The sequence below is a fragment of the Furipterus horrens genome, unplaced genomic scaffold (assembly GCF_987537825.1).
Source record: "Furipterus horrens unplaced genomic scaffold, mFurHor1.1.pri manual_scaffold_17, whole genome shotgun sequence".
In the NCBI taxonomy this organism is placed as follows: Eukaryota; Metazoa; Chordata; class Mammalia; order Chiroptera; family Furipteridae; genus Furipterus; species Furipterus horrens.
Window position 1 is genome coordinate 39,427,611 of NW_028327187.1, and position 72,089 is coordinate 39,499,699.

Genomic DNA, 72,089 nt, shown 5'->3' on the forward strand with positions numbered 1-72,089 from the left:
TTGAACCCTAATTAAGTGAAATGTTATCCCCCTCCATCAAAGAGTGCCATTCTGCTCATTAGTAGACCTGTATTACAAAAAATTATACTTGATGTTATATTTTGAATTTCACCAATAAAATATTTGTGGAAATTTGTTTTCTCTCGTTATACAAGTACCTACATAATGTTCTTGATTTTGCCGCTTGGCCCTCAAAGTCTAAGATATTTACTCTCTAGCCCTTTACAGGAAAAGTTTATCCACCTCTGCACTAGACTAAGCCACATGAAGGGGTGAGACTATTTATAATAGATGACTACAGTAGAAGATCAATAAATACTTTATTACATAGAATCATCGGGATGACATTGGACTAAGACCTGGGAGTAAACACTGATTATTTAAGACATGCATTGATATTTCTTTTATACTTTATTTAACTCGTGTTAATTTTAGGTCTAGCAGGTCACTTTAAATTCCCATCCATTTACATCTTGTGTATCTTGATCACTAAACTTCTTACAGCCAACCTGTTAATTTTCTAGTAATAAGCTCCTGCTATCTTCAATAAGTTCTCTTAAAAATCCACTATTTTGGTGTCATCACTTGGATTATTGAAGTTATTGTATGTAAACTGTCTCGATGTCCTTATTCTGGATGGCTCCAGGATTCTGTCCTCCACAAGAAGCATTCTGGGAGAGTTTCTGGGTTGGGGAAAGGAAGGGTGAAAGATGTTCCCTTATACCTATGGCAAACAGTATAATTAAGATGCCTCTATTTGCAAATCATTTATATGGCTAGGGTCTAGTATCTAGAATATATAACAACTTATGCAATGCAATTCAACTATAAAATGAGAAATAACCCAATTAAAATGGGCAAAGGATTTGAATAGACATTTCTTCAAAGAAGACATGTAAATGACAAAAGCACAATGAGATACCACTTCACACCCACCAGGATGGCCATGATCAAAAGGACAGACACAAACAATTACTAGTGAAGAATTGAAGAAATCAGACCCTCCGCCCCACATAGGTAGATTCCTGATAGGCATCGTAAAGCCACTTAGGAAAACACTCTTGGCAGTTCCTCAAAAGGTTAAACATCAAGTTACTATGTGACCCAGCAATTCCACTTCTAAGTACATAGCACAGGGAACTAAAAACATATGTCCTCACAAAAACTTGTATACCAATGTTCATAGCAGTATTAGTCATTATATCCAAAAAGTAGGAACAGCCCAAATGTCCATCATCTGATGAATGAATAAACAAAATGTGGTATATCCATACAACAAAATATTATTCAGCTATATAAGTCCCTTTTTACTGATGCATTACTACTTCTTTCTGAAAACATTGTGTTAAGTGAAAGAAGACAGACACCAACAGCCACATGTTGTATTATTTCATTCATATGAAATGTCCAGAAGAGGCAAACCCATAAAGACAGAAAGAAAATTAGGGGTTGCGAGGGTCTGGGAAAGAGGTGGGGAGTGACTGCTAATCATATGGGATTTCTTCTTGGGATGATGAAAATGTTCTGACATTAGATGGTGATGATGGTTGTACAACTCGTGAATATATTAAAAATAAAAAAAGAGATTGGACCGTACACTTTGTTTTATGTTTTGTGAATTATATCTCAGCTTTAAAAACGTCTCTACTTCATTAGGCATTCATCCTGAATGCAGCCATTAAAATCATAGAGGCACACCTAAAATTTATATTATGCATATTGTGTAAATATAGTTGTTTTATCTGGTTTTATATATGAATATATAGGCATATACATATGCATACACGTATAGAAACATAAGTAATTTAAATAATATTAAGGGTGTCTCAAGTAAAACAGTCCCAGTTAACAGCCAAGGCAAAGGAGGTTCTGGGAGCCTCCGGATGTCCCCCGAGCATCTTAGCCTAATGAGACAACCCGGAACTCCATATGACAACCACCGGCAGAGGCTTAGCCAGTACTGTAGGGGATAGGCTCGACGCGCGTCTCTGACGTCATTTCGGCGCGACCCTTATTTTTGGCGTTGCGTTCCTGAGTTTCGCCTAACTATGCCTAAAGTTGTGTCACGGTCAGTTGTCTGCTCCGACACCCGGGACCGGGAGGAGTATGACGACGGCGAGAAGCCCCTCCACGTCTACTACTGTTTGTGCGGCCAAATGGTTCTGGTGCTGGGTACGTAGTCGGGAACTGGCGGGCGGCGCGGGGCCGCTGCAGGAGCGAAACTTCCGGTTCTCGAGTGCAATTTTCCTCTGCCTGTGATCTGGGAGCCACGTCTCTTTGAAGATTGGTGGGCTTTCCCGCTGCATCAACATCCTCCCTACACATCCGTTAACCTTGTGACTCTGTATCCAGGCCCCCCTCAGAACTAATTCCTCTCTCAGAAAAAACACACTTTATCTTCTCCTCCTCTCTCCGTCTCTAGATGCAGTAATAGCTTTTATCTTAAATGAAAATAAAATCCTTCCTTGATCCTGAATTCTTCTCCAACGATAACCCCATTTCTTTGCTTTTTTAAAAACAGCAAACTTCTAAAAAGGATTACCTGTATTGGCTGTGTCTGCATCCTCACTTCCCACTTCACCTCACTTCAGGCAGGCTTTCCTTCCCACCTCACCATTTAACCCACCTTTGTCAAGGTTAATAACGGAACATATTACCAGATCCAATGGTCGGTCAGTGGTCATTTTAGTGCCCACCTCAGTGGCATTTGGCAGAGATAAGCACTCCATCCTTCTTGAAACACTGTCTTCATTTGCTTCCAAGACTCCACACACTCCTGATTTTTCCTCCTACCTCGATTTGGCTTTTCTCTGTGGTTCCTTTTTCTCAAACTTAGGCCTTGCAAGGCCAGGGCTCAGTCCTCTAATCTGTTTTCAATCTGTACTCGCTCTCTATGTGATTTCATTCATTCCCAAGCTTCAAATACTATCTACAGAGTATATTCTGATGACTCCTAAATGTTTGTCTTTAACTTGCACCTCTCCTCAAACTCCAGTGGCCTATTCGGTGTCTGCATTTGGATCTAATGGGCCTCTTGTCAAAGACATATTCAAATTGATTTCATGATCCCCTAACTCCAGGCATGTGCCCTGACCAGGAATCGAACCAGCAACCTTTAGGTTTGCAGGCCAGATCTGACTATTTCTTATCACCCCCATTTCTACCACTGAATTTCGAACCACCATCATCCCTCACCTGGATTGCTACAATGGTGTCTCCCTCTCTTTTTTTTTTTTTTTTGTATGTTTACTGGCCTTTTTAAAAAAGTATATTTTATTGATTATGTTGTTATAGTAGTTCCAATTTTTTCCCCTTCGCTCCTCTGTGTCCGGTACCCCCATTCCCTCCAGCAACCCACCCCCCTTAGTTCATGTCCATGGGTTGTGCATATAATTTCTTTGGCTTCACTCTTTCCTATATTATTCTTAATTTCCATTGTCTATTTTGTACCAGTAGATTATGCCTCTTAATCCCTGCACCATTTCACCATTTCTCTCCCTTCCCCCTCCCAGCTGATAACCTTCCAAATGATCCCCATACCTGTGATTCTGCTCCTATTCTGGTTTGCTTAGTTGGATTTTGTTTTTATTTTTTAGATTCAGCTGTTGATAGTTGTGTTTGTTGTCATTTTAGTGTTCATAGTTTTGATCTTTTTTTTTAAGTAAGTCCCTTTGACATTTCATATAATAATGGCTTGGTGATGATGAACTCCTTTAGCTTTACCTTGTCTGGGAAGCACTTCATCTGCCCTTCCATTCCAAATGATAGCCTTGCTGGATAGAGTAATCCTGGTTCCAGGTTTCTTTTCGTCACATTGAATACTGCTTGCCAGTCTCTTCCTGCCTGCGAAGTGTCCTCTGAGAAATCAGCTGATTGTCCTATAGGCACCCTCCTGTAGGCAACTCTCTGCCTCCCTCTTGCTGCCCCCAGGACTCTCTCTTTATCTTTCACCTTTGGCATCTCAATCATGATGCATCCTGGTGTGGTCCCCTCTGGGTCCAGCTTGCCTGGAACCCTCCGTGCTTCCCAGACCTGTATGTCCATCTCTTTCACAAAATTTGGGAAGTTTTCCTCATTCTTTTCAATTCTTGCTTCCTCATTCTGCACTGGTTGACTGTTTTTTTTCTTCCTTATGTTCCAAATCATTGATTTGAACCTGGCTTTTCTTCCCTTCACCATTGGTTTTGTGTGGATTTTCCTTTGTTTCACTTAGCATAGCCTTCACTTCCTGTCTTATGCGTTTGCCATACTCAAGCATAGCTGTCAAGCCTATGAGCATCTATCACCAGTGTTTTGAATTCTTCGTCTGTTAGATTATCTGTCTCCTCATCTGTTAAGTTGGCTATCTCCTCGTCCCTTAGTTTTCCCATTGGATCCTTGATCTGTTCCCCCTTTTGGGCCATAAGTCTGTCTCCTCATTCTGACAGGCTCCTGTGTTTGTTTGCCTCCGTGTCCCAGGTAGAGCTGTCGCTCCTATTACGTTGTAAGGGGTGGAGCCTTAGGGATTCGTCAGTAATGGGTGGCCTGTTTCACCACGTTGTGGCGCTGTATGTGGGGGAGGGGTCCGAGAGGGAACAATGCCGCCTGCCCAGCACTCGCCCCTTTTCCAGGCACCTCTCCCACTTCTGCACCGGACTGGCGCCCCTCTTGCTATTGCCCTGGCCGTCGTTCCCAGGGTGGGTGGGTCTGCAGACGTTCTAGGACCATGGGGCCCTTTAAACAAGTGGACACTGCCGAGAGACCTGCCGTTTCTGCCTCCACCCCAACCCCCACTGGTCTGCACAGTCAGAAGCAATGAGGCTTGATTTTCCCCGGTGCTGGGACCATGAGCTGCTAGGTCCGGTGAGGAGCTGGGAACACTCCCCAGGTGTCCCTCCTGACTTTAAAACATATGACTGCCCTTTCCACCGGCCTGCAGATGCAGCCACCACTGCTGCTGCCACTGCCACCACCACACCGTGTCCTCTCTGCCCCAACTCCACCCCTCCTACCTGTCTGGATGAGTTATTTCTTCTTTATATCTTCGTTTGCTGGACTTCCATGCAGCTCGACTTTCTGGAACTTCTGGTTCTCTCTAGTTTTGAGGTAGTTGTACTCCTTCTTAGTTGTGGAGAGAGACGCAGCGTGTCTGTCTACGCCGCCATCTTGGCCGGAAGTCAATAAATAAAACTTGCCACGATAGTCTCTTGCTCTCTACTCTACATCCCCAGTGGTCTATTTTCCACCCACCAGCCAGAGTCCTGTTTCAAACAGGTGTTTCCCTGTAATGCCAAGAATAAAACTAAAGTCCATACCAAGTTTGTGCATGGTCAGACCTCCAGCTACCTTTCAGACCTCATCTTATAACGCTCTTCCCCTTGTTGAATGCACTCCAGCCACAGTGGCTTTCTTGATCTCTCTCCATTGTGTTTAATTGTTCCTGCCCCAAGGCAGAGCCTTTGGGATTGGTATTTCATCTGCTTCCTCCACTGTTCCCTCGGTGCTTCCTTACTTCATTCAGGTCTCTGTTAAAATGTCACTTTCTTAGAAAACTTCCTGGCTACCTTATGTGAAGTAGCACCCCTGTCGTTCTTTGTCCTCTCACCCTGCCTGATTTTTCTTGGTGGCACTTATCGCTATCTGAGATCACTGTGTTCCTCCTCTTAGTATTCTGCCTAAATTTTTTATTGGCACTTATCATTTTCCAAGATCACATTATATAAGTATTTTTAAGTTTTCTTCCTCCTCCGCTAGACTGTAAACTTCATCAGGTCAGGTACTTTGTCTGCTTTGCTCTTTGCTGAATCCCCAGGACAATGTTGGAACTGGGCCTGGTACATAGAGGACCCTCACATATTTATTGTATAAATGAATTCTCTTTTGATCACCAAGAGTTGGGTCTGAATTCTTGTTTTGCATCTTATTAAACATGTAGCAGATCTCTTACCCTTTCTAAGCCTCAATTCCCTCATCTTTAAACTAGGAATACTAAATGTCTCCTCCAACAGGTTGATGTGAAGATCAATAAGCTATTGTGAAAACTGCCTGGTGATATCCACCTCCCCTCTCCAACTCATCTGTTAGTCTCAAAGCACTCTGGTCACTTGACTTCTCTGTGATCCTTTAGGTTCTTAATTGGCATTATGTCAATTTTCCATCTGCTTTGTGTTTGTACCTAATGTATTTCCTGTGAGTTTTCATATTAAAACTTTCAGTGTATATGTAGCATATCACCTATCCTCTCTCTCCTTTTCTAAGCACATCCACTTTTCCCAATGCCTTCCTCACAGGCATTGGAGTATGACTGATTCTCTCTTCTAATTCTAATGAATTTTTTTAAAGTATATTTTATTGATTATGTTGTTTTAGTAGTTCCAATTTTTTTCCCCTTTGCTCCGCTCTGCCCAGTACCCCCTTTTCCTCCAGCCATCCCACCCCCCTTAGTTAACGTCCATGGGTCGTGCATGTAAGTTCTTTGGCTTCACCCTTTCCTATATTATTCGTAACTTCCCCCTGTCTATTTTGTACCTACTGATTATGCTTCTTAATCCCTGCACCATTTCCCCATTTTGCCCCGTCCCCCTCCCAGCTGATAACCCTCCAAATGATCCGCATACCTATGATTCTGCTCCTATTCTGGTTTGCTTAGTTGGATTTTGTTTTTATTTTGTAGATTCAGTTGTGGATAGTTGTGAGTTTGTTGTCATTTTAGTGTTCATAGTTTTGATCTCTTTTTTTTAAGTAAGTCCCTTTGGCATTTCATATAATAATGGCTTGGTGATGATGAACTCCTTTAGCTTCACCTTGTCTTGGAAGCACTTCATCTGCCCTTGCATATCAAATTATAACTTCGGTGGATAGAGTAATCTTGGTTGTAGGTTGCTTTTCATCACATTGAATATTGCTTGCCAGTCCCTTCCAGCCTGCAAAGTGTCCTCTGAGAAATCAGCTGATAGTCCTATAGGCACCCCCTGTAGGCAACTCTCTGCCTCTCTCTTGCTGCCCCCAGGACTCTCTCATTATCTTTCACCTTTGGCATCTCAGTCATGTTGCATCCTGGCATCCAGGGGTAGTCCCCTCTGGGTCCAGCTCACCCAGGACCCTCAGTGCTTCCCAGACCTCATCTCCTTCACAAAATTTGGGAAGTTTTCCTCATTTTTTTCAATTCTTGCTTCCTCATTCTGCACTGGTTGACTGTTTTTTTCTTCCTTATGGTCCAAATCATTGATTTGAACCCCGGTTTCCTTCCCTTACCATTGGTTTTGTGTGGATTTTTCTTCGTTTCACTTAGCGTAGCCTTCACTTCTTCTCTTATGCGTTTGCCATACTTCAGCTTATCTGTCAAGCCTGTGAGCATCTTTATCACCAGTGTTTGGAAATCTGCATCTGTTAGGTTGTCTTATCTCCTCATTTGTTATGTTGTCTATCTCCTGGTCTCTTAGTTCTCCCACTGCAACCTTGATCCTTTCCCCCTTTTGGACCATACTTCTCTGTCTCCTCATTTGACAGGCTCCTGTGTTTGTTTGCCTCTATGTCTCAGGTAGAGCTGTTGCACCTGTTATGTTGTAAGGGGCGGAGCCTTAGGGATTCATCAGTACAGGGCGACCTGTTTCACCACGTTGTGGTGCTGAATGTGGGGGAGGGGACCAAGAGGGAACAATGCTGCTTGCCCAGCACTTGCCCCTTTTCCAGGCACTTCTCCCACTTCCGCACTGGACTGGCTCCCCTTTAGCTGCTGCCCTGGCTGTCGTTCCCAGGGTGGGTGGGCCTGCAGATGTTCTAGGACTGTGGGGGCCCTTAAACAATTGGACTGTGCTGAGACCCGTAGTTTCTGCCTCCACCGCAACCACCATTGGTCTGCACGTTCAGAAGCAATGAGGCTTGATTTTCCCCAGTGCTGGGACCATGAGCTGCGAGGTCTGGTGAGAAGCTTGGAATCCTCTCTAGGTGTCCCTCCTGACTTTCTCAAACATGTGACTGTGCTTTCTGCTGACCTGCCGCTGCTGCCGCCACTGCCACCACCACCACCAGCATACTGCATCCTCTCCTCCTTGGCTCCGCCCCTCCTACCTGTCTGGATGAGTATTTCTTCTTTATATCTTTGTTTGCTGGACTTTCACGCAGTTTGATTTTCTAGAACTTCTGGTTGTTTCTAGTTTTGAGGTAGTTGTATTCCTTTTTAGTTGTGGAGGGAGACGCAGCGTGTCTGTCTATGTCTCCATCTTGGCCGGAATTCCCCTAATGCATTTTCTTAATAACACAAACCAAGCATACTATGACACTTGAATCACAGAAGTACTCAGAAAACTTAAATTACAGTGCTGGAAAGGACTTTTGAGATAATATGCTCTGTCCTTCAAATGAAGTAAAAGAACCCCAAAAGAGGAACTGATTTGCCAAAGATCACCAGGGAAGTAAACAGAACTGGGACTAAAATCCAGGTCTCCTGACACCAAGTCACTTTTAGTTGCAGAATTCAATAATAGGCTTCAATAAGCATAGTTATTATAGTAAAATTTACAGTGCTAGGGGCCCCACTGAAAACTTCTGATTACCTCAGGGTATTTTTCAGTGACTCTAGTGACCAGATCTTTCTCCATTATTTCAGACTGCCAGTTAGAGAAATTGCCTATGAGGCCCCGGGATCGGTCCCGGGTGATTGATGCTGCCAAACACGCCCACAAGTTTTGTAATACAGAAGATGAGGAGACTGTGTATCTTCGCAGGTAAGAGGCCGATATTCTCTGTATAAGATTTCCTTATTGTGTTTGGGCCCAATACATTGATGTTTGTGGTAGATCTGTAACTTCTGTTAATGCAGCAATGTCTTTATTGTGCTTTGTTGAAACGGTGCTGAGATGTGATTCCATTGCCATTTGAGAGCTGTAATTTGTTTTTTGCAAGTAGAAAGGGTTGATTTAACCTGTAATGTCTTGGAGCATACTATGTGCAGGCATGGATCTCGGACTGCATCTGTGAAAATGAATAAAGTACCATCCTTACCATTGAAGAGCTCACGGCTCAGTGAGGGAACAGGCTACCTATTGTGATATGATAAAATACTGGTGTGGTGAACAGAAGGCTATGGGAAAACAGAGAGGAGTGACTCATCCGCCTGAATGGTGGTGGCTTTGTGCTTGGCCTTGAACTAGGATTTTACAAAGTAAATGAGAGAAATGAGGAACATTCCAGATGGAGGGAATGTGGAAGCACTAAAAGCTTGAAAGATGTTTGCTTTGGAAATCTGAGTCGTTCTTTGTGGCTAGAGGCCAGGTCACACCACCAGAAGGGGTTCATGGCTCCTGGGGTGAGGACAAGGAAATGCTGAAGTGGACAGATTTGGGCCTTCTCTGTAGGCAATAACCATCTCCTTTTAATTTATTTTGATTTTTATTTATTTTTATTTTTTAAAGATTTTATTTATTTATTTTTAGAGAGCGGGGAAGGGACAGAGAGAGGGAGAGAGAAACATCTATCTCACATGCCCCCAACTGGGGACCCAGCCCACTACCCAGGCATGTGCCCTGGCAGGCAGTCAAACCAGTGGCCCCTTGGTTCACAGGTTGGTGCTCAGTCTGCAGAGCCACACCTGCCAGAGCCCATCTCCTTTTTTAAAGCAGAGGAGTGACATGGTTAGATCTCTTTTAGATTTGGGAGTCATTGGTGTATATGGGGAATTAAAACCTCGGAAGGGATAAAATTACATAGAAATATTGTGGAGGAAGAAGAAGAAAGGACTGAAGATGCAATCCTGGGAAGCACTGACATTTAAAAAGCAGACAAAATAATTGGAACATGTGGAAAACAGGAGAGCACAGAGTTTCAAGAAGTGTGTGTGTAGGGGGGAGGGTAGCGGTGATCATCAACAGGTGCCAGATGCCACAGAGATGTCAATTCTAGGGAATTAAAAAGTCTGTCCATCTGTCCATCTATTCCTTCATCAAATATTTCATTTCTTGATCTCCTACCACATTCCAGGTACTGTCCTAGAAACTTGGGATATCCTAGTATGCTAGTTTGCTAAACTGGGCGGCTTAAAACAACAGAAAATAATCGTCTGACAGTTCTGGAGGCTGGAAGTCTAACAGTAAGGTGTCAGCAGGGCCATGCTCCCTCTCTGAAGGTTCTAGGCAGTGGGGAATCCTTCCTTGCCCCTTCCTAGCTTCTGGTGTTTGCTAGCCATCCTTGGCATTTCTTTGCCTGGAGATATGTCAGTGTCATCTCTTCCTGCATCATCATATGGACTTCTCTCTGTGTCTCTGTTCCTGTGTTTCTTCTCCTCTTCTTGTAAGAATACCAGTCACATTGGACTAGGGTACATTCTACTCATCTTAAGTAATTATATATGCAACAACCTTCTTTTCAAAATAAGGCCACATTCTGAGGTTCCTGGAAGGACATTGCTTTTTAAGGGGCACTATCTAACCCAGTAAAACCAGTGAACAGGCAAAGAACCCTGCCCTTTTGGAGATTATATTCTAGTGTTGAACTAGAAAAAACTACAGACTGATTGTAAGAATATAATCAATAAAACATACTGAAAAAAAAAAACAAAAAACATAGAGGCCCAGAGGCACAAATCCATAGAGAGAGGGGATTGCCATGTGTAGACAGATGCAGAGACTGGCATGATACTGCTACAAGTCAAGGGGCATAGAAGCCACCAGAAACTGAGAGAAACAAGGAAGAATTCTCCACTAGAACCTATGAAAGGACAGTGGTCCTGCCAATACCTTTATTTTAGACTTCTGATTTCTGGAACTATGAAATAAAATTTCTCTTGTTTTAAGTAAAAAAAAGCAAACAAATTAAAAAAAAAACAACTATAGACTGACATCTATCTATGTTTATTTAAGAAACCAAACTGATATCAGCCCACACTAATGAAAAAAGTAATAAACCACTACTAGGTGACATTCAGTAGCAAATAAAGCATCATGCACCATTGTGACAACTGGGCTTCCAGAATTGTGCAGTTGAGAAGAATTTTGGTTATATACAAGCTACACACAGGGATACAAATTATAATAAAATATTATATTCAGAAACGAAGACCCTCCAGGAAATATCAGAGAAACACTTCATTATGATGCATTGAAAGGTTTTATTTAAAAAATGCCCTATCTGCCCTCGCTGGTATGGCTCAGTGGATTGAGTGCCAGTCTGCAAACCAAAGGGTCGCTGGTTTGATTCCCAGTCAGGGCACATTCTGGGTTGCAGGCCAGGTCCTCATTTGGAGACTCAACAACACATTGATATTTCTCTCCCTCTCCTTCTCCTCCCTTCCCCTCTCTCTATAAATAAATAAATAAAGTCTTTTTAAGAAATGCCCTATCTAAAGCTAATTCCTTCTCTTGTGCTTTTTCTTGCTCTGTTAATCTTTATTTAGGTTTCTGGTTTTGAAAATTATTAACTGACTCTCTTTAGGATCAGTAAATTATTAGTTACATATTTATATAACATATTACATATATCATATATTATGTAATATATAGTAGTTTATATGATATATATTAAAATAATATATATTGTTTAGTTAATACAGAAGGTAACCTATAACACAACTAGGCCACAGACTCCAATGACACTATAAAGCAGGTGGCCTCAGTTCTAGGCCAGAAAATTGTGTGGCCCTAGGCTGAAGTAGAAACCCTGGAATCTGATCAGCTTGATCCTGGAAGTTAGCCAGCTTCAGGCCCAGCTTTAGTGTTGGGTACTTCCCAGCCGTGAGGATTCTGGCCAAGTGACTCTGTTGGGCCATAGAGTTCTTAGTTTACCAACAATGCATGGTAAATTTACCCCTTGGTTGACATAGTTCCTGCTCTAATCATGACCAGTCTAGTGTGCTCCCCAACTGGCCAGGGTGGAATTTCAGTCTGATTTTTACCCTTCCTCTTCTGTAGCCAGCTGAGTGTGGGAGCACCAGTCACTGAAAATATAGCAGTCTGCCCAACACAGGCCCTGGAACCCATCACTGTCTACCTCCAAGTCTCTCCATTCCAAAGTACTTCATCTTTGCCTTGGCCAGTGTGGCTCAGTTGGTTGGGCATCATTCTGGAAAGTGAAAGATCGCTGGTTTGATTCCTGGTCAACATACATGTCTGGGTTGCGGGTTGGGTCCCTGGTCAGGGTGCATGCAAGAGGCAGCCAGTCAATGTTTCTATCTCACATTGATGTTTCTCTTTCTCTCCCTTTCTTCCTCCCTTTCCTTCTCTCAAAAATACAGAAATATTTTTAAGTGCCTCTTCTTTGACGCTGTTGTTCCCTGTTCTCTCTTTTCCTCATCTACCACTCCCCCAGTTGCAAATCATGGGTGAGTTTCTGTCTGTATCTTTGTTGCCTATACCCCTCCCTTGATGCTTTCTCTTTCCTTTATTTCTGTTGAGTTGCCCTTGTGATTCTCCTTATACTTCTTTGGCTTTCTCAGTCTTTTGGATTCTTCTGCCTGACTGTTAAATGTTGGTCTTTCCAGGGCTCTGACCTTGATTTTCCTTTTTATAAAAATATTTTTTATTTATTTATTTTTAGAGAGAGTGGGAGGGAGTAACAGAGGGAGCGACATCGATGTGCAAGAGATACATCAGTTGGTTGCCGCTCGTGCACCCCTCAACTGGGGACCTGGCCTACAACCCAGGCATGTGCCCTGACTGGGAATCGAACCAGCAACCTTTCTGTTCACAGACCAGCACTGAATCCAATGAGCCACACCAACCAGGACTAACCTTGATTTTCTACTCTGTCTTTACACTGTCTTTGGACATTCTCACGATCTTCCATGGTATTAGTTCCACTTATATGCTAATGACTCACAAAATCTAGATCTGCCTGTGTTTTTCTCCTGTGTGCAAAACTATATAACTGCCTACTCTACTTCCTCACCTGGTGTTCTACCTCAGAGCCACTGTGACTAAGGCCAAACTCAGCATTTCTCTAACGTAGAAAATATTGCAGGTTGGTTCATTCAGTTCCACTCCAAATCTTCTCTTATATGCCCCTATATACTAGTGTCTATAAAGTTAGGATACATATCCCAGCCCCTCCCCCCAAAAAAAACCCTCAAAGATTCTCACTGTGACTTAGCTTTTGCCAAGTAAAAGGAATGGAAGTAGAAGTTGTTGGATGGGGCTTCCAAGAAAAACCTTTTTTACCCTTCTTATGTCTTCCTGCTTTTTGGAAAACAGGCTTGATAATGGGAGCACCAGCAGCCATTCTAAGATGGGAAGGAAAAGCCTTTGAGGGTTGCTTGAGTATCCTCATGACACAGCAGCTGGCTTCCCATGGTGTGAGTAATCTCAGCGAGAGCAAGGCAGAAACTGCAATGTCTTATGTCCAGGACTCAGGAGTCAGAACTCAGACACTATTATTTCTGCAGTGTTCTATTGGTGTCACAGATCAGCCTTATTCACTGTGGGAAGAGACTATTAAGGGTGGCAATACCAGGGTGCAAGAATCATTGGGGGCTATTCTAGAGGCTGTACCACAACCAGGAAGAATGTGTTGTTTTTTTCAAGATTCTGTTCATTTATTTTTAGAGAGAGGGGAAGGAAGGGAGAAAGAGAGGGAGAGAAGCATCAATGTGTGGTTGCCTCTCACACACCCCCAACTGGGGACTTGGCCCACAACCCAGGCATGTGCCCTGACTGGGAATGAAATCTGCAACCCTTTGGTTTGCAGGCCAGCACTCATCTCAATCCAGTGAGCCACACCAGCCAGGGAAGAATGTTTTGTTTTGGTTTTGGCCTTCCCTGTCACATATATTCCTAGAGATTAAGGGTAGGAAAGACAACCAAGGTCAACTCATTTGAATACTTGGCTCATATTAATTACTTTTTAATAATCATATCACTTAAAAGCCTTGCTTCATTTACATTAGAATATATATGTGTGTGTGTGTGTGTGTGTGTGTGTGTGTGAAAAAGATGATTTTTTTTGAGAGCAAGAACCCTGCCTTATACCTGATTAATTTTTACGAATTTGACAAAATCCCATTTGTTGTAGGTATTTGAAGGTTAACTCATTGGGAAATATATAGCCTCCTTTGATATTCCTGTGCTTTGAAAGCTCCAGCTTATAAGATTGGCTGACTTTAGGATTCTAGAAATCAGTTGCATGGTGAATCTTTCCCTTCAGACTGATGTTGAATTTAGAATCCCAGTAGGAACCAGTCAGGGTACATAAAAGAAAAAATATCACCTGGCTGCTGCAGCTTAGTGGATTGAGTTCGATTCCCAGTCAGGGCACATGACTAGGTTGCACGCCAGGTCCCCAGTTTGGGGCGCGTGAGAGGCAACTGCACAGTGATGTTTCTCTCCCTCTCTCTCTCAAAACAGATAAATAAAATAAAAGATATTCAGACGACATATTAAAAAAAATATTGCTGGTGCCCTAGTCCAGTGATGTTTGCAAATGGGAGCACCTTTGACATAAGTAATACTTGTAAGCAGAGAGGCAGAGTGTTAAAGGTGGTGGGGATCACAGACTGTGGAGTTACACCCCAAGCAGTACCACTGTGTCTTTTCTCATTTCGTGGGTTGCCTTTTCACTTTCTTGATGGTATTCCTGGAAATATAAAAGCTTTTAATTTTAATTAAGTACCATTTACCTATTCTACAATAGCTTGCAGTTTTTTTTTGTTGTTGTTGTTTTTAGATTTTCTATTTCTTTTTCTGTGAGTTTTGGTAGCTTGTGTCATTATTTGTTCTAGGATTTGTCCATTTCATGTAGGTTATTTAATTTGTTGGTGTACAATTGTTCACACTGTAATCTTAAAAATCTTTTTGTCTGTAAGGTATGTGGTACTCCTTTGATTTCTTTAAAGGGCTAATAACAGACTGTAATTCTATGAATATGTTGTGCTGTTTTGCCTTTGCACAAAGTATTCACTCTGCCTAAAATACCATTTGCTATCAGGGCTGTCAGCTTGAACATCACCGCTTCGTGAAGCCTTCCATGCTTGCCTCAGACTGATTGGCAGCACCGACCTCTGTGTTCCTATCACATTGAATACATTCCTTTATTTAAGAACTTTCATGATTATAATTTTCCTCACTAAACTGAATTCTTAAAATAATTATTCAGTGAATATTTACTGCATGTCTGTTTTGTTTCCAGTACTTTGTTCAGCTCTGAGGACAAAGTGATGAGACAGACAGGCGTGGTCTCCACTGATTTCTTTATGTCATGGACCTTGCAATCTAGTGGGATGACAGAAAAAGAAAGTAATTATGGCTGTGGAAGATCACATGAATGAAACAAAGGGCTCATTCCAAGAGTCACTTGAGAACCCCTTAGAAAAAGTGGTCAGGGAAGGCCTCTATGACTAGGTGATATTTGAACTGAGACCAAAAGGGACAAAAATGTGACAGCTGGGGCAAAGTGGTAAGAAGAGCACTACAGGCAGAGAGAAAGCCATGTGTGAAAGGTCAGAGGTGGGAAAGTACTTGTTGGGTCAAAGAACAGAAGGAAGGCTTGTGTGGCTAGTGCAATAGTGAGAGAGGAAGGGAATGTATGAGATGAGGCAGGGGCCCAATTGTGGGCTCAGTTCCTGCCTAACGAGCCATGGTAAGGATTTTGGATTTTATACTGGGTGTCTTGGGAAGCTACTCTTTAATTTTTTTAATCTTCACCAGGGATATGTTTCTTGATTTTAGAAAAAAGGGGAGGGAGGGAGAGACAGACAGAGAGAAATATTGATCAGTTGCGTCCCACATGTGCCCTGACTGGAATCAAACCTGTGACTTTCTGGTGAATGGGACGATGCTCCACCCAACTGAGCCACCTAGCTAGGGCAGGGAATCCACTCTTGACTCTTATTTAGAGAATGATTTGGAGTGAGACACTACTGGAAGCAGACTCTAGAATAAGCAGTCAGAATTTTTATTTTAGATATGAATTTAGAGTGGGGAATACCTATCTCTCTGTCTCTCTGTCTCTCTCTCTCTCTCTCTCTCTCTCTCTCTCTCACACACACACACACACACACACACACACACTATTTATTTGATCACACAAAAACTTGAAATTTCATGTGGGGGGAAAAAGTCAGACAAATATCAAACTGGGAAAGAAATATTTGCAAGGCCCCTTAACATTTACAAGTCTCCTTGATATGCAGTGAAAAGACAACTCAGTAGACAAACGGTAGGAACTGACAGTTTACCCCCCCCCCAAAAGAAAATACAAATGCCTATTAAATATATGAAAAGATGCCTAGCTCCATTTTTTAGAAACAAAGAATTACAAATTATGAGATCACATTTTTCACATGTGAGATTGGCAGTGGTGTACTTTTAATAACATACTGTGTTGGTGAGACTGTGGGGAAACAGGAGCTCTCACATTGTTGATGGGAATATGAATTGGTTCAACTTTTAGAGAGTTGTTTGGCAGTGTCTATCAGAATTTAAAGTGCATACACTTCTAGGAATTTATCCAACAAGTAAAACACATTTGGTTCATCCATACAAAGGCATATAGTGCAGGTCTTGTAAAGAATGAAGCAGTTATCATTGATGCATATTTTTTTTTAACCAAGATACATTTTTAAGTGAACGAAGAGGTAGAGGATAGTATAAGGTATGCTACACTTGTCTAAAAAGGAAAAGAAAAAATACTTTCTTTCTCTATCAATGAGGATTCTTTGTATCATCCACTATCTCTGGGAGGAACAGAAGAAACCAGAAACAGTATTTGCTTCTGGGGAAGAAAGCTGGGTGGGTGGAGGATGGGTGGGGAGGATATTTACTTCTCATTTTATACTCTGTGTAGACCGTGTGCACTTATTGCCTTTTAAACAAGTTAAACAAACATGGGGAGGGCAAGTGATGAGACCAGTCAAAAAGCTGTGACCATAGTTCAGGGAAGAGATACTGATGGCCTGGACTGCAGTGGTGGCAGGAAGGTGGAGGACTTGTTGGTCCAAGATTATTTGTGTGTTTCTTAACGTGGAGATAAAATCCACAGGATTTGCTGATACAGAGGTGTGGGAGACAAGGGAAAGTGAAGAATCAAGGATGAGCCCGAGGTTTCCTTTAAGTAGCTGGGTGGGTGGAAGAGCTGGTTGTCTGAGGCAGTGTCCTGTGAGCGCTTGAGCCTGACAGTCTGGGCTTCAATTCAGCCCATTCTGCTTCCTAACTCTGTGACCTTGGGGGAATCATGTAATTGCTTGGTGCTTAGGAGCCCTCATCTGTAAAATGGAAGTGATGATATGACCTACATCACAGGGTTGTTGTAGATTAATGAGTTAATATATGTGCACTTTAGAACAGCTTCTGTCACACCGTAAAAGCTATATAAGCAGTTACCTCTTTTGTTGTCATTATTGTAATTACTGCAACTGAGATGGCTGCTAGGACTATAACTCCTGCTGCTCCTCCTCTTCCTCTGTCAGGGAGATGCCCGGCCCTTATTAGGGCTCAGTGAATGTTTGTGGGAGGAAGGAATGCTTTAAAATTAATACATGTTTAATAACCAGTTGATCTGTGAGATGACAGATTTTGAAAGGCCCTTTTAGCATTTGAAGAAATGGGGTAGTGATGTTAGTAGGTTATGAGATTTGTTCATATCTTTTTTCTTTAACTTCCATTTTCTTGTGCAGACCTGAAGGCATTGAACGGCAGTACAGGAAAAAGTGTGCAAAGTAAGTATTAATAGTGTGGATTTCTCTGAGCATAAGCAAGTAGAGGCAGCAGTGTGCTAGGAACAGAATTATTTGGATACAAGTCTCTGTTGTATCATTTTTTAAAAGATTTTATTTATTTATTTTTAGGGGCGGGGGACAAAGAGAGGGAGAGAAACATCAATGTGAGAGAGAAACATCCATCAGTTGTCTCTAGCCCACCCCCAACCAGGGACCTGGCCTGCAATCTAGGCATGTGCCCTGACCAGGAACTGAACCAGTGACCTTTTGCTTCACCATCTGGTGCTCAGTCCACTGACCCTTACCAGCCAGAGCCTCTGTTGTAGCTTTATCCTTATAATCTCTACACAAATACAAGTATGCTTCTGGAAGAGACAAGTCAAATTTACATCTCTCACCAGCTGGCCACAAAAATAGGTTTTTAAACATAGTATAATTTTTTAAAGTTGAGGTGTAATTTATATGTGATAAAATTTGCCCTTCTTTAGTACCATTTGGTGGGTTTTGACAAAAGCATGTAGTCATGTAATAGCGCCACTATCATGATACAGAACATTCCCAGGACCCCATGTGCCCTTTGCAGTTAGTTCCCTTCCTCATCTTCTCCCCTGGCAATCACCGATCTGCCTTCTGTTACTGTGGTTTTTCCTTTTCTAAAATTTTATGTAAATTCTACAATATGTATTTTATTAAATATTGTACAAGCTGTATCTGTTATATCTGGTTTCTTTCACTTAGCATAATGCTTTTGGGATTCATCCAAGTTGTTATGTATATCAGTAATTTCTTCCTCTTTATTGCTGAATAGTATTCCGTTGCACCAGTTTGTTTCACCATTCACTCATTGAAGGGCATTTGAGTTGTTGATGGTTTTGGCTATTACAAATAGAGCTGCTGTGAACATTCTAGTATAAATCTTTGTGGGAACATGTGTTTTTCTCTTGGAGTGGGATTGCTGGGTCATATGGTAAATGTAACAGTGTAATTTAATCCAGGCCCATTTATAAAGCCTGGAAGTTTATTAATTTATATATATATATATATATATATATATATATATATATATATATGTATATGTGTGTGTGTGTGTGTGTGTATATATATATATATATATATATATATATATATATAAATTTCCAGATTTAGATTAATAGAATATCCAACAATAGTAAGTTTAATCTTCTTTCAATAAATAACAGTTACATCTTGGCTGTCAGAAGATTCAGACAAGGAGAGTTAAAGCAGGGGAGGGCCAAGAAGGTATTTTTAGTTCACAGCCACACTGGATTCATTCAATTGGTTTTATCAGATTATATGGGTCTCCTTCATTTAGCTGAAAAAATATATAATAAAAATGACCAGCCAAAGAAAGTAAGATGATTGCTGCAGGAATTTGTGTGCCAATCACTGCAGTGGAGCCTTTACATGCCCTCTTAATACTTCAAAAACAAAACAAAACTAGACAAAACCCCCAATCTAGTTACCCAGACACCTGGGAAGAATGGCAGTGGTTTTGACCAGAAAGCGATCAGTAGCAGGAGCCAGCGTTCACCAAGTTTGTCTTATAAGAATCACTTGGGATGCTGATAAAAATGACAGATTCCAAGGCGACCCCCACCTCCCACCCCAGATTTGCTGAATCAGGATCTTCTGGGGGCGGAGCATATGCATCTGATCAGTAGTTTTAATAGGCACCCTCAGTGATTCTTATTGAGTAGTGTGGGGAAACCCTGAAAAGAGCTTATCATTAGTTTATGCCACAAACAAAAATACTCCTGGAATATGAGCATACTTTGCAAATCACTGTTTAGGGGATCTGAATTATGAGACCTCCCAGGGACTCACTTAGCTATTTTCCAGGTGTGGACTGCCCCTCTTCTACCAGTCACAGCCAAAGAATGCTCCCGTGACCTTCATTGTGGATGGAGCAGTAGTGAAGTTTGGCCAAGGTTTTGGGAAAACGAATATATATACTCAGAAGCAAGAGCCTCCTAAGAAGGTAATTGTCATTGAAGGAGACAGACTGGTTGATATAGCTACAGATTTAGCCCTAAACTTTTATTTTTATTTTTTTAAATATTCTATTTATTTTTAGTGAGAGGGGAAGAGAGGGAGAAAGAGGGAGAGAAACATCAATGTGCAAGAGAAATATCGATCGATTGCCTCTCACGGGCACCCAACTGGGGACCTGGCCCGCAACCCAGGCATGTGTCCTGACTGGGAATTGAACTGGTGACTTTTCAGTTCACAGGTCAATACTCAATCTACTGAGCCACACCAGCCAGGACAATTTAGCCCTAAATTTTTAAATAAGATAGTGCACAAGAAACTGTTCTTTATGAATGAATACATTCTTTATTAAGAGAATGTCATTTTTATGTATAATGTGTTTTTTCCTTTCCTACAGCTGCCCTATGGATAGTGAAAAACTTGTTTTTTGTCACATTTATTTCCCTCCAGATTTCTTCTTTTTCCAATGTAAATAATTAAAAATGGAATGAATAAGCCTAATTTTTAGATATATGTTAAAAACCTTAATGTAAAATGTTAGAACAATATAAAGCAAATTAAAATATTGGCACTTTGAGATAGTCCAGCCTGTCTCAAAGAAGTGAGTGTCCACCCCCAATGGCTACTTTTCCCAGCACCCAGGCATGTGTGCACCTGCACACATGCACGCATGGCTCCCAGAGTCTCTTGCTGTATCTGTATTGATTCCTTTTTGTGACTCCAGGTGATGATGACCAAACGTACTAAAGACATGGGCAAGTTCAGCTCTGTCACCGTGTCCACTATTGATGAAGAGGAAGAGGAGATTGAGGCCGTAAGTGCTTCTGCTATCAAGGGAATTCAACTAGGTGGTATGTGAAAGGAACAAGGTTCTAGAACCAGAGCATTCCAGTAGCAGAATAATTAGGGACTGCTTGTAGACCTTGCTCTGACAGTAAGAAACTGAGATACTGGCGAGTACCTGTGTCCCTAAATCCCAGGACCATCTGTAAAATGAGAACCAGGGAGTTGGACTAGATTGGTATTTTTTCATACTGTGTTTTTGAGATGCCTTAGGGAGCAAATCCCTCATACCTCTTCAGTTGAAATACTGTTGAGCTCGAGAACAGTCCAGACTTCTGGCCAAGATGAAGGCATAGGAAGACATGCTTCGCCTCCTTCTACAACCATAAAAAGGATTACATCTACCTCAAAACAAAAAACAACCAGAACTACGAGAAAAGCAAACTGCATCGAAATCCAATAAGCAAAGATATAAAGAAGTAATACTCATCCAGACAGCTAGCAGAGGCAGAGCCAGGGCAGAGAGGAAGCGGTGTGGCGGTGGCAGCAAGGCCAGCAGAAAGAGCAGTCACACTTTATAAAAGCCAGGAGGGACACCTGAGGAGTGATCCCAGCCCTAGTCCAGACAACACAGCTCACAGTTCCAGTGCCTGGAAAATAAAGCCTCATTGCTTCTGGCTGTGAAAACCAGAGGAGGTTGGGGCAGTGGAATAAACTTCCCACCTCTCAGGAGAGTCTGTTTAAAGGGACCCCACTGTCCTAGAATGTGCGCAAACCCACCCACCATGGGAATCATCACTAGGACAACAGCTAGAGAGGCACCAGTCACATACAGGAAGAGGGTGAAGTGACTGTAAAAGAGGTGAGTGCTGAGCAAGTGGCATTGTTCCCTCTCAGACCCCTCCCCCACATAAAGCACCCCAATGTGGTGAAATGGGTTGCCCCATACTGACGATAGCCAAGGCTCCACCCCTTCCAATGCAACAGGTGCAACAACTCTACCTTATATGCAAAGGCAAGCACAGGAGCCTAGGAGCCTGTCAAGTTGAGAAGATAGAGAACTATGGCCCTAAAGAGGGAGCAGATCAAGGCTCCAGAGGGAGTACTAAGCAGTGAGGAGATAACATGCAGAGTTCAAAACACTGATAATGAATATGCTCACAGAAATGATTATGACAAATGCATAGGGCAGAAGTGAAGGCTACACTAAGTGAAATGAGAAAATATCCACATGAAACCAGTGGTAAAGGGAAGGAAGCCAGGGTTCAAATCACTGATTTGGAACATGAGGAAGAAATAAATAGTCAACCAGTCGTCGGCAGCCGTCCGTCTCGAGAGACAATGGTGTAGCTTCTTAAGAGTCTATCTGCACCGCCGAGAATGGCTGCGCAGTCCAACTCGGGAGTGACACAGTATCTGTCTCCTCCCGTGTTGAATCGACATCTTGCGATGACGCTGGAGTGTCCTCTCCAGTGAAGCTGAAGCTACAGAGCCTGGGCGGGGTGATATGGAGGGTCTGCTGTTGCCCATGCAGCAGACCCCCCCTCTCTTCGCAGCTGAAGGGTCCAAGGGAAAGACGGAGTCAATACAGCTTGGCTTCAGGTGCGCCACAGGAGTTGCCGGTGATGACTACAACGTCAAACCGCCTTAGGGACTCCGGCTCCGGATTTTCTGTCGGGGTTTACTCCCCTAGCCTTTCCCCTGAAGAGGTATGCCGCAAGGCAGCGGAGGTTTTTTGGAGTCAGAGTTTTCCTTCTCTGATGTGCCCTGACTGGAAGATCGAACCAGCGACACTTAGCTCGCAGGCCGACGCTCAATCCACTGAGCCAAACCAGCCAGGGGGAGTCAACCAGTACAGAATGAAGAAATAAGAATTGAAAAAAGCGGAGAGGCTTAGAAACCTGGAACAACTTTATTTTTTAATTTTTTAAGTATATTTTATTGATTATGTTCTTACAGTAGTCCCAATTTTTTTCCCTTTGCTCCCCTCTGCCCAGTACCCCACTTCCCTCCAGAAATCCCATCCCCCTTATAAAATGTTAAAGGAACTTATTTAAGAAAAAGAAGATGACCAAAACTATGAATAGTAAAATGACAACTCACAACTATCAACAACTGAATCTAAAAAAATAAAAACAAACTAAGCAAACAGCTAGAACAGGAACCAAACCCTAGTTTGGGAGATCATATGGAGGGTTATCAGTGGGAAGGGGGAAAATAGGGGAAAAGGTGCAGGGTTCAAGAAGCATAACTGGTAGATACAAAATAGACAGGGGGATGTTAAGAATGGTAAAGTAAATGGAGAAGCCAAAGAACCTATATGTACAACCCAGTGAACATGAACTAAGGGATGGGGCATTACTGGAGGGAAGGGGGACAAAGGAGAAAAATTTGGGACAACTGTAATAGCATATTCAATAAAGTGTACTTAAAAAATAAGTAATATTTGGCTCAACAATTTCAGGTCTCTTCCAGTCCAGCTCTGATGGTTTATGAATCTGCCCTTAGCAGTAGCAGCAATTACCGTTATGGTACTTCAGTATAATCATGTTTACAGAGAGAGTTGTTATCTGTTATTTTTAAAATGATTTCGATTGAAACCTGACCTCTCCTGGATTACTGAAAAGCTGAAGAGTTGAAAGGGAACAGTCCTGCCATTTCAGTAATAATTTCATAACTTGACTGAGATAAATTGTTTACTGCTTAAGGTCTCTGTTGTTACTCATTGGTATGACTGCTGGTTTAAGGACAATTCTTTTTTCCCCTCAGAGGGAAGTTGCTGACTCGTATGCACAGAATGCCAAAGTGATTGAAAAACAGTTGGAGCGCAAAGGCATGAGCAAAAGGCGGCTGCAAGAGCTGGTGAGTGGCTTGTAGTGGCAAGGTGCTGGGCTGGACTGTTTGCATTTCTTGGTCTGAAAGCTCTTCTGGCAGTCAGAGACATCTCTTAGGACATCTGTCAGGGGTTACTTGTGCAGTCGCCTGCCAGGTGTCTAACCCTGGGCTGTGACTGTCGGTATACCCTGCTCTGGAGTATTTACCACAGGATCCAGGCCCTAAATGATAGTACTTGTTAGCTAGCCCCAACTAGAATGATATTTTAATCTGCTCCTTGTGGTCCATGGTCAGGAGTTAAAGATCAAGGTTCGTAGATGCTCTCCCATGCTGTGATGGCACACAATAGTGCTCCATTGACAGGACCAGCACTGGGGCTGGTCACTGCTTCTGGAAACCCTGATACCACTGCCAGTTTCTGCATTATCCATGGGCTCATCATAGAGCATGCACACCTATAGATTATGGTGTCGACATTGTTGTTTTTTTTATAATAATTATGATATTTCTTTAAAAGCAGATAGCACTTCATTGGTGCCTTATTAAAAGGTATGCCAGTCTATCCCAATGACTGTAGAGGATATTTTGGTGACAGAGGTGGTAGGTCTTAGGAGCCGCTTCACCTTGCCATGGTGGTTTAGAGCAGTGTTTATCAAAGTTTCTGACGTGAAGGCCAGTGGTTTATTATATTTTTAAATTTCCAATTCACAAAAACAGATTTATAATCTATAAAATGCAATAAAATGAATTTGCCTCAGTTCTTATTAAATAATTTTATATTATTACTCTTTGAAATGATTATAAAAGTTTCTAAATGTTTACTGTCAATTATTTTACATGTCTTGTATGTACCAATAACAAACAGGTCATGGGCCACACAACTTTAAGTAGCACTGTGTAGAACAGTGTTTTTCTTCCAGTTGTGCCAAGAATAAGATACTGGTGCACCGTGATATTGATTGATTCCCTCAGCCCTTTGGGAGTTGTAGGGCTGGGGGATTCCTGCACTAACCACCTTTGACTGCAGCCTTGTGTATTATCATTTTCTGTGTGTGCCATAGCAGCAGAAAGGTCAGAAAGCAGTTGCTAGAGATTCATAAGGATTTTAGAACCACTATTCTAGTTTGTACACTAAATGAGCTTGGAGAGATAGTGTTTGGGCCATTAGTGATAGAATAAAGAAGGAAAATAAGAATTTCATATCATGTATCACAACATATACCTTTTCTTCCTCTCCAGGCTGAACTAGAAGCCAAGAAAGCAAAAATGAAAGGGACTTTGATTGACAACCAGTTCAAATGATCAGGACCTTTCTCTGAACCGAGACTAGAGGCAAGCATTTAGACCAGAAGGCAAAAGAAGTTGTTCTTGACTGCATCAACCAGTTCCTACCTTTATGCCCCAGCAGAAGACTTTATGTTACTTCCTATATTCAGTGAGGTCTTTGAGTTCATCTGACCTGCTTTCTAGAGATGGGATTTTTACATCTTTCTATATAAGGGTCTTCTGTACTATTTTTTTCATCCATTTGATATAAATTTTTTTAGCTGTGTAGAAACTATGAATAGATCAGTGCTTAAGTGTCGCTAGTTTTTAAAGTAGCTGGTCTTTAATAAAATGTTCACAGGTTTTTGAAAAAATATTAGGGTGTATCATAGAAAAAAGTGGCATAAATTAGATTTAAAGTTACAGCAAGTCATATCCTTTGAGGTTACTGTGTCTTCTTAGATTGGCAGGTATCAGTTATGGTTTGAATCTCTTCTGTCATAGAAAATCCATAAAAACCAACAATCAGCATAAAGCTTCTTTTACTTCAAATATAAAAGCTATAAATGAGCCCCTTATCAGATTTTGTACTTAAAGAAGCAAAAGCCAGATTGGAGTGAGGGGTTAGGATAGCTGAGATCTGAATGAAAATGGAATCTCAGTAAGCAGCCCAAGGGAGCTACCATCCTGCTCAGAGTATTGCTTCTATGTGTGGGTACGTGGGAGGGAGATATTATAGAGTAAGAAATGATATCGAGGTGGTATTTTATTTCACATCTGCTATTTGTGGGGGAGTCTTATATGTATAAGTATTTCATGTTACACTGCTTCATTGATATCAATCCGTAGTGTTTGTATCCATATTTTAATCTCTTCACCTGTGTCATAAGGTATCGCCGGGCTCTAGTCAGGTCTCTGCAACTAAGTTGTCCTCTCCACCTCGTTTCCTGTCCTCAGGCTGAGACATAATTAGGCATCATGTGAATAACCAACTGTAACCTCTGCACAATTCGATGACCTCAACTCCAAACAATGATTTTTACCTTTACACCACTTTAGCCACAAAGTGACATGATTACAGCCTGGATGGCATCTCTACCACCTTGAAATCCAATATTCTATTCTTTCCCCACAACCTCTTATCATTGCTACTCTGGTCCTCGCACTTCTGCTAAAACTGTTTTGTTTTGTTTTTAGATTTGAATGGTAATTATCTTGATTATTTTATTAGTTGTAATCATGAAAAATAGTAATAATTATAATAATACTAGCTACTTTTTATTGAGTACTTACTGTGTATCAAGTGCCATGAAAAGCACTTCATAGGTATTAACTTAATTTAAATATGAAGATAATGTCATGAGAGATTTAACTACAGTAGCCATCCCCCTGATCTGTGGGGGCACATTCCAAGACCCCCAGTGTATGTCTGAAGTTTATATATACTATGTTTTTCCCATGCATACATACACTTTACAGCTTCTCTTGGCATATCTAAATTGCCAGTATCACTACTCCTGTGTTTTGGGACCATTAATAAATAAGTAAGATAAGGGTTACTTGAACATAAGCATTGTGATACCTTGACAGTCCATACGATAACTGAGACAGCTACTAGGAGACTGATGGGTGAGGAGTATTTACAGTGTGGATAAGATTGTAGGGCACTACTCAGCACAGCATCAATTTAAAACTTATAAATTGTTTATTTCTGGAATTTTCCATTTAATATTTTCAGACCATGGTTGACCATGAGTAACTGAAGCCACAGAAAGCAAAACCACAGATAAAGGACTGGGGGGTGGAGGGGGGAGCTACTGTACTGTCTATTGTTATAATGTTACAAATGTGTACTCTGAGGCTCTAACAGTTTGAGTTTCCCAAGTTCCCATAGCCAGTGAAGGATGAAGCCAGAAATCTGACTATGCAATTATGCTGAACTACTTCTCATGTGAGATTTAAAATGTAAAGATGTTATTGGGAACAAATTGCATTTTCATTTTGAGAAATCAAGTAAAGTGCACTGTAAAGAAAATTGCAAACAAGCATGTGCTCTTCATCATGTTTTCTTCTTTAATATTTAAATAATTATTAAAATAATGACATAATTTCTCTGTTGTCTTTATTTGTATTTTAGCAGCAACTACAGTGCTTAATGTTAGTATAAAGAGTTGTATTGAAATTTCAATCTTGTTCTATTTTTTTGTTTTTAAATGATCAACTGTGACAAAATAGTACAATGTTATAAAATGTTTCCACTGACATTTGGAAATGTAATTTTATTGTTTAAGAGAAATTGAGATGCTTTGAAAAAACTAGCTGGTGTCGACCACTAGTTGTGGACCACCTCCCTTTCTCAAGGAAAAGTCTTCCCTTTTTTTACTTCTCTGACATTTTATTCTGCTTCTTCACCAAACTACTCTTCTTTACTCAATTTTAATGAAGCACACTCCACTGCACTTGAGCTTTTAATATTCTGTATTCTTCAAGGGAAATAAAAAATATCACTGATTGTGGACTACACCTGTTTTTATTTAGTTTTTAAAGAATTTATTTATTTATTTTTAGAGAGAGAGAGGAAGGAAGGGAGAAAGAGAGGGAGAGAAACGCCCATGGGTTGCCTCTGCATGGCTCCAACTGAGCACCCGGCCCGCAACCCAGGCATGTGCCCTGGCAGGGAACCAAAGAGCAACCTGTAGGTTCACAGGTGGATGCTCAGTCCACTGAGCCACACCAACCAGGGCTTAAAGCTGTTTTTAAACTTCATATAATCTTGATCCTCCTGTTTTTCCCAGTATTGCAATTATATCACCATCTCTCTTCCTTTTAACCCAGCCTTAACCAGTGATTATCTGAATTATCCTCACCAGCACCTTTAACTCTTCTTACCTTTATTTTTTTTCACTTAAAAAAAATCTTTGAATAATTTTAGATTTATAGAAATCTCCAAAGATAGTACAGCGAGTTCCTGTATACTCTTCACTCCAGTTCCCCTAATATTAACATCTTATATAATGCTGCTGCCCCTGGCTGGTTTGGCTCAGTGGATTGAGCGTCGGCCTGCGAGCTAAGTGTCGCTGGTTCGATCTTTCAGTCAGGGCACATCAGAGAAGGAAAACTCTGACCCCAAAAAACCTCCGCTGCCTTGCGGCATACCTCTTCAGGGGAAAGACTAAGGGAGTAAACCCCGACAGAAAATCCGGAGCCGGAGTCCCTAAGGCGGTTTGACGTTGTAGTCAACACCGGCAACTCCTGCGGCGCACCTGAAGCCAAGCTGTATTGACTCCGTCTTTCCCTTGGACCCTTCAGCTGCGAAGAGAGGGGGGGTCTGCTGCATGGGCAACAGCAGACCCTCCATATCACCCTGCCCAGGCTCTGTAGCTTCAGCTTCACTGGAGAGGACACTCCAGCGTCATCACAAGATGTCGATACAACACGGGAGGAGACAGATACCGTGTCACTCCCGAGTTGGACTGCACAGCCATTCTTGGCGGTGCAGATAGACTCTTAAGAAGCTACACCATCGTCTCTCGAGACGGACGGCTGCCGATATGCGATACGATATAATGCTGCGGGCTGAATTGTACCCTCCCTTCATAATTCATATGTTAGAGCCCTAACCCCCACTGTAATAGTATTTGGAGATGGGTCTTTGGGAGGTTATTACGTTTAGATGTGGTAACGAGGATGGGACCTGCATGACGGGAATAGTGCCTTCAGAAGAGGGCACTGTCTTTGTGTCTCACTCTTGTCTTTCGCTGTCTCTTTGTCTCTCTCTGTATCTCTCTCTCTGTTCCTGTCTCTTCCTGCCTCTCTCAGTCTCTCTCTTAGAAGAGAGCTGTCACTGAATCAGCCAGCACCCTAATCTTGGACTTCCCAGTATCCAGAACTGTGAGAAATAAGTGTCTATAGTTTGAGCTACCCAGTCTTTGGTACTTCGTTATAGCAGTCCTAGCAGACTAATATATACATGGTGGGGCAAAACTAGGTTTACAGTTCTATGGAAAATAATACAATAATTAATAAATAATAATGCAAGAATAAACTGTGTTTTGTGTACTCACAGTTGTAAACCTACCTTTGCCTCACCCTGTAAAAAGCCATATTACACTGGTCAAAACTAGGAAATTAATATTGGTACAATAACATTAAACTACAGACTTCATTTGGATTTCATAAGGTTATCTGCTATGTCATCCTGTTCCAGGATCTCACATTGCCTTTAGCTCTCATGTCTCTTTAGTATCCTCTGATATATGACAGTTTCCTAGTAGGTATGAGGTGATATTTTATGGTTTTGATTCACATTTCTCTAACAATTAGTGACATTGAACAACTTTTTTTATACTTGTTGGCCATTTGTATATTTTCTTTGGAGTAATGTCTGTTCAAATTCTTTATCCATTTTTAACTGGGTTATTTGATTTTTTTGTGAACATTTTTATTTGCTAATTTTTGTATAACTTTTATTTATTTATTTTTATTTTAAGTATATTTTATTAATTATGTTGTCACAGTTGTCCCAATTTCTTTTCCCTTTGCTCCCCTCTGCCCGGTATGCCCCTTCCCTCCAGCAATCCCACCCCCCTTAGTTCATGTCCATGGGTCGTACATAGAAGTTCTTTGGCTTCACCCTTTCTTATATTATTCTTAACTTCCCCAAGTCTATTTTGTACCAAACAATTATGCTTCTTAACTGCTGCACCATTTCCCCATTTCTCCCCTTCCCTCCCAGCTGATAACCCTGCAAATGATCCCCATACCTATAATTCTGTTTCTCTTCTGATTGTTTGCTTAGTTTGTTTTGTTTTTATTTTTTAGATTAAGTTGTTGATAGTTGTGTTTGTTGTTATTTTAATGTTCATAGTTTTGATCTTCTTTTTATTAAATAAGTCCCTTTAACATTTTATATAATAAGGGCTTGGTGATGATGAACTCCTTTAGCCTTACCTTGTCTGGGAAGCACTTTATCTGCCCTTCCATTCTAAATGATAACTGCTGGATAGAGTAACCTTGGTTGTAGGTCCTTGTTTTTTATCACTTTGAATACTTCTTGGCAGTCCTTTCTTGCCTGCAAAGTTTCTTTTGAGGAATCAGCTGATAGTCTTATAGGCACCCCTTTGTAGATAACTGCTTTTCTCTTGCTGCTTTTAAGATTCTCTATCTTTCACCTTTGGCACTTTAATTATGATGTGTCTTAGTGTAGTCCTTTTTGGGTCTAGCTTGTTTGGGACTCTGTGCTTCCTGAACTTGTATGTCTGTTTCCTTCACCAAATTTGGGAAGTTTTTTCCTTAATTATTTTTTCACATGAGCTTTCAATATCTTGCTCTTCCTCTTCTCCTTCTGCTACCCCTATGATTCGCATGTTGGCACATTTGAAGTTGTCCCAGAGGTTCCTAAGACTCTCCTCATTTTTAAAATTCTTGTTTCCTCATTCTGTATTGGTTGACTGTTTTTTTCTTCCTTATGTTCCAAATCATTGATTTGAACCCCAGATTCCATTTCTTTACTATTGATTTTGTGTGGATTTTCCTTCATTTCATTTAGCATAGCCTTCACTTCTTCCTTTCTGCGTTTGCTGTACTTAAGCATATCTGTCAAGTCTGTGAGCATCTTTATCACTAGTGTTTTGAACTCCACATCTGTTAGGTTGGCTATCTCCTCGTCACTTATTTCTTTCACTGGAACCTTGATTCATTCTCTCTTTTGGGCCATACTTCTCTGTCTCCTCATCTTAAGAGGCTCCTGTGTTTGTTTGCCTCCGTGTCTCAGGTAGAGCTGTTGCACCTGTTATGTTTAAGGGGCGGAGGCTTAGGTGTTCGTCAGTAGAGGGCGACCTGTTTCACCACATTGTGGCACTGTATGTGGGGGAGGGGTCTGAGAGAGAACAATGCCACTGCTCAGCGCTCACCCCTTTTCCAGGCACCTCTCCCACTTCCACACCGAACTGGCTCCCCTCTAGCTGCTGCTCTGGCCGTCGTTCCCAGAGTGGGTGGGTCTGCAGACATTCTAGGACCATGAGGATCCTTTAAATAAGTGGACTCTGCTGAGAGACCGGCAGTTTCTTCCTCCACCCCAACCCCACACTGGTTTTCACCATCTGAAGCAACGAGGCTTTATTTTCCCTGGCGCTGGGACCGTGAGCTGTGCGGTCTAGTCTAGTGCTGGGAGCGCTCCCCAGGTGTCCCTACTGACTTTTTTAAATGTGTGATGCACTTTCTGCTGGCCTGCCGCTGCTGCTGCCACCATGCCGCGTCCTCTTCCCCCTGGTTCCACCCCTCCTACCTGTCTGGATGAGTATTTCTTTTTTATATCTTTGTTTGTTGGATTTCTTTGCAGCTTGATTTTCTGGAACTTCTGGTTGTCTCTAGTTTTGAGGTAGTTGTATTCCTTCTTAGTTGTGTGGGAGACACAGCGTGTCTGTCTAGGCCTCCATCTTGGCTGGAAGTCATGTATAACTTTTTTGTGAAGAGTTCGTTCAGATCTTTCGCTCGTTTTTAAACTTTTCTTGTTGAGTTTTAAGAGCTCTTTAGTCTGGATATGTCTTTTCTCAGCTATGTGATTTGCAACATCTCCCAGTCTGTGAGTTGTCTTTTTATTCTCTTAATAGTGTGCCTTTTACGATGCCAGATTATGCAGATTTTCTCCTAAAAGCTGTGTAATTTATATTTAGGTCTGTTATTCATTTTGAATTAATTTTTGCATAAGGCGTGAGGCATGTGTAAAGGTTCTTGTAAATGTCCAGTTTTCCAGCACTATTTGTTAAAGAGACTTTCTTTTCTCCATTCAATTGCCTTTGTACCTTTGTCAAAAATCAGTTGACTGTATTTTGGGGCTTTTTCTTCTGTACATTGTCTATCTCTGCACCAATACCACAGTATCTTGATTTAATTATTATAACTTTATAGTAAGTCTTTTTTTAAAGATTTTATTTATTTTTAGAGAATGGAAAGGAGGGAGAAAAAAAGGTAAAGAAACATTCATCAGTTACCTCTTACATGCCCCCAACCAGGGACCTGGCCCCACAACCCAGGCATGTGCCCCAACTGGGAATCAAACCAATGACCTCTGAGGTTTGATGGATGACACCCAACCCACTGAACCATACCAGTGAAGGCTATAGTAAGTCTTAAAATCAGATACTATGAGTCTTTTCACTTTGTTCCTTTTAAGAATTATTTTGCTTATTCTAGTTCCTTTTACTTTCCACATAAATTTTAGATTCAGCTTGTTGATATCTCCAAAATTCTTGCTGGAATTGGTTGGAATTGTGTAAAATCTAAAGACCAAGTTGTAGAGAACTAACCTATTAACAAAATTTTATCTTCTAACCCATGAACACAGCATAGCTCCATTTATTTAGCTCTTCGATTTCTTCCATCAGTGTCTTATTGTTTTTCATGTACAGATCCTGCGAATATTTTGTTTAAATATATGCCTAAGTACTTTTTTTTTTTTTCTGATGCTATTGTAAACCTTACCTTACCTCTTTTTAAACAAGGAAATAAACTCAGGGTATATCTGCAAACTCACTAGGCCTATTCGGATGTGAACTCAGGCTGAAGTTCTGTTTATCTCCTGACCTCATGCCCTAAGCCCCTAGTCTGACTTGTCTCACAGCGGCACTTTGACTCTCCAGAGCCATTGTGTGAGTATTGCCCTTCTCTGGTTGACAGTAACTGGAAAATAGCTTCAGGACCTTAGGGGGAATGTCATAAAGAAATTTTATGTTACATACTTGTGGCAATGACAAGGGGTGCATTATTTCTTGGTTCAAAGGTCTCTAGGTAAACCAGTTTGGAATTGCAACAGGCCTGGGAAGTGGGTGAGAGGCAGCAATGCTGCATTGCAGTGACAGCGATTAGAGCTAGTTATACACAGGCCAGACCTGTAGTTCTTTTTTTAAAAAGTTTTACACAAATATGTAGGGTAATAATCTCCTGCCGAAATATTTTAAGCCACTGGCAGTGATTCCTAATTTTTAAACATTTTGATTGACGCTTGACTTGTTTTCTATTATAGCAGCCATCTTTCATTGAAAAAATAAAGCTCCCAGTTTAGAATTAGTCCTACAATCTGCTTTCTCTAATCTTTTACCCAATTAGATCAGTGTCCATTTATTGCAAATAAATGGAGTTAAACATTGTGAATTTATGGTTCCAATAGCAGATGGGTTCTCACTACAGTTAGTCAACACTTCTACTGTGTGTTTTGGGTCAGCAAGTCACCTGTTACATTCAGGAACAATTTAGAGCCTTCACCCACCACTTTCTTCAAACCTTTTGGCCTGCATACTCTCTCAGCAGACAATTTTCCTCCCCAAAGCACCAAGAACATAGGGGCATGCTTATTTGTACCAGCTCACATCCTTTTCTCTTTCCAGTCTCAGAGTTAATCTCCTACCTTTTATTCAATCAACTGATACAGATTAAGTATCTATTATGTGCAAGATACAGCAGGTCCTTGAATAATGTTTCGTTCAACGTCATTTGGTTATCCTGCTAATGAGAAAAAAATAGATTCCCAGCCAGTGCCACTGTCTGTGTGGATTTTGCACATTTTCTCCATGGCGGTGTGGGTTTTCTGTGGGTACTCTAGTTTCCTCCCTCATCTCAAAGATGTGCATGTGAGGTAAACTGGTGTGTCTACATTGTTTTGATCTGAGAAAGAAGAACAAAGTTGGAGGTATCATGCTACCTGATATCAAACTACACTACAAGGCTATAGCAATCAAAACATCATGGTGCCCTGGCTAGTGTGGCTCAATTGGTTGGGTGTCGTCCTGCAAAATGAAAGGTTGTCAGTTTGATTCCTGGTCAGGACACATGCCTGGGTTGTGGGTTCAGTCCCTGGCTAGGGAACCGATCAATGTTTCTCACACTGATGTTTCTCTCCCTCTCTTTTTCCTACCCTTCCCCTCTCTCTAAATAAGTAAAATCTTTTTAAAAAGTTTAAAGATTTGGAAAAAAGAAATAACACTGTCGTTATTTGTAGAAAACAATTGTGTACATAGAATATCCGAAAGAATTGAAGGGTAACATTTGATAAGTAAATTTAGAAAGATTGCTGGGGGGAAAATGACTGTATTTCTGTATATAAGCAACAGATAATTGAAAACTTAAAAAATAAATATTAAGTCATTACAATAGCCTAAAAGTACCTAAGGATAAATATAGGAAAACATGTACAAGACCTTTACATAGACAACTATAAAACATTATTGAGAAAAATTAAAACCTAGATGGAGTAATATACTATGTTTATGGATTGGAAGACTTGATAGCTTTAAGGTATCAATTCTCCACAAACTGATTTATAGATTTAATGAGACCCCACTCAAAAATCTCAACAGTTGTATGTATGTGTATTGTGGGGAGATTTGATGAACTGAATTATATGGAAATGAATAAGTCCAAGAGTAGGTGAGGCACTCTTGAAGAACTAGGTGGGAAGACTTGTTTTATTAGAGATTGTCTTATTATATAGCAAAAGTAGTTAAAACAATGTGATATTGGCCCTGTGATAGACAAATAGACCAATGAAGCACAGTAGAGAGTCCAGAAACAGACCCACACAAATACAACAGATATACAGTAAAGTTGCCACTGCTCTTCAGTGTTGAAAGGAATTTTTTTCAATGAACTTTTCTACGACAACTGTCTATCCACATGGCAAAAAATAATCTTGACCACTACCTTATATCATCCAGAAAAATCAATTCCAGGTAAATCATAGATCTAAATGTGCAAGAAAATACAATAATACTTCTAGAAAATAAAATATAGCAAAATATTTTCACTGAAGACCTTTTAATCAAAACCAAAACATTAACATAAAAGATGGATACATTTGGCTACATTAAAATTAAGAACTTATGTTAATCAAAAGATGCCATTAAGAGTGAAAAAGCAAGCCACAGAGTGGGTAAAGATATTTGTTATACAGAAAAGTATAAAGCTCATATCCAATATCTAAATAACTACAAGTCAGCCTTCAGATAATAGACGGTTTGACTTTGGGCTCTTGGGAACAGTGCAAGCCATAACTCTCAGGCACAGGGATCCCAGAAGGTGGGGAGGGCCACTTTTTAAAAAATTTATATATTGTTTTTCTATTACAGTTGTCCCACTTTCTCCCCCATTGCTCCCCACCCACCCACCCCTTGTCCCACAGTCCATCCCTACCCCATTGTCCATGTTCATGGGTCATTTATACTAGTTCCTTGACTAGACCCTTCCCCCTTCTTTCCCCCCTTCTCCCCTCCCTGCTGGTCACTTTCAGTCTGCTCCTTGTTTACTTGCCTCTGGTTCTATTTTGCTCATTTGTTTGTGTTGTTCAATAGTTTCCTGTATTAAGTGGTATCATACAGTATTCATCTTTCGCTGCCTGGCTTATTTCACTAAGCATAATTCTCTAGTTCCATCATTCTGTCATGAAAGGTAGGAGTTCTTTCTGCTGCATAGTATTCCATTGTGTAAATGTACCGCAGTTTTTTGATCCACTCATCTACTGATGAGCACCTAGGCTGTTTTCAGCACTTAGCTATTGTAAACAGGGCTGCTATGAACATAGGGGTGCATAGGTTCTTTTGAATTGGTGTTTCAGGATTCTTTGGTTATAATCCTAAGAATGGAATTGCTGGATCAAAAGGCAGTTTCACTTTTAGTTTTTTGAGGTAATTCCATACTGTTTCCCACAGTGGCTGCACCAGTCTGCATTCCCACCAGCGGTGCATCAGGGTTCCTGTTACTCCGCATCCTCGCCAGCACTTGTTGTTTGTTGATTTGTTGATGATGTGGAGGGACACTTACTTATCTTTTTGCCCTTGAAGGTAGAGCCAGAGTGAGGGAGGCAGGTGGGAAAGTGGGACTTTGAAAGTGAACTTGCTGTCTAAAGACCTTAAGTGAAAGTTTTTTTCTCTCAGAAGGACTAGAGGAAGCAGGTGGCGACAAGCCCGTCATGCCCTCACTGTCTCAAAGGACAAATGAGTACAGCACTCTCTCAAAGTAGAAGGATGGACTGTAGATGCTAAAGGTCAATTCATAATCTCAGTTTGTTCCTGCAGGCTTAGCTCTAACCTCTGACTGAGGAGGAGGAGATTCAAGGAAGCCCTGCCCATACTCCCAGGTGGCTGAGGGCTGGGGGTGGAGTAGGGAGTCCAGTCATGAGAGTGCAGTCATGCCTTTGGAATGGAGCTGGAGAGAGTGAGTTATTAATAGGCATTCCTGTGGGGCCTCCCCTCTCCCTTGTGAGTCCGAGCAGGGTTGGGAGGGCTTCCCATTTTGGGACCAGCTTGGTTCCCCTGCTCCCAGGCAGCAGACACAATCTACTACTTGTACATTCATTCTGACCTCCACCCCTACTACAGTTGCCCTCAGCTCACTCCCCTCCAGTTCCTGTAGTCTCATCCCAGGCCCTCAAACATGCCAGGCACACTCCTCACACCGAGACCTTTGCATTTGCTGGTCCCTCTGCTGGGAACATTCTTCCCTCAGATATCTACATGGCCTGCTCCTTCACCTGCTTCAGGTCTTCACTTAAATGTCATTTCCTCAGAAAGTTCTTTGCTATTCATTCTATCTGAAATTTTATCACCTCCCCGTACTTCCTATCTTCCTTCCTTGTTTTCCCCCTAAAGCCCTATATATTTTTATTGTTGCTTTTATTGTCCGGCACTCCCTCTGTAATGTATATGATTGTCTAACCACTGTGCTATATGCCTGAAACTAATACAGAGTAATACTAAATGTAAACTGTAATTGAAAAAAAAGTTTAAGACCACCTGTACTTTGTGTGTGTGCATGTATATTCTAAGACTAGGGGGTAAGGAATGGGGAACAGTAATTGGAGTTCCTGGATATTGTGCCAACTGGTCAGGCAGGTAGGTGGAAATAGCTATAAGATGGTATTTGCTGGGAGTGATCCACCCTTGGAGCCTGTGGGGAGCCCCATCTCTCCTTTAAGGTAGAGCTAGAAGCAGGACTGATGCATCTTGTATCTGGAATAACTTAGGATGTATCAGTGATTTTTCCTAAATAGCAGCTCTATAGGTCTGCTTTTCTCTGTGTCCCAAAATTTCTACACTTAGAGTCATAGCTTAGGCAACAAAATATTTGTTAAAATGCATGCTCACTGGCAACTCTGTGCAGGGAAGTAGGGTGAGCCCCATTACAAATGTTGACTTTGTTCTTGAATTGGATATTTTATTTTTTTCCCGTAGGAACCACATTGCTACTGCCAATTATAAAAGTTGCTGCTGCCCTGGCCAGCTAGGTCAGTTGGTTAGAGTGTTGTCCTGATACACCAAGGTTGTGGGTTTGATTCCCAGTCAGGGCACATATAAGAATCAACCAATGAACTCATACATAAGTAGAAAAACAAATCTCCCCCCCCCCCCGCCTTCCTCTCTCTCTAAAATCAATACACATTTTTTAAAAAAGTTTGTGAATGGTAGAAAGGAACAGTATCTTAACATGTTCTTCTCTAAATAATATAAACGCCTCCTGATAGAAACTAACTAAAACCTTGAAATCTAAACACTATTTGGGCCTGCCAAAATAATTCATTCTCTAGTTTCAATTCAGACCCCAGCATCACTTGGCAATTCTATCATCTATTCCTGATCAGCTCTTCTTCAGTGTCCTGAAGCAGTCATTTCACTTTCCTCTAGCCCCCAACCCCGACCGGTCCCCCTTTTCAGCAGACTTGTTTCCATTTTCGAACAACAAAAATTCACGCCAACAGTAGGAAATCTGAACTCGTTCAGCGGCTTACTAACTCAGCCACGGAGTCAATTCAAATGCAATAGCGCCCCCTTCCTTTCTGTAGTAGGCACTGTTCGTGCTTCCCTGACCCCCTCAGGACTGACTCAATGCCTGCAGCAGACATCCCTCAGCTGTCAGACCCCTTTTGGGGTTTGCCTCAGCTGAAGAGAGCTGCTTTGCCCAAGGTCATGCCCCCTTCCCAGGGCAGCCTACATCCAGAGAATGACTGATGCTAGATATAAAGCCCTGGCCCCCTGAATTCCAGCTCCTAGCTTCTGAGCTTCCCAGGATGCTGGCTGAGGACTTTGTCAACCTACATTGCAACCCAACATCTTCCTCCTCCAGTTCCTTCTCTTCCATGGCTGGTGACCCCAAGAGCGGCCTCTAATAAACATCCTGCATGCCTTTCTCCATCTCAGAGTTGGCTTCTCAGCAAACCCAACCTGCAATGCCCTCTTCTATGCCCAAATCCCTCCTCCTACCCATGACTGAGACCCCACCCCCGTGTTCCCTTCACCTCCCTTTGTGCCTTTCCTAGGAACCATATTGCTTATTGTTCCATCACTTCTGCCCCCTCTCTTTCCTGTAGCTTCAACCTCTCCTTCTCTCTCCATCTCTTCTCCCGACATGAAAATTTGAACACGTACCTTTAATATACAGTATTCCCTCACTTATTGCAGGTATTACATTCTAGACACACCCCCCCCCCGCAAAGTAGGAACCTTACATTTATTCTACACTCTTAAACCTACGTAACTTTAACAACATATGTATACAGTACTGCAAAATTCCGCGATATAGCGAAAAATCCGCGATAAATAATTAAATATAATATTTTTTAAAATCCTGAGGCTGCAATAAGTGAACCATGATATAGAGAGGGACTACTGTAAACCTTCTTTGACACAGAGTCCCCTCCTAGCTTTTGTTGTTTCTTCCCCTTCACAAATCTGAACTTCTGGAACCAGCCCAGTACAGTCTGGCTTCTGCCTCTGCTGAAATATCTCTCCTCCTTGTTCAACCCTGTCTTATTTGACTTCGCTGGTGCACCTGGCTCTGATGGCCATTATCTCCTCCCTTCATTTCTAGGACAGTTGCCTCTCTCCCACTTTTTTTTTTTTTTACCTGAGTAATTGTCTGTACTCTCCCACTTTCTTTACATTCCTTAAACGCTTGTGAACTTCAGAGCTCCATTCTTGGCCCTCTTCTCTTCTTACGATTCATCTCATTCATAACCATGGCTTCAACTAGCCCCAGACCTGTGCTGCTGAGTGATAGCACCTTTATATACAAGCAGCTCTTAGACATCTGCACCTCCATGTCCCACAAGTTCCCCAGACCCAACAAATCCACAGCAGCCCTCATCTCCAAGCCCTGCCCCGGCCTGGGTCCTTCCTGTGTTCTGGAACTCAGTGAATGGCAGCACTATGTACCCAGTTACTCAAGCCAGAAAACTGGTACTTCCCTTAGCACAACTTCTTTCCATTATCACCCACTTCCAATCAATCACCACATTCTATTGATCCTGCTGATTTAAGGATTCTCAGGTCCCTCCTTCATGCTCTCCCTGACAATACAGTAGTCCCTCTCTATATCACGGCTTCACTGTATCGTGGGATTTTTAAAAATATTATAGTCAATTATTGCGGATTTTTCGCTATATAGCGGGAGTTTGCAGTACTGTATACGTATGTTGCTAAAGTTACATAGGTTTAAGAGTGTAGAATATGTTTAAGAACATAAGTAGTGTTTATAAAAGTGTGGAAAGGTTAATAAGGAAATGGGAAACATTACTAAGGGACTGGGAACGGTTTATAAGTGTGTGGGAAGGTTTTATAAAGCCTTAAAATATATATAAATACTAAAATAAATGTAAGGTTCCTACTTCGCGGATTTTCACCTATCACGGGAGGGGTCTAGAACGTAATACCCGCGATAAGTGAGGGAATACTGTATACTAATTTGGGCTTTGACCCTATATAACCCAAATGACTGCAACAGCCTCCTCACCAGTCTCCCTGCCTTGAAAACCTGCCTTTCTCTCTGCTGCCAGAGCAATGTTTCTTAAGAGTAATCTGGATATAGCCCTGGCTGGTGTGGCTTGGTGGGTTGAATGCTGGCCTGTGAACCAAAAGTTCACCAGTTCGATTCCCGGTCAGTGCACATGCCTGAGTTGTGGGGCCAGGTCCACAGGTGGCGGTGTGCAAGAGTCAATCAATTGATGTTTCTCTCCGTCCCTCCCCCTCTCTCTAAAAATAAGTAAATATATATTTTTTTAAAAAAGCAATTTGTATACGGTGATCACCTGTTAAAAATGCCTCAGTGGCCTCCTGTTGCCTTTAGAATAAAGCAAAAACCCCTCTAACTGGCACCTCTTGGATCTGGCTGCTGCCTGTCTGGCTGCATTACCCCCTGCCCCACCCCCATGTAGCACTTTATAATCTAGCACAACTGGATAACTTGAAGTGCTTTGAACGTGCTTCATTCTCCCACATCTCAATGCTTCCTTTGTGCGTATCCTCTCTGGACAGCCACCTTGTTATCCCCAGTTACTCCTCCCTCCCCCAGCCCCCATTTATTCTTCAATTGTCTTTGCAAACTTTCCTGATTCTGAAGCTGCCTTAGGCCTTCACGCTTACCCACCTCTTTACAGACATCACTGGGTTTATCACACACCTACCCAACTCCTCTCTTTTCATGTTCTTCTTTCTACCAGACTGCGTTCCTTGAAGCCAACAGTTTCACCCCATAATCCCAGTACCCGGCATGGAGTTTGGCAATTGGTCACCACTCTTTAAGGGCTTTTTGTTTTTTTTTCCTGATATGTACTCTTTATTAGTGAAGACTATCCTGGGGTAGCCTAAGTGTGTCATTTGAGCTCAGAATTTAGCTTGGAGTTAATGATGGAGTTAATGATGGCAAAAACTTCTCATGGCCCAGTTTCAAGTTAAACCATTTGCATGGATGTACTGAGAGCTTTCCATGAGCCCAGCACTTGCTTTAAGGCATGTAAGTAGCAACCAGATTAGTTGCCCAATTATGGCCAGTTGTAGCCCAAATACCAACAATGAAGGAGGAATCCAGAGCAGTTATTACCACAGCTAATAGTGACCGCAGTCCCCTGGAAGGTAGCTCTTTAACAGGTGTGCACCTCTGAGGCAGAGCCAGCACTGGGCACCTGAGCATAAGGGTAGCCTAGAGGTGACCTTATCCCCTCACTAGAGAAGCCATACACCAGGTCTGTGAGTCAGCAACTTAAAGAATAATAACTGAGGCTGATAGATCAAAATGCAAACATATTAAAAATAATCTGCAAACCTAAATTTTCATGATGCAGTCAGTTTTTGGTTTAGACAAGTGATTTACATGTTGTTGTGCACCAGAATCACTGGAAGGGCTTGTTAACACCCCAGACTGGGCCCCACCCCAGAGTTCCTGATTCATTGGGCTTGGAGAGAGGGCCTATAAATTTGTATTTCTAGAAAGTCCCACGTGAACCTGAGGCTGCTGGTCTGGGGACCACACATTGAAAACCACTATTTTTAATAATAACGGAGAAAAGATATATAGAAAGGAACTTAATTAGTTTACTAGCTCATTAGCTACCTCTAATTCCAATGTTATCTTACTGCCCTTAAGGTTCACACAGGCCTGCACTAAGTCTGAGCGGCCTTGAACCCCTCCTCCTTGGGCCTTCAGGCTTTCTCCTCCACTGACTCGCCCACCCCACCTCACCCAGAGTTGGGTGTCTGAAACAGACACCTTCTTACCTTGGAGCTCAATTTCCTGAGGTGCTTTTGTTCAGCCACCCGTAAAGGGTGCAGAAAGTTGGTTCCCAGGCATTCAGAACTTCCTGAATTTCTGTAGTCGTCATCGTCATCGTCGGCAGCCGTCAGTCTCGAGAGACGATGGTGTAGCTTCTTAAGAGTCTATCTGCACCGCCGAGAATGGTTGTGCAGTCCGACTCGGGAGTGACACGGTATCTGTCTCCTCCCGTGTTGAATCAACATCTTGCGATGACGCTGGAGTGTCCTCTCCAGTGAAGCTGAAGCTACAGAGCCTCGAGAGACGATGGTGTAGCTTCTTAAGAGTCTATCTGCACCGCCGAGAATGGTTGTGCAGTCCGACTCGGGAGTGACACGGTATCTGTCTCCTCCCGTGTTGAATCGACATCTTGCGATGACGCTGGAGTGTCCCCTCCAGTGAAGCTGAAGCTACAGAGCCTGGGCAGGGTGATATGGAGGGTCTGCTGTTGCCCATGCAGCAGACCCGCCCTCTCTTCGCAGCTGAAGGATCCAAGGGAAAGACGGAGTCAATACAGCTTGGCTTCAGGTGCGCCGCAGGAGTTGCCGGTGTTGACTACAACGTCAAACCGCCTTAGGGACTCCGGCTCCGGATTTTCTGTCGGGGTTTACTCCCTTAGCCTTTCCCCTGAAGAGGTATGCCACAAGGCAGCGGAGGTTTTTTGGAATCAGAGTTTTCCTTCTCTGATGTGCCCTGACTGGAAGATCGAACCAGCGACACTTAGCTCGCAGGCCGACGCTCAATCCACTGAGCCAAACCAGCCAGGGGGTTTAAGGGCTTTTTGAATGAATGCATCAATGAGGCGTGAGTGGGTAACTGGAAGAGAAAAGGGAAGAAGAGGCTTGAGAGGAGACAGAAGACTAATGTGCCTGTTTCACAGTTTTGTTCTGGATAGACACCCTGTCTTTGGTGTTTGACAGACCGAGACTGTCCTAGAACACAACCTGCTTTTGCCCAGAGGTCTGTGGGGGTGGCTGTGATGTCCTCACCTTTCTGCATTAGGCAAGAAGCACAAGTGAGTCAGAGCCTGCAGAGCCCTGCCATGAAGCCAGGGCAGGCATATAAGGCCCTGGCCCACTGCTCAGTGACCAGCCCCACCTTTGTCTATGGTCACTGAGGGTCTCTGAGAGGCAAGACCACCCACCTGAACCCTTTTCTGGCTGACTTATATGAAAGAGGGAAAAGAGAATCCTGACATGGTTGACCACTGCTTCTGTGACTACTTTGAAACAGTCCTTTTAAAGGATTCTAGGAAGGCTGAGATGTCATGCTCTCAACCTTTGGGGTAGTTGGGCCAAGTCTGGGACCGATCTGGTTAATTCTTTTTACCCCAATATGCTAGACAAATATTTTCTGTGTGTGCTGTGACATGAAAATGGTTAATTAGCATTGTTCATTTATATCCAATAATTCTGGTCAGGTATCAAGAATTTCGTGAGTGCCCCCTCTGGAGCCTTGGCCTCTGACTCTACTCACACATTTCCCCTCAGTTAAAGCTTTTTCTCAGGTTTTAGAATATGGAGGAGTTGTTCATCCCTGTTTTACAGATGAAGAAACGGAGGTGCAACAAGTTTGAGACCTACCCGCTACAGCAGCCAGAGACAAATCAAACCTGATATGGGTTAGCTGGCTTCCAAAGGACAGTGAAATGTGGGAGCACAGCTCTTAGCAGGACAACAGGCTGAGTGAGGGCCAAGCCCTCTAAGGCTGTCAGGCCTCAGTGCATTTACACTCTGCCCACAAGAGGTCAGTAGATTCCGTAGGAGCAGAATAAGGTACTTAGGAGCAGCCCGCACTACAGGGGGGTGGGGGTGGGGAAGGTGGATCTAAGGTGGATCAGCCCTGTCCTTGGTGATAGGAACTCTGGTTCCTGTCTGCACTGCAGCTCCCTAAGAGGAAATCCTCTACCACTAGAAGTTCTAGGAAGTGCCTCCTCCAGTGATGTACCAGGGATTGTGACCAGCCAAGGGTGTGCTCCTCCCGGGAAGGCTCTGAGCCATCTGAGGCAGGCAGTCCCTGTCGATGTGGAAGCTGGCATATGTACCCTCTGCCTGGACGGCTGAAGCCATAGCCACAGGAGCAAATGGAACCAAAAATATCGCAGGACTGTATCTGCTAGTCCAGAACCTTCCTGGGTGAGGGAGGTTGAGCGTGGGGGAGACTTGAAGAGCCATATACAATGTATACCTTCTCCAGGATTTAGAGTCTGACAGATCTGGGCTTGAACCCTGACTCTCTCTTATTAACCATGACCTTGGGCAAGTTACTTAACTTCCCTAAGCCTTAAATTGGTAGAATGGGGAATAATAATGCCTGCTTTTCAGGGTTGTTCTGAAAAGGGTTGTTATTCACTTATTCATTTTCCAAATAGCAGAGGGCCCATCCTAGACTTGCTACTAGGTACATTCAGGGATACAAGGCATGAAGTAAGTGCCAAATTAATGATAACTTCTGTTTGAAGATCAGGCTGTAAAGTTACATGCAACATAGCAGGTGGCTTGAGGCATTCTGAACAGAAGAGCAGGAGGAAAACACCATTAGGGAAGGCTCCACTCCTATCTGATGTGGTGTGGGGGCAGAATTGGAAATGCCAGGCTTATTGTTTCCACAGCAGTTTCTAAGTATCGGGAAATATGGCTAAAGCAAGAGGCCAAGGGCTAACACTGCTCAGAACTTCAGCCCACATTGTAGTTGGACACAGGATGCAGCAAGGGGAAGGAAAGATTGAGAAGAAGCTTCCTGTTCACTCCGTGGAAGCAGCCAGGCTTCATTTTGCAGATCACCTTGCCTGTCTTGGGGTAGAGGTTTCAGGATGTGGGAAGAAGATGTGGGCATGTATACGCAGCAGCAGCAGCAGCAGCAGCAAGGACTTGAGCCAGGGCATTTGAAGGACATGAGAACACAAGAGTATAAAAATGCCACATTGTGGGCGAGGCCTTGATTTCTCTGACTCAGGCAAGGGCATCATGGGATACGAACACCCAAATGTTGTCCTTGAGTCTAGTAAACTTTCAGCCGTAAATTGATCCAGGCCTTTTGGAAGCTGCAGGGTTTCTTTTCAGCCTGCCTCATCAGCTACAATGTTTTCCGCACACTTTTGCTTCTTTCTAAAGATAATTTTTTTAAAAAGCACACTTCTCCCAAGCTCCAAGTGCTGCCCTCCTTCTGGTATATCACACTTCCCTCCCCCTCCTCTACCTTGCAGGTGTGTGTGTCATCAGTGGCCCCCACACCCACAATACTGGTGAGGAAGATCTTCTAAAGGAGCACCTTTAGATCATTTTTTACAAAAGCACACTGAGGATCAGAGATGTGAAGTGACTTGTCGAAGATCTCACAGCTACTACCTCCTAGGTAGAACTGGGGAATCTCCATAGTTTTCTAGTGGGGAAACTGGTCTATGCTCCCCACCCTCTCCCCAAGCCAAACAGCTTCCCTTTTGGGTTATACTTTTCTTTTTTTATTTGTTATTTATTTTTTTATTGTATTTTTTCCATTACCATTTAATGCCCTTATATTCACACACACCCCACGCACACATGGATTATATTTTTCTGGACTTCTCTCATTGCCTCTGTTCTCCCTCTCCCACCCCCTTATTTATTTGTTTGTTTGTTTATAGAATGGAGCAATCCTTTAGTTTTAGACACTTTCCCAAAGAGGTTGTTGAGACATGATGATGGAAGGAGAAGATAGGGAGATAAAGAGAGATAGGGATAGGGAAGGAAAGATATGGGGAGAGAGGGAAGCGGGAAAGATTGGGAGACTTGAAGCTGCTATGCTTGTTGCTGGCTTTGAAGATGAAGGAAGGGGCTGTGAGCCAAAGAATGCGAGCGGCCTCCAGAAGCTGAAAAGTGCAAGGAAATGGACTCTTTTCTGGCCCACAGGGAATGCAGCCCTGCTGACACTGTGATTTTAGCCCAGTAAGAGTCATTTCAGACTCCTGACCTCCAGGACCTTAAGAGAATAAATTTTGGGTTTTTCTTTTTCTTTTTGAGAAAAACAAGAAGTTGTCAGTACATGAACTTTCCAGTAGAGAAAAATGAACATGAAAATCAGCCTCCAGCCATCAGCAGCTGCTCTATTCAAGGCCTAGGATCTTCCTTACCCAAGTGGTGGGGTGGAGGTGTGTACTTCCCCTCCTTTATTAGCTTATCTTGCTGTGTCATGATGGCAGTCAGATGTTTCATTGTTTTCTGCCAAAGCAGACATTCTACAAAGTCATAATATTCTACGTTGCACTCTTTCTCTGCATGGATACCACAGAGGCCATGTGCACATTGTATCCCTTCTTTTTCAAAAGCATGGAACCAAGATGGAATCTTGAGAGGTTGCTCAGCACTTTGGATTGCTATCCAGTGGTCTAAGTCAATGCTCAGTCTGTTCTGCATAGCAAAGAATGGCATGGCGTCCTGCTGCGGTGCTCTTGTCTCCTTGCTGACCACCAGTACTGAATGATCTCCCTAATTTCTTTTCATCCTGTACCATATAAGAACAGTTGGCAGCTAGACCAAAGTGGTTTGTTAGGTGTGGAGGCACCAGGCTAGTCCAGGCCAACTTCTGGAGATCCAGCACACAGGAAGTAAAGCAGTAAACTTCCTGTCAGGCACCAATGTGACATGCTGGACTGGGAGTCCTCTCAGAGCCAGACTGAGGGTGAAACAAGGAACCTATGGGAAGGGGAATTTCTAGGGTAAGGAGTACAGGCCTGGGTCTCCAGTTATGGTCATCTCTGGGCTGTATTATAAGAAGAAGCTAGGTCAGAGTTAGTTGACATAGATGAACCATTTATTTATTTTTTTAGAAGAATTGACTGGACACCTCCTATGTACCAGGCACTGGCTATGTGCCAAGGATCTCAGTATGGATTGAGAGAGGCAAAATCCCTACTTTCATGGAGTTAGTGAGATTTGTTTAAAGGTTTCTGTTTGTTTGTTTTTTTAAGACATAGCCCTGGCTGGGTGGCTCAGTTCATTGGAATGTCATCCCCTACACCAAAAGATTGCATGTCCAATTACTTATCAGAGCACATACCTAGGTTTTGGATTCAATCCCTGGTTGGGGTGCATAGGGGAGGCAACTGATTGATGTTTCCCTCCTCTCTCTCTCTCTCTCTCTCTCTCTCTCTCTCTCTCTCTCTCAAAGCAATAAACATATCTCCGAACAAGGATTTAAAAAAAAGAGACATAGATGTTTTCCAGTCGTGTGTCTGTCCTCTACCAGATTTTGTTCAGGGCTGACTACCTTTTGGACCTTTGAACCTTGTGTTTGTGGTGCCAAAGGAGTTCTGAACCTTGGGCTTAACCAGTGGTTTGAAGGTAAATGTTTAACAATTGATTGTCTGGGGGGAAGTGTATGAATGTATACATGTACAAAAGTTAATTATAAATTTTACTAATAAAGAGGATGTATACCACACAAATTAAACATAATAAAATAGACTATATTATTAAAAGCAGTATTTTAATACCATCATTAATATCAATAAATATCACAAATATTAATATTTATTACTCAGTAGCCAACTGATTCTCACAGAATGCTTTCATTGATTTTTGCCAGACTGTTGTATTTGTAGCCAACCTGTGGTTTGCAAATGACGAACAAATGCTCTAACATGAGTGCTGGTTGATATTTTAATTTATGTGTGAAACAACAGACACATGTCAGAACTTTCATTAACTTTTCACTAATGTGAGTGAGTACTGAATAGGATTGTGGTTTTCAAGCACTGGAATGTTATTTCCTCATTTTTTGGTATGATTCACAATATAACAGTTACATGGCACACAGTTGAGTTTAATCTTCATTATTAACATTTTCCCCATCACTTTTTAGGTCCAGGTAATCAACAAAGCAAATCAAGCCCTGATTTGCAGCATTTACTGATTTATGAGTTGTAAATACTCCCACGTGGCTGATTTCAAGCTGCCAATCTCAGGTACAATTGCAAACTATTATACGGTATGCCAACCATACAGATACCATAGATGGTAAACAATGTCAAGCACACAGACAATAAATAGAGTAAAAGTTTTGGGGTCTTTATTACCTTCGTTTTTAATAGAATTTATTTCATTGTAACTATAGTTTTAAACAAAAGCTGTGTTTAACAAAGCTCACAACATTTCTGAGCATGTGGCATATGGATCTCAGGTGCCAGAATTAGCCAGCTCCAGCACATCCGTGGGCCTGAGTCTATTTCTAGGTCTTAAAGGACCATCATCCCTCCTCCCACTCTCCTTTGTCAATTCAGGACCCTCCAGCCCACCGTCATCGATGGGAACTCTAGAACTAACTCTAGCTGCCACCTTGAATGTGGGCTCTGGGGAGAGGTTGACAATGCTTTTCCATGAGTTGGTGGCCTCTTTCTGCCAAAAATGAAAAGAAAAAAGCAGAAGTGGCAGAGAGCCAGGGATACTTGGAGCGACTCTGGAAGGCACGTTGGGCAAGCACTCAAGACTAAGGGGAAGGCGATGAACAAGTGAGGACAGGAGAGGTCTGGCTAGGCCCTCTGTCCACTTGGCCCTGCTCCTGGCTGGGCTGTCATTTATTGTCACCAGAAAGGCCGGTGACATTGGAGACCATAGGTTGGGGAGAGGGGCCAAACACTTGTCTCTTGCCTCTGGGATATTAGCCAGAGCCCTGGAAGCTACTTCTGAGGGTGGCCTAGTGCTCGCTCTTGGAGTCTGTATTTTGTGCCCTATTTCCTGTTCAGTGGGAGAGAGCGGCAGTAGGCCTTTGGGTGTGTGTTTGGCCCTCTTGCTGACTGGATCACTCTGCTTTGGAATATGCCCCATTCTGGTGGAAAGTCGGTGCACCATTCTGAGCCATCCTCTGTGTGCAGGCTTTGGATGAACCCGGTGTCCTTCCCAGCCACTTGCACTTGCCTCTACTCCCTGGGTCACCCCCGGGCAACTTATCAGGCACAACTGCTCTGATGGAGTTGAGGCCATGTTGGGATATACTGCTCTGATGTCACTGCACAAGTGAGCGTTCTGTGTTTGCACCTAGGCTGGCTGCGCTCCCAGGGCAGAGTCCTCAGCCCTGCCCCACCCGGCACTCAGTACACAGACCAGCCGTCAGTGACTGAATGAATCAATGAGTACAGGCCTGGATGACATTCAAGATCTCTTCCTGGTGAAAACAGAAGCCCAGTGTGGAGTCTGGCATGAGAGCTCTGCTCTAGTCATCCTGTAAAAGGAGTGTCCTTTGTTATTGATGACGCCTGGGGGAGGGGAACTCCCCAATCCCCACCCCATACACAGGCGGGTTTTTACTAGCCAGTTGTTCTGTAACTAGGAAGTTCAGCTGCTGCCACAGCCGCCAGCCACCTCGCACACTGCTCCACCCTGTACCTATGAGGCTGGCAGAAGTGCTGACTGGGACTGATTTGCTCCTGACATCAGCCTGAGGACATCCTGTGCAGCTGAGAGGGTGGTGCTGCCCTCCTGTTATGAGGGGGACTGACCAGGGTGAGGACACTGACACTAAGGGCTCAATATACTGTGAAAGGGGAAGGATCAAGCTCTACAGATTTACAAGTGATCCACTTCCTGCCAAGCGCCCCTCCCCACCACTCAACGTGCATGCCAGCATTCCCACACACCCTCTAGCAAATGCCTTCTGACAACACTATTCATACGGGTTTGGGAAAGAGGGGACACCTGGAGGCAGGACTCTGGAGGTTCACCAGTCAGCCATCTCCAGGCCCACTATGACTGTTGTCCTTAAAATTGTGCACAGTGACTGTTATGAAGGAATTGTAAAACCACTGTGCAGGAGCTCTGGACTCTCACCTCCAAGGACAACCACACCTTCCATCAACATGCCCTGAGCTGAATGACCATGTGAGGGAACCAACTTAGAAGTTTTGGTGTGTGTGTATGTGTGTGTGTGTGTGTGTGTGTGTGTGTGTGTGGTAAAATATTAAAACTTTCTGTTTCTAGGCCAGATTTTGCTCCTGTGCTCCAGACCTCCACCCACATTCACATGCCTCCCAGTCAGCCCCACTTGGATGTCCCACAGGCAACTCAAATGAATATACCCAACCACGTTTTTCATCCTTTGCTTCCTCCTCACACCCACAGTCTGTCCTGCTGGATGATCTCTTGCTCAATCAATGGTACTAACACTCACCTACTTAGCCAAGCAGGAAAACTAGGCAGTCCCTTATCCCACATCTCCATATGATCGTTCACCCATTCAGACCTGTTCTAGTCTGCCCATTTTCACTTCATCACCCTGGCCCTGAATACCCTGTCAAGATTTTAGGTCAAGCTGCTGTCTTCTTGAAGGACAGCAACTACCTCTTGATGAGCTTCCTTGCCTCTAGGTCTCCCATCATCCCTACCCCAGACCTATTCCCTTCTCCACCCTGTCCATAAACCAGTCCCAAATTATGTGCCAAGGCAGCTGATAGAAGGCCCGCCTGACCAAACATGTCTTACCCCCCAATTTGTAGGTGCCTGAAGTTCCCCTTATTTTGGTCAATTCTGGGGAAGTGTATATTAGTTAGTGTACCTTTAAGTAGAACCTAGCCTATCTGATTAATCCTACTGGCATCCAATTTTCAGTGGCAGAAAAGAAGGAATGTAAAGTGAAAAGGAAGTTTTGACACCAGTGAGGAAGTCAGGGGAAGGCGCAGAGTAGGGTAATGCTCATGTCCACAGGGCCAGAGGGGATTACCAGGAATTGGGGGAAGTGGCTTCCCAAAAAGGAGTGGGCTGGGTCCTGAAGGGATCTCCAAGAAGAAAGACTACCCTGAGGAAGGCAGAGCTCTGAGAAAGGGAGAGGAGGTCTCAGCCAGCTAGCTTACATGATGAGCAGGTGACTGCACTTCTCCCAATGAAGTCTTCCCACAGGGATAGTACTAAGATCTCCCAAAATGTGGTCTGAGCTTCCTTCCAAAAGGGAGGGAGAAACTGGGGAGCCAACCCCTATCCTTCCCCCCTGAGACATCTGACCTGAAGAGGTGACAGAACCACACATGTCTGCTCTGGGTGGGTGGGTAAGTCCTGATTCTCCTCAGAGACTGAAGGAGCATTTTCCCCTTATGTAATCATTCTTTACAAAACACAAGTCTCTCTTCCTTAACCCCATCCTCTAGTCCAGCTGAAAGAGAGTCCCCTATAGTTATAGTCCTGCCAGCGACAGCTCCACAGTTTCACAAGGTGGAAGCCCAAACCCTCATGGCTGTCCTTGATGAATCCCAGACACTACCCCATGAGTCCCCCAGGACAGTGATGCCACCAGATTTCTTGGGAATAGACTGCTTTTCTCATTCATCTTTGTATCTTTAGTGTGAAGTGCCCGCCAAGTTTAACAGGCCTCTCTGTGCTCAGTCTGCAAATGACCATCTTTTCTTTGTCTTTGGCTGTGTCCTTTTGCTGGCCCCCAGCCAGCTATGTAATACACTATATGTGGTGATGGTCTCAAATGTGTAAACTATCAGAAGGTACAAATTAGGAAACAAAACATGAGTCAACGTTGTGGTGCATTGTCTTTTTTTTTTTCCTAAGTATTTCTGTTGCATATCTCTCATTGTCCTCAGGATAAAGTTCAGATTCCAACCATCATATACAAGTCTCTTCAAGATCTGGCTGCTGCTAAATGAGGATGTGTTGGTCAAAGGGTACAAACTTCCAATTATAAGATGAGTAGTTCTGGGGAATCTAATGTACAGACTGGTGATTACAGTTAATAATACTGTATTATATACTTGAAAGTTGCTAAGAGTGCATCTTAAATGTTCTTATAACAAAAGAGAAATAATTATGTGATGTGATGGAGGTGTTAGCTAACACACAGTGGTAATCATTTTGTAATATATTTTTTAAGATTTTATTTATTTATTTTTAGAAAGAGGGGAAGGGAGAGAGAAAGAGAGGCAGAGAAACATTAATGTGTGGTTGCTTCTTGCACCCCCAACTGGGGACCTGGCCCACAACCCAGGTATGTGCCCTGATTAGGAATTGAACCGGCAACCCTTTGGTTCACAGGCCAGTGCTCAATCCACTGAGCCACACCAGCCAGGGCTCATTTTGCAATATTAAGTGTATCAAATCATCACATTGTATATCTAAAACTTAATATAATGTTGCCCTGGCTGGTGTGGCTCAGCTGATTGAGTGTAGGCCTGTGAATCGAAAGCTCATGGGGTTCAATTCCTTGTCAGGGCACATGCCTGGGTTGCAGGCCAGGTTTCCAGTTGGGGGTGTGTGAGAGACAACCAATCAATGTTTCTCTCCCTCTCTTTCTTTCTTTCTCCCTTTCCTCTCTCTAAAAAAAATAATAAATACAATCTTTTAAAACTTACACAATATTATATGTCAATTATTTCTCAGTAAAGCTGGGGAAAAAAGATCTGCCCACTCTTTCATCCTCCAATCCTTTGTACCTGACACTTGGTCATAAGTTTAACTTTTTATTTGGAAAATAATTTCAAATTTACAAAGCATTGCAAAAATAAAAATAGTACAAGGAACACTTGTATACCCTTTACCCAGATTCACCTATTGTTGACATTTTATCCTGTTTTTTTTTGTTGTTTTTTTTTATCATTTTGGTTCTCTCTCTAACACACACACATTACATATATCTATATATTTATATAGTGAGGACTAGATATAGCCAGATAGATATACACATATACATATTTGCACACATATAATACATACACATTATGTTTATCTATTTTGATTGTTTAATGTTTATCCATTTTGTACACACACACAGAGACACACACACTTTTTTTCTGAGGTGTTTGAGAGTAAGTTGTGTACGTCATCATCCTTTACCCTGACACTTCGGTGTGTATTTTCTAAGCCTAGAGATATCCTCTTCCATAGCCACAGGACAGTCACAGTTTCATAAATCTGACAGTGTTACAATACTATTTTCTAATCTGCTGTCCATGTTGCACTTTCGTCAGGTGACACACTGATGTTCCTTCAGAACTTTCCTTCCCCTCTAGTATAGGAACTAATCTAGGGTCAGGCATTGCATTACATTGCTCTTTCTAGTCAGCTTTCATTAATCTAGAACATTCCACAGCATTTGGGGAGGCTTTTATGACCTTGTTATTTTTTAAGAATACAGTTTCCCCTGCTGCTAACATTTTTTAAAAAAAACAGAATGCCCCTTGTGTAGTGTTTGCCTGAAATTTTGTCACGTTAGAGATGCACACTGGGTAGGCAATATGGTGTCTAATCTGGAGGCACTCAAATGTACATCTGTCTCTCATCAGTGATGTTAATTTTGATCCCCAGTTTAAGGTGGTATCTGATTTCTCTCCTGTAGCACCTTTTCTCCCTTGCAATCTGTGGGGAGACACTTGAAGACCATACAAATATACTGCTTCTCATTAAACTCTCCCCTAGATTTAGCATCCATTGATAATTCTTGTCCAATTCAGTCTTCACATTGGTAGCTGCAAAATGAGTTTCTAACTTCCACACTCTCTCCATCTGCATTTACCACTTGGCCCTCACACTCTAGCTATTTTGAGCCACTTTTGGTTTCTCACCTCTGCTAAGTACTCTTGACTAACTCCTATTCATCCTTCAGCCCAGATTGCCACAAAGGGTGGTGCACAACTCCAGGGTGCGCTATTCACATTGTAGCCATGCCAAGAGGCAACTCTGGGTCTTGGATTAGGTGAAACTTCCTCTCACAAGCTTTCCAAGATTCTCCAAGTGTCCATTAGGCATTCCTGCTCTTCACTCCCAAAGCTCTGTCTGCTGATGTCTATCACATGTCACACTACAGACAGTCCCCACCTTACAAAGATATGACCTACAACTTTTTTACTTTACAATGGTGTGAAAGTGGCATGCATTCAATAGAAACTGTACATAAAATCTTGAATTTTGATTTTTCCTGGCTTAGTGATATGTGGTATGATACCCTCTTGTGATGCTGGGCAGTGGCAATGAGCTGCATCTCCCAGTCAGCCATGTGATCATGAAGATAAAAAAACCAATACTCTATAGTATACTATGTTGCCAGGGTTTTTTGATATTGTGTTTTGTGATTCTGTACCCCGTCATGTCTACAAAACTGTGTCTTCTGCTTTTCATGAGAAGAAGGAGAGGAAGGTAATTACTCTTGAGATAGAAGTTGAGATGGTTGCCCAACTATAACCTAGTGTGTTTTGAGCATGTTTAAGGTAGGCTAGGCTACACTATGATGTTTAGTATGATTAGGTGTATTAAATGCATTTCGACTTACAATATTTTCAACTTACAATAGGTTTATTCTAAGTTGAGGAGCCTCTGTATATTATAATTGTCTTCTCTGCTTTCCTCATTAGGTTATAAGCTCCTTAAGAGTAGGACTTTTTCTCTCTCTGCTATGCTCCACCCAGAATATTTATGCAGCAAATGTCAAATCAGTCAATGAGTTTGGTGTCATTATAGTTATATACATGGCTGACTTCTCCGGTAGAGGACAAAGTCCTTAAGGGCAAGGACCACACTTAATTCATCTTTATATCTATCCTCTTCCCCTCCTGTCAGTACTTGGCACAGGACCTTGTTCATACCAGGCACTAAACAAAGGTTTGCTGAATGAATCTGGAGGTGTACTCTACTTACAGATACGCCCTTTCCCCCTTTCCATAGTACTGCACTAAACTCTGTGTGGGCAAAACCTGGGAACCAGGTGGCGTGCCCTTTGAACTCTATCTGTTCTGTCACAGCTGAGTCCAGCCTTGCCTGAGCACATGGCACAGGGAATGCAGGTGTATGGTCAGAGTTATTAGGGTTCCACTCACTGAGAGATGCCAAAACCTGAGTGAGTCTCTGAGGGCAGTCAAGAGCTATTCAGGATCTATACTGAGGCTCCAAGGCCTTCCTATGTGACAGCTCCTGGCTCCTACCTGTGGGACCTTCTGAGGATCCCCTAGCTGAACTAGATGCCTGGCCTCAGTGAGCTGACTTGGGAAGTCTCTCTGGGGCTCAGTCATGGGGAAGGCAAGCTCTTGTGTCAGGATAATGCAGAAACAGGAGAGGCCTGAAGAGAAGGCTTAGGAGGAGCTGGGCTGACAACCCTGCCCTTTGAGGAGCACAGACCACATCCATTGTCTGGAGCACAGCCCTGCTGATTTGGCAGGATGACTTCTAGGCTCTTACCTGGCTCTGTAGCCCTCGCAGGGGCTGAGGCCCATTGCCATAGCAACATACACATCTTTGGGGAAGCTGAGCATTTCTTCCAGTTTCACAGCCAGAGCAACACTTCCCAGAAGGCACCTGCTGGTGAAACTCCTGGTAGGGCTCTTCTCAGCTTTCTAGAGGCAGAGTGGGGCCCTAAGAGCAGCCCCAGGCAAAAGTCAGTGAGGACTTCAGCTGCCACAATCCTGCCTTTATAAAAGACTTAGCCTAGATATAGGCTATCTTTAAATTTTCCCTTCTTTGTGAGAGATGTACAATGTAACACAGCATTCGTCTTTTTCCCAACAGGAAAAAAAAATGCGCCAAGGGGTGGGCCCCAGATCAGTAAGCGAGAGCCTTGAAACTTATGGCCAGGGGGTGGTGGGTAATAGATCTAACATAAGAACACTAACATTAAATTTCCATATTTTAAAAGCACTTATATAGCATTTACCATATGCCAGGAACTGTCTTAAATGCTTTACAATCTGTTAACTCATTAAATTATCATAACAAGGCTTTAAAGTAGGTATAGTTCTTATCCCCATTTTACAGTTGAAGAAACTGAGGCACAGAGAGGTTAAATAACTTGCCAAAGGTCACACAGCTGATAAGTGGCAGAGTCAAGATTTCAGCCCAGGTAGGATGGCTCTGGACTCTGTTCTATTTGGCCCTGCCACCTCCCTGGGTTTGCCAGCCTTGTAAGAAAAGAGCAGGACAAGGAACAACCCTCCTATCACCCCTTTTCTTTATTCTTTAGGCTTTTTTATATGGATCAAATGAGGGAGTCCAGCCTGTCCCCTAGCCACATTTGGAGGAGATTTTATATATACATATAGAGATTTTATATAGAGAAAGATATATGTGTGTGTATATATATATATATATATATATATATATATATATATATAATCTTTCTCTATATAAAAGAGAGGGAAAGAGAGAGAAGAAAGAGGAGAGAGAGAACTGTCTGGATGTTTGGACACTTCTGGAAAAGCTCTCTCTGGCAGGGGCTGAGGCATACTACTGCATTTTATTTCCTGAGTCAACATTCTGAGCAGAGTGTGTTTAGAGATTCCTCAAAGATGAGCATGGCATCAAAATCTCTTTAACCATACCCTCAGGCAACAACCACCACCAAAGTGGAGCCAGAACTAAGCTTTGGCTTGACACTGAACAGAGGAAGGAAGAAATGAATGCATCAGGGTGTTGTTTCAAGTTGTCTTGTGAAAGATAATGAGATGTTTATAGTAAGCAAGGCCCCAGTGGCCTCTGTAAATTTCAGTCCTGAGAAATTCAAGCCAGAGCTGCAAGTCCAAACTGGTAACATGTTGACATACCTGTGGAAATATCAACTAGACAGTGCAGACATCCGGAGTTGGGACAAGAACCACAAACATTGGCGCAAACAGTCAACCACCCAACTTTTTTTTGAAGGCCTATGTGTTTGGCACTCTGCTGGGCACTGGGAATACCAATATGAGTAAGAATGCTGCCATTTGTGCTAACATAATATATGCTTGCATATGCATAGATTATCTCTGGAGGGGAGCAGCAGAATGTGGTAACAGATTACCTGTGGGTGGTTAAGGAACAGCAGTGGGAAGGAGACTAAGTTGTCACTGCAAACCCTTTATGCCTTGTGGACTTGGTATCAGAAGTACATATTACCTATGCAAAAAATAAATGAGGTAACCCTGGCTGGGTTTCTCAGTGGTTTGGAGCATCATCCTGTTAAAAGGTTGTGAGTTCAATCCCCAGTGGAGGTGCATACAGCAGGCAACCAACCAATTGATGTTTCTCTCTCACATTGATGTTTTTCTCTCTCTCTCCCCGCTCCTTCCTCTCTACCTAAAATCAACAGACATATCCTGTGGTGAGGATCAAAAAATAATAATAAATGAGGTAACAAATATGTACATGTATAAATAGAGACATAAACAGCAGGATGAAAGCTCACAAGGGCATGTTCAAAGTGCTAGGGTTGTTGACAACAACGAAGGAACCGGGACATAAAAACTGAATTTACCAATTTGTCTTCTTGGCGTGGGACAGAGTTGAGGCTAAAGTTATGACTGTTATTTCCCAGAGGTCCCTTTACCAAGTCCTAACTCGAAAAAAAAAAAAAAAAAAAAAAAGCCTGTGTATTTTTGAGTCTTTCTTCCAAACTGTCACATGGTCAAATTGATCACCTAGCAAGAATGTGGAGGCAGGTAAGGCCTGCCCAAGGCAGCAATTTTGTCCTTCCACAGACTTTGGCCTCCTTCTCCCCCATTTCATGGACAAAGGTGACTTCATGGTAACAACCATTCACCTTGCAAACACATACCTGTCCCCAGCCAGACCCACCCCCAGCATAGACAGGTGTTTCCCAACAAGTTTTGTGTCCAACTGGTCGAAGGCCAAAGCCGCCTGCTCACTCTCACCTAAATCTGCTGAGGAACCAGCACCAGCCTGAGAACAAGGGTGGGAAAAGCAGAACAAGTGAACACCTCAATTTTCTAGCATGGGGTGTTTTTGTGGATTGTATGCTGACAGGGTTCCATCCTGGTCTGATTTGCCCTCACATGCCTCTCTCTCGGGTTTCCTTTAAAATCACAACAATGTGATGGTAATCGTGATCATTCCCCTCTATGGAATGCTTCCAGTGGCCAGGCATGCGGCCAAGCGCTTTACAAACATCCAAAGAGGAAGGGACTTTAGCTATCTTTGTCTTACAGATGAAGAAACTCTGGCCTCAGAGAGATAAACAGCTAGTAAGTGGTGGTGACTGAATTGGAAACCAGTGTGGTTATGAACCCATAATCACTGTTGCTATAAAGGCTTTTAACCGCTCTGCTGGACTGCTTCTCATAAAGCTAATTTTAATATTAGCCTTATCCAACCCTATTTATGAAGGGAAATGTGCTGCCAAAAAATCACTTAAGAGTATCTGGAAGCTAATTATAAAAGGTTTTTCTATTATCTCTTGTTGGGGGCTATTTAAACCAAGGCTTCTTCCCTAGGGCTGAGGTCCCATGTAACCAAAGATTATATGGGTGCCTACCATTCAGGAAATGAGCCCAGCTCTGCTGTCCCTGAGTCGGGGTCCTAAAATGATCTGCTAAACAGGGAAATTAAGTGTGTAAAATCAGCATGGTAATTAAAACCTTAGAACAGGCTCTGGGATTGAAAATATCAAGAAACTCCCCCCAGTTCACTGCCCTTGGGTGGGGATGGGGAGGGCACTGGCCTGAGGATGAACATTTTGCAGCTGATTGCTGAGGGTTTTGTGTGTAGAAGCTTACTTCTAGGTCCCATTGGGTCTCATCTTAGAATTCTAGATACCAGCGTGGGGCCCAGAACAAAGGAACTTTCTGACTCCCTGATGCTGTATTTTCATTGATTCCCCCAAGCCTGCACCTGCAGAGAACACTAGGACTCTTTATCTTCCTGAGCTTGCTGTGGTGGTTAACTTTATGTGACAGCTAGGGTAAGGGATGCCCAGACAGCTGGTAAAACATTATTCTGGGTGTCTGTGAGAGTATCTCTGGAAGAGATTAGCATTTGAACTGGTAGATTGAGTAAAGAAGATTGCCATCCCCGTTGTGGGTGGTGGGTGTCATCCAATCTCTTGAGGGCCTGAATAGAACAAAAGGCAGGGGAAAGGTGAATTTGCTCTTTTTGCTTGAGCTAGGACCCCCATCTTCTCCTGCCATTGGACGTCAGCATTCTGGGTTCTTGGGCCTTCAGACTCAGACTGTTATACCACTAGCTTTCCTGGGTCTCGGGCTTACAGATGGCAGATGTTGGTCTCCATAATCGCATGAGCCAATTCCTATAATAAATCTATAAACACACACACACACACACACACACACACACACATATATATCTCCTATTGGTTCTGCTTCTCTAGAGAATTTTGACTAATACACTTGCTCTCATGGATCTGCTTTCCTCCTCTAAAATGCTGAGACTGGAGACCAAGAGACTTCTCTAACAGTCACCTGAGACACTCCCCCCCTCAGATCACTGCCCTAGCTTCTTTAATGGTGAGAAGAAGAGCTAAGCAGTCTTCCATGTCTGGCCCTGCAAGGCCTGTGGCTGTTCAGCCCCCTTGCAGCAGCTTCTGTCCTCGCCAAGGCCGACGCATCAGGCCAGCCAAGTGAATTCACCTGTCAGCCCTGAAGACATTCCCTTTCCCTCTGCCTGAAATGCCCTTCCCACTCTTCTCTCACAACTCCTACCTCTTCCCCTTCGACAACTCAGGGTAAAAACCCACCTCCTACTCACCTACCACCATGTCCTCCACATTTTTTCTGTATTCAGTGTATACCATATTGCTTTATTGTTACTACTAACAATAACAAGGATTCCAGATACTATTTATTGAACGTTGTTTGCCAGGTACAATCTCATTTACAAATTATCTCATTGAAACCCCACTACCACCCTGTGAGATGGGTGCTGTTATTACTCTCCCCATTTTCCAGGTGAGGAAACTGAAGCTTGGAGAGGTTAAAAGGCTTGCCCTAGGACACAGAGCTAAGAAGTGGTCTTTCTCATCCCAGAGCCACTCTCTGAACCAATATGAGCCTGTCTTTTCTCTTCCATTAGATTCTGTTCATTGGAGGAATCTTCCATTTCTTTTGAATTTCCACCTTCTCACACCAAATGCTGGGCTCTACTTGGAGTGGGTACTTATTCTATTGATCTCAGTTTGCAGGAGCTCTGCTCACACCATCAGGCCTGCTGGGCATGACACTCTCTGCTTTTCCCTGGCCCTGTTAGGGAGATGTAAACAGTGAGGTGGCCAGGAGCTAGAAGCAGAAGGCAGCTCCAAGTCTGAGCAAAGACCAATGTCCCGTGTAGTCAGGCAAGGGTTCTGCGGCTTTACAGCGCTCACCTCATGGCCACATGACAACTCGCACACCCCTGACAATGTCGCTTCTGCTAATCAGACAGGGGAAATGAATGACACCAATATCCTGTTTGTGCCTGTTCAGACAGCTGGAGCATCAGTGAGAGAAGATTGCCTTTTAAGTCACTACATTACCATGGAAATTGAACTCTGACAGATACCACTGCCCCCTTGTGGACTGTGCTTTTCTGACATTTTGGGAGGAGAGAAAAACAAAGTATACTCTGTCTCTAACGTTTCTGAAAAAATACCATTGCCTGAAAATTTTGCAGGTTCTGGGAATATTGGCCACTGTGACTTTCATTGACCAGGGATCGCAGAACCTCTTGTGAGTCTTCTGGGTCCTTCTTCTCTTTGACTGGGACTCCAGACAATGCATAGCTCCTTGCTCTTTGGCAGTAAAACCCTCTTGGCAGTTGTCTGCATCTTTCTAAGCTCATACCTGTCTCCCCTTTTATTTAGTTTGCAGTCATCTGCCAGCAGTCTCCTTTCAAAATAACAAGTCCCCTTGGTCCTCCTTTTCCCATCATCCCTTTCTTTCCATCTCTACTGACATCACCCTAATCCTAATCCCTTCACAGTTACAACAGCCTCCACACCTGCACCTCCTCCCCTCTTCCCCTAAACCTGTGCCTCACACCACATCCATGCTAATCAGCCAACACCCTACTTTGCATACGAGGCTCCCCACTGCCTACAGGGCAAAAAGTTTGAGGTCCCCAACCTTCCTCTCAGCCAAAAATACTTACTGACCATCTACTGTATACAAAGACTCCTCTGAAATCTGCTCCAACCAAAGGGTGGCTACTGAGTGTCCTTATGGGTAGCAGCAGGCACTTTACACACATATACAGTATTCCCTCACTTATCGTGGATATTACGTTCTAGACCCCCCTGCGAAGTAGGAACCTTACAATTATTCTACACTCTTAAACCTACGTAACTTTAACAACATACATATACAGTACCGCAAAATCCCGTGATATAGCGAAAAATCCACAATAAGTAATTAAACATAATATTTTTTAAAATCCTGCAATATAGTGAGGCCATGATAAGTAAACCATGATATAGAGAGCGACTACTGTATCATCGAATCTTCAGGACAACCCTGTGAGGTGGGTATTATTATCAGAAGGGAAAACGAGCCTCAGAGATGTGAGGTAACTTGCCTGAGGTCACAATGACTGGCAGAGGTAGGACCCAAATCCAGCCCATGCCTTTTCCACAAATTGCCACATTCATCCACTTGCTCACTTCAATAAATAGTCATAGAGCCTTTTCTATGTGCTGGTTACTACTCTTGGTACTAAGGATACAGGGTGAACAAGCCAGATATGGCTCTGGTATCCTGCTTCTTAGAGCTTCCAATCTGGGGGGAGAGGCCATGTTCTACTTCAAGTATCAGTGTCCTGGTTCCTGTTTGTATGCTTGTCTTGACTCAAGATTTGTGGGAAAAGCCCTGGCTGCTGTGGCTCAGTGGACTGAGGGTCGGCCTGCGAGCCAAGTGTCACTGGTTCGATTCCCAGTCAGGGCACATGACTAGGTTGCACATCAGGTCCCCAGTTGGGGGCGCAAGTGAGAGGCAACCACTCAGTGATGTTTCTCTCCCTCTCTTTCTCCTTTCCCCTCTTTCTAAAAATAAACAAATAAAATTATTTTTAAAAAAGATTTGTGGGAAGCTTTGATTTCAACTTGGCCAAATTCCTTCCTTCCTTTCTTCCTTCCTTTCTTCCTTCCTTCCTTCCTTCCTTCCTTTCTTCCCTTCTTCCTTCCATAAACACTCACCAAGAGCTTACTATGTGCCAAGTACTGTACTAGTCACGGGGAATACAACAGTGGATCAAAGCAGAGGTTCCTGCCCTCCGGCACTTGCGGTTTTCCCTCCTTCCTGTGCAGTTTTAATGCTATTCCCTCTGACTAGATGGCCTTTCCTATGCCTCTCTAACCAAAATCCAATCCAGTCCTCAAGGTTCATTTCTAGGCTGGACTCTGTGATAGAGCCTCCACCTACCCACCATGACTGCTTGTCTGGACAAGTCTTTGGCACATGACATTCCTGTATCCTTGACTTTCAAGTTATATATGATCCTCTCACCTTAAATTGACTGTGCACCTCATCACTCAGGAAACATTTGTCATTTTCCTCAAGAAACATTTACTGAGTGCCTATTGTGTATTTTAGCAACGGGAAAAGTGATGAACCTTTGTGGATGGAGCCTCCTTGAGTTAACAAAGAGCTTTCATAAATATTTTATCATCTGATTGTCAAATTTAAAACATAATTTAAGCCCTGGCTGGTGTGACTCAGTGGATTGAGTGCTGACCCGTGAACCAAAGGGTCTCCGGTTCGATTCCCAATCAGGGCCTGGGTTGCGGGCCAAGTCCCCAGTTGGGGGCGCAGGAGGCAACCACGCATTGATGTTTCTCTTTCTCCCTCCCTTCCCCTCTCTCTAAAAATAAACAAAATCTTTTAAAACATTTAGATGTAATTTAAATTACTTAGTAGGTGAATATATTCTCATGACAGTGAAAACATTATAGATCCAGCTACTGTATTCTTTGACCACCCCTATCCCACACCACGCCAGGCCCCCTCAGAGATGCAGATGAGGAAACTGAGGCTCAGAGAGGTCCTGTGGTGTGCCCAAGCTCATGCAGCTAGTGTGGGGCAATTTTCTGACTCTAAATCCCTTGTTTCCTCCATTTTTCCACGATACATCCCATGAGGGCAAGGACCCTGTTTATACCACCTCTCTGTGTTCTGGGTGCCCAGCACAGAGCTTTGAACCCAAACTGGGGTTCAGCAAACTTTTCCATATCAATGGGCTCCCCTGCCTATCGGTTTCCTCTGTACCAAGGCATTGCCTCCAAAGGCAGGCCATACCTATCCTACCTGGCAACTGAGGTCAGGCAAGCGTCCTGCTAGGCGCCCCTTCTGCCACCCCTGGGCTCTGTGACATGAAGGATCCTAAGAGTCTCCTTTGGGAGAGCCTACAGGGAGACCTCACAGAGGCAAGTCAAGTGTTTGCTGGGCACTTACAATGTGGCCACATGTGTCAGGGGCCGTGTGATAAACGGGGGAAAATGAATGTGTTGTGGAGCCCAGACATTCAATACATCCATACGCTTAGGGAACCAGCTAGCACATATCCAAGCGTTAAATTATGCAAGTGCAGATGATGCTTTACGGATCGGGGAGGAAGAGTGGCTGCAGTGGTCAAAGCAGGCTTCTTGGAGGCGGTAGCTTGGCTCGCGATAGGTGGAGTCTGAGTGGAGGATGCAGTACTTCCAGCAGCACGGGCAGCAGCTCCGAGGCCGAGGAGAGAGGGTTCCCGGAGCCGCCCGGAGCACAGGGACGCGGGTTCGCGGTAGGCTGCTGCTGTGGCTGCAGCGCGGAGGCTTTCTCAGCCCTTATCTCTCATTCAGCCTTGCACATCCAGTGGCTTTCAATCATCACGAGGCCAGCAAAGGCCGCCTTTTCTTTTCAGGGCGTCCGCAGCCATACTCTCTCCTAGTTAATGGTCTTCAGTCCCACCGTGGCGGGCAGGTCAAGTCCCTGTGCTATTCCCCGCGGCAGCATTAAGGACTATTGTAGTCAACACGCCTGAGAGTGCCTTCTACAAAGCACCCAAAGGGACAAGACTGGCCTCTGAGAGACCAATCACTTCACACTTAAGTGCATATTCTGATTCCATGCGCCTCGCAAATACTTATTTAATGCGCAGTACAATGCTGCTCTTGACCCCATTTTACAACTGAGCAAGCTGAGGCACTGCGAACTCACAGAGCTCACAGCTGGAAACAGGCAGAGTCTGGCTCTTAACCGCTCCACCAAGTACCTCTCCTTACGCTGCTGCTGACCTTGCTTAGTCCCAACACAGGCCTGAACCACTCCCCTTCCTCTGATCTCCCGGATCATTTGCTAGTTACCATAGCATCCTGCGCTGCTTCCTGGCCCTGTCTAAGTGGGGGAGGGCTCTGCGTTCAGGAATTTTCTGCTGCAGGTGCTGTATGTGGTTGCCAGATGCCTCAATTATCCTCATCTGTAAAATGGTCACCATAAAGCTGCAGAAAGGATGATATGAGAGAACCCATACACAATTAGAAGAGTGCCTGGTCCAGAGTAAAAGCTCAAGAAATAACAATGGGTGAGCAGTAAGAGAGACTAAGGCCCTGGTGTCCCACTGTGCGGAGGAATGAGAGAGACAGAACAAACCCACTTGCTTTCAGAGTGAGTCAAAGAAGGGCGTGTTCACTCCAGGGCTCTTACTGGCTTTTAGTAGCTGGGGCTGTCTTAAGAGCTGGGAACATCAAGCCCAGGTGCAGGAGTGTGTCTGGTGTAATCAGCCCTGATAAGTCACATGGGTGTGCAATTGGTACATCTCTGATGGCAGTGTCCTCGGGTGCCCCAGTTCATGCCTGCCCCTTTCCCCTTAGAGTGGTCTGAGTCATTGTGTGTGACAGTCAGTATTCAGCATTGTCACCATCACAACCAGATAGCCATCAAGTACTTACTATGTGGAAGGCTCAATGTTAGGGGTTTGTGATCAAATAGGCAGCATATGTTCACAGGATGGGAGATACACTTGATGTAGCATCATACCTGTTTTTTGTTTTTTGTTTTTTTTTACACAGATTTGGGGAGGAGGTGTGCCAAGGCCCTGGATCTCCTATTCTCTAGCATGAACAATATAGCAGCAGTCCCGGAAACAGGTGATTTTCACACCCCTGCTCTATCCAGATCCTCCCACTCAGTCCAGGAGCTGGGCAAGCAATAGAGGCAAGTTGGGAAGGCCCTGAATGATTTATTACTGTGAAATTGCTCCCAGATAGCAAGGGACTGAATCTGGGCAAAATTCATTTCAACTGAACCAAAATAACAAATTCCACATGTTGTCCATTCATTCATTCATTCTCTAGTTCATTTCTCCCTTCAGTAGATATTTACCAGACATCCACTATGGGTTATGTCCCTTGTTTCATGTTAGGAATGTAAAGAAGAACAAGGCATAGACTCTAATGGAGACATACAAGTAAACAGTTACTATACCATGAAATAAACATTATGATGCATTCACTTAACAATGATTGCTTGTATACCTGTTATGTGCCATGCACTGTTCTAGGCACTGGGGCTGCAACCGTGAGTTAAATTGACAAAATTCCTGCCCTGGTAGAGCTGACATAAACAGACTACTTTAGCAGTTCAAAGAAGAGGCCAAAGAGCACTGAATGGTGGATTCCAGAAAGGCACATAGAGGAGGAGTGATCTCTGCTGGGTCTTGAGGGACCATGCCTTGGCAGAGAGGCAGGGAAGGGCAGGCCTGGGAAAAGTAATAGTACCACAAGGCTAGTGTAAAAAATAATAAATGGCGCCACTTTAAAACGGAGCCAGAGCCGCCATGCCAGAGAAACTGTCTTGCACATCTTATGACTCAAGCTTTGGACTATTCAGCCAGGCAAAATAACCTTTGGACTGGGCCTAAAGCAACATTATGCCCCAAAGAACTGTTTGCAAAGATAACAACGAAGCAGATATCGTGACTAGAAGACTGATGACTACAGCACTGAAAATTAAAAACATTGTTTAGAATTAACATCATTATGTTATGACCAATAGAAATACCTTCCTTCTATTGATGTAATCCTCTTCCCTTTCCCATGAATATCCACTGCCTTTGTCTCCTAATTGGGCTTCTGCCTGAATCAGTTCATCGTGAATAGCTATCTTTTTTTTAAAATCTCATATAAATGCGTGTTGCCTCTTACTTTGAAAGGCCTTTTATTTTTAGATTAACACTAGGAAAAATGCAAATGAATGGCATGGCTAGGGAATAGCAAGTGGCTTGGTTTGGAACTGCAAAGCATGAGCAGAAGTAGCAGAACAAGGAGAGGTGCATGTACTGTCTCTCCATATAAGGTGCAATCAGATAAAATAGACAAAAGCCCAGGTTTCAGCATTTTTCTGAGACCTTGGTGAGAGGCAAGGAGGTGTCAAATACTATCTAGTCATCTGGTTGTGTTTCTCAAGTGGGGCCTTACCTAATGGCCCAATAGCCCCAGCATGGAACCTTAGAGGAGACTCCAGCATTCTTTGCTCAGAGCCTTCATTTAAAAAGAAGGTCTGGCCTTGGCTGGTGTGGCTCATGGATTGAGTGCTGGCCTGCAAACCAAAAGGTTGCTGGTTTGATTCCCAGTCAGGGCACATGCCTGGGTTGCAGACCAGGTCCCTGGATGGGCGCATGTGAGAAGCAACCAGTTGATGTTTCTCTCCCTCTCTCCCTCCCTTATCCTCTCTATAAAAATAAATACAAATAAAAAGAAGGTCTGTCCTGAAAAAGCAAACAAAACTTGAATCGAATCAAATTTAACTCAAGGGATTTTTTTCAACAATAATTTTTAAATTGGCTGAAAATAGAAAATAATCCATACTTTAAAAATGGATTCTGAAGACAGAGCTTTGGTTATTACAATTTCTATTTAATATTTGTCATGTGGGTTTTGTCTTTTGGTATTGAAACTGGCTGTAGTATTTTAACATATTTCATGACCCAAAATAAATAGTTTGACAAGATCACATTGAAGTTCTCTTTCAAAGCTTCTGTCAGGTGCGAAAGCTCAGAATATGTTACCCCACCTCTCTAAGCCTCAGTTTCATCAGCTGTAAAATGGAGTTAATAATAATACCTACCTCTCAGGGCTGTTGAGAGTTCAGGAGAGTTAATCCATGTTAAGTGCTTAGCACAATATCCAGCATATAGGAGGTCACAATAATTAGCTATGACCCTGATTCTGTAGTTTTAATTAAGAGAAGCAGTCTTAACTTAATCCAATCTATCTAGCTCGAGAAATTCTGAAAAATGCCACAGCCCCTAGTAGAAGACTTAAGAAATGATATTGTAACTCAAGAAAAATTGATTTCCAATTTTCCTTGTGAGCAAACTGAGGCACTAAGCCATGATGAGGTGTGATGTGGCCTAAGACAGAGAAGCATTGAGTTCAAGTGGAACTACAAATTCCCTGGCCAAACTCACAGCTTTCTATCCTAATTGGCAAGCAGCATACTTTTTTACCCAGAACCCCAAGCACCTTTACCCCCTTTCACTCCTAGGATAAACCCATGACAAAGTGCAATTTTTATAATAAATGGACTCCTGGGCTCTGAAGTTAATTGCATAAGTGAAAGGCCATCTTTTGCTTCCAAAGGACCAGGTACATTGCTTCTTCCTAGCAGCTCCTTACCCTAGGGGCTGAAACCATAGGGTTGTGTGGTCAGGCTGGGACCTCATGGATTCCTTGAAATACTACAAGAGCAAAGGGAACCTTAGGAATGACATAGTGGTTCCTGGGCCAGCAGGGCAGTAGGGTCTGGTGTGAAGCAGGACAGTTTTATTCTCGGCCTTTGCTCTCTTTTATAATCAGTGTTGTAAAATATGTGCTCTGAGTTAGAGCTTAGGATTATCACTATATTATTCATTCCATTGAAAAAGGGTTCCTTTCTTTCTTTACAAACCCCCTCATTCATTTTCTATAATGCATGTTATTTTCTTGAGACTGTTTTAGAAAAGCTGTAAGTCAGAGATAAATCCATTGCATCAGTCTCTCATGAATGAAATACAAATAATTGAAATTATTCCAACAAAATAAGTCATAATAATAGCAAAATTGTGTAAAGCAGGTGCCCAGCATTATTTTAAGTACTTTACATATATTAACCCCTTTAATCTTCACACTACTCCTTCGAGGCAGGTACTATTGTTATTCACATATGCCATATGGGGAAACAAAGCAGTTAAACCTGGGTAGCTGGCAAGTGGCAAAGTTTTATATTTGAAAATAAGACCTCCAGTCCAAAAGATTCTCAGGAGTGCAACATGAGTGTGAAGATAGGCAGCAGCGGAGAGATCAGGTGATGAGCATGTCCCACCTCTGCCCTGATGTACAGGGCAGGCTTCATATTCCTTCATCTACTCCAGCTCCATGGTTGGGCGGGGGGGGGGGGGGCATCAGCTTATATAATTTTGGTTCCCTCTTATTAAAAACACAAACAGATCTTACTTTTTGAAAATTTAACAAAACTGACCAAGTGAATACATTGCTGTATCACATCCTAGGGCTGGGAGAGGGTCTGTGTCAGAAGTAGCTCTGAAGCTGAAGCATCATTAGCTTTATAGTCCCTTTGCCTCTGTCTCCATGAGATGCCTCCGCTCATCACAGAGCAGAGAATTGGAAGCTCATTTAGACAGAGGAGTTTTTCCTTTTCATTCCCAAACATGAAGCCCTTGGAAGCTGATCTGTCAACAGCAATTTAGCACACACTTTGTTCTGGTTATGTCTTTACAGTGACAAATATCTCCATTCTGGGAGTGAAAACATCAGAGACAGTAAAATGTGTCATGTGATGATAATCTACACATTCTCTTAAATCTCAACAGTGCTAAACTTCCTTCCTGTATTACAAAAGTTGCCCAAAGAGCCCTGGTTGGGTGTGGTTCAGTGGATTGAGCGCTGGCCTGTGAACCAGGGGGTCACCGGTTCGATTCCTGGATGGAGCGCATGCCTGGGTTGCAGGCCGGGTCCCTGGTGCGGGGGGGTGTGAGAGGCAACCACACATTGATGTTTCTCTCTCTCTCTCTCTTCTCTCTTCCTTCCCCTCGCTCTATAAATAAATAAGTAAATAATTAAGTAAATAAATAAATAAAATATATTTTTTTAAAGTTGCCCAAAGAAATGAAATCCCAAGTTGGATGCTGACCATCAGAATAAGACCTCTCTTCCACATCTCCTTCCTTGACAATATTGAAAAAGACACGGGTTAATAGACTCCTTTAACTGAACTCAGTTTTGTCTCGGAAGAGGGTCCATTGAAAACAAGTGCCCAGTCTGTCACTTGAACATTGTTTATACCTGTTGCTAGGATACCAAGGCTCTTTTAAGCCTTTGGCTAAGAAAAGCACCATGGATCTGAACTTGTTCACCTGCACATAAAGCAAATAATGGCTGAAATGATGGGAAAGCTCCTCTAAACATTTTGAGTGGAACACAAGGAATTTTTGTGTCCCGAAATTGCAGTATCTGATATTTGTTGTGCAAATAAATCTCCACCTGCATACTAAAGTGCACATTACACATAATAAGATGAGGCTCTGACAAGACAGATGTTAATTATTTTGAGGTAAATCAGATCACCTTTTACCCAAACTCTAAGCTGTAATTTTGTTGCTCAGCTTCTTTGTCTCAAAATTAATGTAAATCTTTACATTCATAATTTTACTTGCAATATCAACCACCCACACAGTCTGCAAATGATTACTCTGAGTCAGAGACTATTCACTCATGACTCTTAGATATTTTAAAATGTTCTCTGGAAAAAAAATGTTCTCTGCAACAATTAAATCACCTAACCCCAGTCCTTTCACAGGTTCTGCTTTACGTAAAAATGATGGAGCCAGAGAATGTTAAAACTGGAAGAGACTTTGGAGGAGAAACTAAGGTTTTGATGTTAGAAGTGACAGGCCCACTTCAGTGACCAAAGCTAAAACTGCAAAGGAAAGGAAAGTACTGGTTTAGTGTTTTAATAAGGGTCACACTTAGAAATTCTTGCTCAGAGTCCAGAAGCTACTCCCTCCCCACCTTCCTGCCTCTGACAGCATCTGTGAATCCTGGCACCCCACAGCTGACCGGTCTAAAAGAATTATGCCATTTTGAATACAAGCAGTGAGAATATGATTCAGATACAAACAAATCAGATACTATTACAACAATATGCATTCATTCTGGAGACAGATATACAAGAAATAGTTCATAATGGTTGCTTGTGAGGAGGGGGACTAGGAATGGGAAAGGCAGGACAGGGAAATATTTGCTTTTCATTGTATACCTTTTCTTTACTATTTCACTGATTTCCACATACAGATATTAACTGTTTAAAAAAATGTAAATAACAAAATAGAAATACTATGTTCACAAACTTCACAGGAAAAATAAAATTCACCTCATTAACACTGCTGATGCTTGAAAAATGTATCATCCAGTACAGCAGTACTTTTAAAAATTTTCCACCAAAGTATCCATAATAGCAGAGGAGGATGAATGGGTCCTCCCAGAGATCTGTGGGCAGTGTCAGAAATGGTCCTCTGTACACAAGAACTCTCCTTGCAGCTTCTGTTTTTAAAATGCATTCAAATTGTGCAATAGACTCTCTAGTATATCCGCATGTCTTTTAATATGAAAATAATGGCTTAAATGACTTACCATCCACGACAACTGCCCCTGTGGGGAGACACCCCTGGTCTCTCTCTCCAGCAGTCCGGAGCACCCGCTGTACACTGCCTCCAGTGACTGGAGAGGCCTCTGGAATGGGAAGCTCGACTGTGCACAAGCTGACCTGTATTCTGGCTCTCTCACCTGAAATTGGGCTTCACAGATTCTGTTAAGCATTGAATAGTAACAAAACAACAGCATAAATTAGGGTGTTGCTAAGATTGTGTACCATCAATGTTCGCATGAGCATAATGGACGTAATGAATTCTATAGCACTATCCTGCACAGCTTGGAGAGATTAAAACCACTTTGTCTTTAAATTAAATTTCAAAAATCATTGAACAACAAGAATAGAAACAACAGAAAAAAACAACAACCACCTCATTTACATCAGCCACCCAATTGTAGGAGGCACCACGTCTTGCTTTCTGATCATTAATGCCTGATCCTAGGTTTATTTTAATAGCTGCAGCTCAGTGAGTCTACATCTATTGTAATAACCATAAAGAGGGCTTGGGTTCTCCTGTATTGTGGTTTTCAGCCCTAACTGGAGAGCCTCTTAGCCCCTTTCAGGGTCAAAATCTACAACTGAAAAAGACCTAAGTTTATTTTATAGAAATTCTACACTATATAGTACGTCTAGGTTGTTACAAAGAATAGTGAGCGTGAACTCATTCTTTTTTAAAAAAGATTTTATTTATTTTTAGAGAGAAGGGAAGGGAGGGAGAAAGAGTGGAAGAGAAACATCAATTTGTGGTTGCCTCTCGTGTGCCCCCAACTGGGGACCTGGCCTGCAACTCAGGCATGTGTCCTGACTGGGAATTGAACCAGTGACCCTTTGGTTCGCAGGCCAGTGCTCAGTCCATTGAGTCACACTATCCAGGGCTTGAGTTCATTCTTAAGTAGCACTCTGCTTGAGCAAATCTTCATTCAACAAAATGGATGCCTAATATGAAAACTTCCATTGGTGTGCTTACTAGATGCCAGGTGCCATCCTTACTGCTCTACATGCTTAATGTTTTTAACCCTCTTAAAACGCTTGTAGGAAACATGGCTGAGACTAGTATATCCTGATTTTACAGATGAGGAAACTGAGACTCAGGGAGATTAAGTGACTTGCCCAAGGTCATACAGCTAGTTAAGGAGCAGAACCAGGATTCAAATCCAGGTGCTTCTGATTCTGGAGTCCCCGAAACCTTAACTGCTTCTTAATAATTATCATAGTTATCATTTATAGAGTGCTTATTATGTATGTTTTATGCCTTGCATAAATTATTTAGTTCTTATAACAGCCCTCTGAGATAGCCAATAGTATCCTCAATTTATAGATGAGGAAAACTGAGGCTTAGAGAAATTAGGTAACTTGCCCAACAGTGCAATCAAGTGGCAGTATCCAGGCCTCTCGTAACAGAACGAGTTTTGGGTTTTTAAAACAAGTTTAAGACCTGTAACTTATAAAAATTGTACATATTTAAGGTGTACAACTTTGTTTTGAGATACATATACATTTAAAAATATATTTTATTTATTTTTAGAGAGAGGGGAAGGGAGGCAGAAAGAGAGGGAGAGACATATCAATCAGCTGCCTCTGGCACACCTCCATCCAGGGACCCAGCCCACAACCTGGGCATGTGTGCTGACCAGGAATTGAACCAGAGACCCTTCAGCCCACAGGTCAGCACTAAATCCACTGAGCCACACCAGCCGGGGCAGTTCTTTTTTTAAAATCCTCACCTGAGGATATATTTATTGATTTTTAGGGGGCTGGAGAGAAAGAGATACTTCCATCCATGGCTTCCTGTGCGCCCTTGGGGACTGAACCTGCAACCTAGGTATGTGCCCTGACTGGATCAAACCCACAACCTTTTGGTGCATAGGACAACACTCTAACCGAGCGACCTGGCCAGGGCAGGAGTTCTCAACAAGCTATACAATACATGCAACAGGCAATTGAAATGTCTAGGGTTCCCTGGGCATTAATGTATACCATGCAGACTCTTAGTGAGCTGCACTTAAAACATGCCAGCCAGCACGTGTGATGTCCCTCAGGAATAAGTTTTCCCTATGCACATGAATCACCTATCCTTTTCTACTATTAATGTTATGGCATGCCAACCATGGCACTTTATTCACAAATATTGTGCTACAGGAGAAAAGTCCCACGGGATTTCTGAGGCCTAAAAGCCACAGAAACTGCAAACACATTCTCCTGTGGATCCCAAATAATGGCTTATCCAAAATAAACATAAGTGTCCTCCATTGACTGGGCTTACTGACATTCGCACGTTAGACAAAATGCAGATATACACTTTCTCTGTGAAATGAGTGTTGAGGTCTGGCAGTCAGCTAGATTTCCCTGTAATCTTTAACAGCACTGCAACCTCAGCACTGAGTAACTGCCAGCTCTAATCCTCTGCTCTGAATGGGATTAGGTTAAAACGGTTTGAGCCATGTAGTTGGGTGAGGGAAGGCAACTGGATGAAAATTTCTATTATCTTGTATTTTACAATCCTTTTTGAGATGAAATTCACAGAACCATTTAAAAGTGAACATTTCAGGATATATATACAATTTTAAATCCTCACCCAAAGATGTTTCTATTGATTTTAGAGAGGGAGAAACATCATTGGTTGTCAATATGTCCCAATCCATGTGATCAAATCTGCAACATAGACATGTGCCCTGACCA

General features: G+C 42.9%; 1 protein-coding gene and 1 pseudogene across 1 annotated transcript; one reads left to right on the forward strand and one right to left on the reverse strand.

The window, feature by feature from the left end:
• The first annotated feature begins 2,014 nt into the window (after nucleotides 1-2,014).
• On the forward strand, nucleotides 2,015-25,699 carry STEEP1 (STING1 ER exit protein 1). The gene is made up of 7 exons (XM_090264340.1): nucleotides 2,015-2,172; nucleotides 8,588-8,705; nucleotides 17,576-17,617; nucleotides 19,478-19,616; nucleotides 20,352-20,441; nucleotides 23,180-23,272; nucleotides 24,485-25,699. The coding sequence occupies exons 1-7, from the start codon at nucleotides 2,049-2,051 to the stop codon at nucleotides 24,545-24,547; spliced, it is 669 nt and encodes a 222-aa protein (XP_090120466.1). The 5' UTR covers nucleotides 2,015-2,048; the 3' UTR covers nucleotides 24,548-25,699.
• A 19,466-nt stretch (nucleotides 25,700-45,165) lies between these two features.
• LOC149990862 (NADH dehydrogenase [ubiquinone] iron-sulfur protein 5 pseudogene) lies at nucleotides 45,166-45,486 on the reverse strand (annotated as a pseudogene).
• Between the last annotated feature and the right edge of the window lie 26,603 nt (nucleotides 45,487-72,089).

What these genes read in the sequence shown, in the direction of transcription:
- STEEP1 (XM_090264340.1), top strand. Translation starts at nt 2,049, where the DNA reads ATGCCTAAAGTTGTGTCACGGTCAGTTGTCTGCTCCGACACCCGGGAC. An exon ending in CCAAATGGTTCTGGTGCTGG is followed by an intron (nt 2,173 to 8,587) that starts GTACGTAGTCGG and finishes CCATTATTTCAG; the next exon opens with ACTGCCAGTTAGAGAAATTG. An exon ending in AGCAAGAGCCTCCTAAGAAG is followed by an intron (nt 19,617 to 20,351) that starts GTAATTGTCATT and finishes TTGTGACTCCAG; the next exon opens with GTGATGATGACCAAACGTAC.